This window comes from Lathyrus oleraceus, chromosome 7, assembly GCF_024323335.1.
Source record: "Lathyrus oleraceus cultivar Zhongwan6 chromosome 7, CAAS_Psat_ZW6_1.0, whole genome shotgun sequence".
NCBI classification, from domain to species: domain Eukaryota; kingdom Viridiplantae; phylum Streptophyta; class Magnoliopsida; order Fabales; family Fabaceae; genus Lathyrus; species Lathyrus oleraceus.
Window position 1 is genome coordinate 493,219,129 of NC_066585.1, and position 72,089 is coordinate 493,291,217.

Sequence of the window (72,089 nt, forward strand, 5' to 3'; positions counted from 1 at the left end):
TCCTCCTTACCCCTCATTCATTGGGTTTGTATTGGGAGAGATCACCAAGCACCAGTTAATTGTATCATACTCTGTATTTTAGCATCTTTACTAACCAAAATACCATAAATATGTCTTTGTATTTGTCTAACTCTTTTGTAGGTAGGGCATGTGCTCACCTTTGATCTATCAAGCTCATATATAGGGTTTAAGACCCTCATTGCTAAGAATATCAATCAATAATGATCTATAATGACTTTAGGCATCCTATATGGATCCCCATGAGCTCCACATGTTATTTTGATCAATAATTCATCAAGAGTTTGGAGTTGGTTTGCCTTGAAAACCCTAGTTCATTTGGGTATCTTGTGTAACTTCTTCAACAAGCTTCTTCAATAATTGATCAAATATTCCAAGGGATATTTCTAATTTCATCATCTTATGCATATATGATCCTCCATGAGTCCCAAAAGTCAAGAGAATTGCAAGTTAGCAAGTTGGTTAATGGTGGTTGACCAGAGGAATTCATCTGATCAAAACTAGGGTTCCCTAGACCATATCTCCTACAATATTTGTCATATGAAAATGACTCCAAGAGAAAAGTTACTCTAATTGACATTCAAAACAACTTTCATGTTGAGGTATAGAGCTAGTTTTTCTTGGAAAGTCGCTTTTCATGGTGAAAGATTATAGGTCAATTTGTCTAAACCCTAATTTGGAGGTCAACTTCCCAAGGCCATAACTTGCTCAATTTTTATGAGATGAAATATTTCCAAGTTGAAAAATCAAATTCAAGATGTCTACTTAAACTTTGGTGTTTAGAGGAAAAGCTAATTCAACTTTTATGAGCATGTGATATGAGGATACATTATAGGTCATTTTGGACCAATACCATTGAACAAGTGATTTTCCTCAACTTCAAAAATGCACAACTCCTTCATATCAAATCTAAATGAGGTCAAATTTGTTACCATTTTTAAGGACTTTGATAGAGCTACAACTTTGATGAAGGAACTTTTCTCATTTGAAGCTCACATAAAAAGTTAGTCAAGGTGGAATAAGTGAACATATGGCTTGACACTTATAATTTTTTTTGATATGTTTAATTTTCCAAATTTCCACCTCAAAATTCATCATGATACAAGCTGAAAATGGAAAAGTGTTCAATATGAAAGTTGTTCCTCTTGATCTAACCTTTCCAAAAAGTCCAATTTCATCCATTTTGGACAACATTTGAATGGGCTACGCATGGCTTGAACATTGCATCATCATTTGGCAAGATTGAACTTCAAACTTCCATGCACAATTGCCTAGCATTCCAACATGATTTTAGACTTGTGTACACTCAATTATGGACCAAATGAAGTGATCTCATGGGCCTGTACACGCCCATGCACCCATGCATCACACATTGCCAAATTTGGAAGTTCACTTCAAGGGTGTAAATATCATTTGAATTAGCTATAAATAGAGACCCTATGCATCAGAAATGAGGACCCCTTCGCGCCAGCTTTGATCCCAAACACCAAACCCTTCCATTTGAGAGGATAAACCGGAGAATTTCCATTGGAAATTGAGTTCGAATCTCACTGTTTTGAGATTCAAATCTCCAGGGATCCAAGACCTTTTGATCATTCTAATCTACTTCTGCAAGAATTCTGAGCAAGATCAAGCACAAGCCAAAGCAAGAACCATCGAATTCAGACCTGCATTGAAGGTATTTTTCATAAAATTTTATCTCTTCGACTCTCACTCAATTCTCCATAATTCTCTTGGATCCTTGGTTGTCTGAAGTCCTACTAATGTAGGCAACAAGATTGAGTTGCTTTGAGGTCAAATCGAAGCAACTCAGATCATGCACCTCAAATTTCAACTCCTTGTATCTCTCAATATACTTGGAGTTAGGATGGATTGAGGCCAGATTCGAGCTCAGTGCTATTTTTACTTTAAAATCATGTCTTTCTTTTTAATTTTGGTGATGGTTATGACTGAACCAGTCTGACGAGGCTCGCCTGAGAAGGAAACCGAAGTTGTAGCTCCGGTGGTGAGTTGGCGTGTTCAGAGCCACATGATCCATTTGAGATGATTTAATCATAAGTGTTGGTTTGAATTACCAAGTTTGCAGCGCGCTGACTAGAGTCCATCATGGATTGCGCGCTTGTGACCACTTGATCTGCCACCTCAATTAACGAGGGAGATCAAGTGGTTCACGTTTTTTCTGATTATTTGATTTTCATTTTATTTGTTTTATTTTCATTAATTCATATTAATTTTAATATTGATCCAAAAATATGAGAGTTTCACCAAAATTTTCCAAATAATTTCCTCTTTCATTTTCTGAATTAAGATTATTTTTTTGGATCATTATTAATATTTTTCATGATTTAATTGATTTTGTGAATATTTTTAATTGTTTAAAAATAGTTTTAAGTTTCCAAAAATGATAAAAAAAATTCTCCAAGGTCCTTTGACCTTGTTTGACCTATGATAAACCTCATGGCCATTTCTTTGGTGTTTTGATGAGGTTTTAGGAATTTGATGAACCATAATTTAATTTAATGCATATTTTAGTTGATTTTAATTATTTAAATGCCAACTAAATTGTGTTGAGCTTCTAACTTTGACTTGTTGAGTTTGACTTGTGTTGTTGGGCCTTGGTCAAGGTTGATTTGACTTTGTTAAGTTAAGATCATTGGATTTAGGGGATTAATGAAATGTACATTTCATCTCCTATAATGAATGAATGACCTTAATTTGGTAAAAATCCTCCTTTGACCAATTTGTGTTGATTCCATTTCCCATCCCTCTTCATCTCATTCCCCTTCTTTATTCATTCATGTCATGGACCTATGATATCTCTATATCCTAAGACTAGTTGATTAAAAAATCAACATGAGTATGGATGAGATTAGGTCCACCCTTTTGAAGGAGAATTGCGGTCCAAAACGCAACGGAAATTAAAATTTTCTCCTTTAGAGATCCTTACGAATGGTCATGATCAGTGATAGAATATTTACCTTTTGTGACGACTTAAACCTTTGGTGCAGATCTCTTGTGACAATCAAAACCTTTGATGCAGATCCACGGAGCGATCACGAACGTTGAACGATGACAACGTCTCTACTCAGTCCACACGTACGGGTTCCTTCAATCTCAGTGCTAGCTGGTACGAATGAAGGCTTTGATTGAGAGAGAGAGAGAGAGAGTGAAAACGAAAAGAATGCAACCGCCAACAATGCTTCTGCACAAGGGTTCTATTTATAGAACCACTTGTGTGGGCTTCAAGCTAAAAAGCCCACTTAAGTGTATTTTGGCCCATATCTTATAATATGCCCAAAATCACTTAAGCCCATGGTACCTTACCATATTTCGTATTCTACTCAAGTACACCGTACCTTACGATGTCCTATAATTCACTTAAGGGCACCGTACCTTACGGTATTCCTTAGTTACTCCATCTCTCATCAATCCGTCCTTTGTGTGTGACCCTGTAGGTTTTCGCGGCGTTGGCAATTATATTAAATCATGTATTTAACATAATAAACAGTGAGCGGTATCTAGCAACACATCACTGCTACCCAAGACACGAAAATGTCATGTGATCTGACAGAACCTTCTGTGATAATACTTATGTGTATGATTACCCTTTTGCTCTTATGTCTATATTGAACACAAGGTACAGACCGTGTCATCCTTGTCCAGTTCAATATTGGGCCCATAGACATTTATCCTGTTATGCAGGATGGGCAAATTCCATCTAGGTCACTCATGTCCCTCAGCATGCTTCGTGGAGTACCCATCAACTGTCTTTATGGTTATCCAGTTACGGACAACGTTGGATCAGCAATAAAGCACTCGACTCTACATCTAGGATCCATAGTGGTTTCAGGTCGAAGAGTGGAATACACTATTATCACCATGAGAATAACTTATGACACTTTGCATAACTTTCTATATAGTATTCTCATAGCGGGTCAATCTGGTATAAATATTACTCCTAATATTCATACCTATGTTTAAGACTTGATAACTCTTTATCCATGATCCATGAGATGTGATCATCAGTCTACAAACATAATAGTCTTAATGCTTTAATGTTATCCCACTTCACACTAAAGCTCGACTACGGATACTTTAAGAATAGTGTCTGAAGGTGAGAAAAACAAGAAAGGGGGGTTTGAATTGTTTGAAAAAAAAAATAAGCGCTTTTGCAAAATGAAATCACACAATGATTTTATACTGGTTCGCTTATAACACAAAGCTACTCCAGTCCACCCGGCCAAGGTGATTTCGCCTTCAACAAGGACTTAATCCACTAATCTTGAAAGATTACAAACAACCCCTAAGAGAGAAGAAAATCTCTTAGTCCTCTCAAGTCTACAGACTGCAAAGAGTCACTTGAGGAAATCAAATAAAAATTAGATACAAGATGTGTAATCTAGAGTGCTTCTAAGAAAGCAAATATTACAAACTTAAGAACAAATTTTTCACTTGATAAGCAAAAGCTTAGTGAAAATCTTTGAAGAACAAAGATGTTTTTCTTGAGCGTGATATAATTTCAGTATAGTTTTGGCTAGTGATTTCTTGTTTACTGAATGTTGATTTCTTCTCTATTTATAGGAGTTGAAGTAGAGTTGAAGTAGCGTTGAATCTGTTGGATATTGAGATGTAGTTACGCCATTCCATTAATAGCTTCTGCAGTAGACTTTTTCTCTTAGAAGTGACTACTTACCACAATTAGTATCTTCTCTCTTGGAAGTGGAGATTAACGTCTCTTTCTAATTGAGGAAATCCATTTGCAGAACTTTAACTTGGCTTAAACGTTACTTCATCATGATTAACAATTCTGATTAGAGTCTTCGTGTATCTGGAGAAACTTGGGATCTGGCTTCTGATGTTATTTCTTGAGAGTTCAGATAGCGCTGATAACTTCAGAGTTTATAGAAGGCATTTGTTCAGAGTCAGAGCTTCTAGACTTTACTTCATGTTCAGATGCTTCTGATACTTTGTAGTTTTGTCCAGAGTCAGAGCTTCTTGAAACGAGATTCCTCTTTAGATGCTTCTGATACTTGAGATTTTGCATCTGATCTTGTTTTGCATCTGATGACATCATCAGATTTATTTCTTCTTTCTATAGAACCCTACACACTTAGAAACTTTTCGTTAGGGTGCCATTTTTGGTTTCATCCTTTGTTATCATCAAAATCATGGAGTCTGTTGTAGAACACTTTTTGTTCTTACAATCTCCCCCTTTTTGATGATGACAAAACAAATAAAAATATCAGATGAAACATGAAAAATATTAGATCAGATAGACAAAAGCTCCCCCTGAGTTAGTACTAGGGAGTTCAGAAGTTCTTACCAGAGCTTTCCAAGCAATGAGATTTCTGAAAACTTTCTGCAATTTCTTAATTTTAATGTTAAAGTTATTTAATCAGAGCTATTATTTAATCAGAGCTATTTATATTAGAACTATTTCTATAATTGTTGCAGAATGCTTAAGGTTTTAGACATAATTTTCATCAGAGCTATTTAATAATTTCTCCCCCTTTTTGGCATAATCAAAAAGGCATAAAAAAAATAAAAAGAATAATAAAGAGAAAAACATTTCAGTAAACAGCACAAAGGCAAACAACAGTCAAAAAAACATCAGATTCAAGGACGAATATCAGAGCTAAAAAGAAGTCAGAAGCAAAAAGACTAGGCAAGCAAACAAAATAAATCCTAAGTGCCTAAGGGTTCGGAGGTTGAGGAAGTCTCTGAAGCAACATGGCAAACATGTTCTGGATGTTTTCATTCAGAGCATCTTGCTTGTCCATCCTGGCACGAAGTTCATTCTGATCTTTCTTGATCTCTTGCTGATCTTGCTTTATCTCTTTCAGAGTGTTAAGAATCAGAGGGATCGCAGAGGAAGACTCCCCCTGAATCAGAGTCTGCTGAGCTTCAGCTTCAGCAGCAGCTTGGGCTTCTGCATCCGCCTGAGCTTTGGCTTCAGCTTCCTGAATCCTTAGAAGTTCTGCTTCCTTTGCCAGTCGTTCTTCTTCTAACCTCTTGGCTTCTTCTGCTTCCCTGGCCAACCTTTCTTCCTCTAATCTCTTAGCCTCAGCTTCTCTAGCCAGTCTCTCTTGGAGTCTTTCCTCAGAGTCTCTGATGTAGCCATTTCTGACTTGTTCAGAGATACTCTTCAGCCTATAAGACTCAGAGGTCATCCAACTAATGACTCTGTTCCAGTGTGTCCTAACAGATTTAGGATCATCACTAACTTCAGAGTTTTTAGCCAGAGACTTGATCTTCTGGACTGAAGCTTCTGCAACCTGTATAATGGCCTCCTCAAGGGTAGGTATGGTAAGTTCAGGTTCAGGTTCAGGTGAATGAGGTGGAGAGTTTTGAGGGCTGAGATTTAGAGGTTGAGGTTCAGTTTGTTGAGGTTCAGATTCTGCTTGAAGTTCAGAATCTGCGTCTGGTTGAAGACTAGGGGATGAAGCATATAGTGGATTTAGGTCTAAAGGGTCAGAGTCTGGTCCAGGTACAGCGGGAATAAATGGTGGAGTGATATTAGAGGTGAAGGGATCAGATGGTTGAGTTTCAGAGGGTAAGGTTGTTGTTTGTTGTGGTGGAGGTGAAGTTTGGAGGGGTGAGGTTACTTCAGATTGTGTTGAGGGTTGTGGAGCGAAATTTTTAGCATAAATTTCAGCTATTGTTGGGGAGTTTGGGTCAGAGTGTTCTTGGTCAGAGGACTCTTGTTCAGAAAACTCTTGGTCAGAAGAAGGGGAAAGGTAAGGAGGTGATTCATATTCAGAGGATGAGGAAGAAGAAGTTTGTTTGTGAGTTTGTATAGGTTGAGAGGGAGGAATGAAGGTTCTGGCTATGTTTAGAACTGGTGTTGGTTGGAAGGTTCTGGTGATTGAGGGTGGTATTTCAGCGGTGGTATATATTGGTTGAGAAGAGAGAGGGTTAGAGGAAGTCATTATAGATGCAGAGGAGACAGGAGGAATAGACTTACCAGAAGAGACATTCAGAGGTGCTGAAGTTTTGCTGCCAGAAGTTTCTCCAAGTCTGGCTTTCTTTGCTCTCCTTGCCTCAGCAGCTATCTGAAGGAGAATTGCCATCCAAGGCGCAGCGGAATATAAAAATTTCTCCTTTAATGATCCTTACGAATGAGCATGATCAGTGATAGAATCGTTACCTCTTGTGGCGATTCAAACCTTTGGTGCAGATCTCTGACAATGATCAACCTTTGATACAGATCCACGGGGCGATCACGAACGTTGAACGATGACAACGTCTCTACTCAGTCCACACGAACGGATTCCTTCAATCGCAGTGCTAGCTGTTTGTGAGTGAAGGCTTTGAGTGAGAGAGAGATACGAAATTCCAACTCTTCAGTTGTGTTGTCTGGAGTGTAAATGCTTCTACCCAAGGGGTTCTATTTATAGAACCACTTGTGTGGGCTTCAAGCCAAAAAGCCCACTTAAGTGCATTTTGGCCCATATCTCAGAATATGCCAAAATCACTTAAGTATTTGGTACTTTACCATATTTCGTATTCTTCTTAAGTACACCGTACCTTACGATGTTCCTTAATTATTCTATCTCTCATCAATCCGTCCTTTGTGTGTGACCCTATAGGTTTTCACGGCGTTGGCAATTATATTAAATCATGCATTTAACATAATAAACAGTGAGCGGTATCTAGCAACACATCACTGCTACCCAAGTCACGAAAATGTCATGTGATCTGACAAAACCTCCTGTGATAATAATTATGTGTATAATTACCCCTTTGCCCTTATGTCTATATTGAACACAAGGTATAGACCGTGTCACCCTTGTCCAGTTCAATATTGGGCCCATAGACATTTATCCTGTTAAGCAGGATTGGCAAATTCCATCTAGGACACTCATGTCCCTCAGCATGCTTCGTGGAGTACCCATCAACTGTCTTTATGGTCATCCAGTTACGGATAACGTTGGATCAGTAATAAAGCACTCAACTCTACATCTAGGATCCATAGTGGTTTCAGGTCGAAGAGTGGTATACACTATTATCACCATGAGAATAACTTATGACACTTTGCATAACTTTCTATATAGTATTCTCATAGCGGGTCAATCCGGTATAAATATTACTCCTAATATTCATACCTATGTTTAAGACTTGATAACTCTTTATCCATGATCCATGAGATGTAATCATCAGCCTACAAACATAATAGTCTTAATGCTTTAACGTTATCCCACTTCACATTAAAGCTCGACTACGGATACTTTAAGAATAATGTCCTTATGTTTAATGTGTTCTCATGATTAAGTCACACTTAATACATTAAACGGACTATCTATTCTAGGGATTTTATTAATCAACCATAATAAAGAAAATTGCCTTTTATTATTAATAAATAATTCGATACAAGTACCAAAAGTATTGGCCTCTAGGGCTTACACCAACAATCTCCCACTAGCACTAGAGCCAATTAGACATATCCCTAATGCCCATAGATCTAGTATGGCCATCATGCTTCTGCTGCGCAAGAGGCTTTGTCAGTGGGTCAGCAATATTGTCGAGTGTAGGTACTCTACATATTTTCACATCTCCTCTATCTATTATCTCTCGAATGAGGTGATAACGCCTAAGTATGTGTTTGGATCGTTGGTGAGATCTAGGCTCCTTAGCTTGTGCGATAGCACCATTGTTATCACAATAGAGACCAATGGGATCCACAATGCTAGGAACTATGTCAAGTTCACTAACGAACTTTTTGATCCAAACAGCTTCCTTTGCTGCAGTTGAGGCAGCAATATACTCGGCCTCGGTTGTAGAATCAGCAACTGTATCTTGCTTTGAACTTTTCCAGCTCACAGCGCCACCGTTTAAGCAAAACACATAACCAGATTGCGATCTAAAGTCATCCTTGTCTGTCTGGAAGCTAGCATCGGTGTAACCAATTACAGCCAATTCTTCCTGACCTCCATATATCAAGAATGAGTCCTTAGTCCTTCTCAAGTACTTAAGGATATTCTTAACAGCTACCCAATGGGCATCACCAGGATCAGATTGGTATTTACTCGTTGCACTTAAAGCATACGAGACATCTGGTCGAGTACATAACATGGCATACATGATAGATCCTATTGCAGATGCATATGGAATCTTATTCATGCGTTCCCTTTCTTCCTTATTTGAAGGGGATTGTGTTTTTGATAGACACTTGCCATGTTGCATAGGTATGAATCCTTTCTTGGAATCATGCATATTAAAGCGTCTCAGCACTTTGTCTATGTATGTACTCTGACTTAGGCCAAGCAGTTTTTGTGATCTATCTCTATAGATTCTGATTCCTAATATATAGGCTGCTTCACCTAGGTCCTTCATAGAAAAGCATTTCCCCAACCAAGTCTTTACTTGTTGCAGGGTAGGGACATCGTTTCCAATGAGTAATATGTCATCTACATATAATACCAGGAACACGATCATGCTCCCACTAACCTTCTTGTAGACACAAGGCTCATCTTCGTTCTTAATGAATCCATATTGTTTTACCGTTTCATCAAAACGAAGATTCCAGCTTCTGGAAGCTTGCTTCAATCCATAGATTGACCTTTGTAGCTTACATATCTTATGGGCTTCTTCTGGTATGTCAAATCCTTCAGGCTGTGTCATGTACACATCCTCAAGAAGATTCCCATTAAGGAAAGCAGTTTTGACATCCATTTGCCATATTTCATAATCATGATATGCAGCGATAGCAAGTAAAATTCGAATAGATTTAAGCATTGCAACTGGTGAAAAGGTTTCATCATAGTCAACGCCATGAATTTGTTTATATCCTTTTGCAACCAGTCTTGCCTTATAGGTATGTACCTTACCATCCATGTCAGTCTTCTTTTTGAAGACCCACTTGCATCCTATAGGATTAACTCCTACAGGAGGCTCTACCAAGTTCCAAACTTGGTTCGTGTACATGGAATCTATTTCGGATTTCATGGCCTCTAGCCACTTCTCCGACTCGGGACCAGTTATGGCCTCTTGGTAGGTCACAGGCTCATCTTGATCCATGAGTAATACATCACCTTGATCTGTTATGAGATATCCATATCTTTCAGGTAGGTGACGTATCCTGCTTGACCTACGCTGGTCTTGTTCTACTTGAGCAGGTTGTTCTTCTACAACCATTTGTGTTTCCTGCTCTAATTCCTCCATAGGTGTATCGATGCTTTGTGATTCTTGAATTTCTTCAAGCTCTACTTTCCTCCCACTGGTTCCTTTGGAAATGAAATCCTTTTCTAGGAAAACTCCAGTTCGAGCGACAAACACTTTGCCCTCAGAAGGATTGTAGAAGTAATATCCTCTTGTTTCTTTAGGATACCCCACAAATAAGCATTGGTCAGATTTGGGCTCAAGCTTAGTTGAAATTTGTCGTTTCACATAAACTTCGCAACCCCAAATCTTCATGTAAGACATATGTGGTCTCTTACCACTCCATATCTCATATGGTGTCTTATCAACCTTTTTGGATGGAACACGGTTAAGTGTGTAAGCTGCGGTCAACAGCGCATGTCCCCAAAAGGAGTTTGGAAGATCGGCTTGACTCATCATGGATCGGACCATGTCCAACAGGGTTCGATTTCTTCTCTCAGATACACCATTCCATTGGGGTGTTCCAGGAGGAGTGAGTTGGGATAGGATCCCACACTCTTTCAGATGGTCATCAAACTCTAGGCTTAAATATTCACCACCTCGATCTGATCGAAGAGCTTTAATATTCTTACCTAGTTGGTTTTGTACTTCATTCTTGAATTCTTTGAACTTTTCAAAGGATTCTGATTTGTGTTTCATTAAATACACATAACCATATCTACTGAAATCATCAGTGAATGTGATGAAGTATTGAAAACCTCCTCTGGCTGTTATGTTCAGTGGACCACATACATCAGTATGTATGAGGGCCAAAAGATCATTAGCTCTTTCACCTTTTCCTGTGAATGGAGATTTTGTCATCTTTCCAATTAAACAAGATCTGCATGTCTCATATGATTCATAATCAAAAGAGTCCAACAATCCATCTTTATGGAGTTTGGAAATGCGTTTCTCATTTATGTGGCCTAATCGACAATGCCAAAGGTAAGTTGGATTTAACTCATTAGGTTTCATCCTTTTAGTATTAATGTTATAAATAGGCATTTCAAGATCAATGACATATAGTCCATTGTTCATTTGTGCTGTTGCATAGAATATATCATTCAAATAAATTGAACAACAATTGTTCTTTATTATGAATGAAAAACCGAACTTGTCCAAACAAGAAACGGAAATAATATTCCTGCTAATTGCTGGTACATAATAACAGTTCTCTAACTGAATTATTAAACCACTAGGTAAAGTCAATTCATAAGTTCCTACGGCTAAGGCAGCAACCTTTGCTCCATTACCAACTCGTAGGTCGACTTCACCTTTTGCCAATTTTCTACTCCTTTTTAGTTCTTGCACATTTGTACAAATATGTGAACCGCATCCAGTATCTAATACCCATGATGCAGAAGTAGATAAATTAATTTCAATAACAAAAATACCTGAAGTTGGAGTCTCTACTCCATTCTTCCTATCTTCCAGGTACTTTGGGCAGTTCCTCTTCCAGTGTGCGGTCTTACCGCAATGGAAGTAGGTGCCTTCCTTTTCTATGCTTCCACTAGGCTTCAAAGCAGCACTAGTGGGTTTGGGTTTGGCAACTTCCTTGCCTTTCCCTTTATCATGTTTGAGGACAATCCTCATGTCTCGGTACCAATCCAGAAAATTTGTCCCAGACAATTTTTCTTTCTCAAGGTTTGATCGCAATATGTTGTTAGAGGTGTTTGTTGTCATGGTAATCTACACAAGGATTAATGAAAATATAAGTATCATTGACATATTCAATTAGGCCTTTAATTAAATATGCTCCCACTATTTTACTCAAAACAAATGACCCTCATCATCTGATTCGGAAAATCCCGTTGGAAGATTTTCTAGTGGGTCGAGATCCATATTTCACTTCGTTCTAAGTCCGCGTAGGCGGATTACACAAAACTAGGTTATTTAGGTAGGAACTCCTTCCAATTGTATCTCATACAACTCTCGAACATTTCAGTTGGGTGAATAACTCCTTATTCTAATCCATCATATGGATTATTCCCAACTCTTGCTTCTAAACATATATATAATCTTATTATAATTTGTTTAGTTAAGTTTGACCCATTGTTTTAACAGTTGGATATTACAATTATCCCATCGCACCTTACTAATATATAGATCATGCACCTCGCGTAGGCGAAACCTACATTATCCATTACTAGTCTTGATGAGTGTTAAAACTTGGAAAGCATAAAACTTAATATTTAGTTTTGAGGGAATTGCAATTTTACTGATCTCACCGGCTTGTTTATCATATAAACCGTCTCTCACATGCATCAACATACATACACATGCATCAACATACATATAAACAGAATGAAACAGTTATGGCCCCTAGCGCAATTGTTCTCCCAAGCCAATGAGAGAACCTAAGCTAACCTATAACGATCTAAGCTTCTCCAAGCAAGATCTTCAAGGTTGTCTTCCTTTGGCACTGACTTCTTTGCTTTCTTCATATCATTACATTACATGAAAGAAACTCGTTTTACATACGAGGGAGTGAGATGAGAAAAGAAGTTACATTTGGGAGATTAAGAGAGAGGCACGACACGCAGGTCGTATTTTAAAATCCAAAACAAAACAAAGGAAAACTAAGGCCATAACCGATCACCACAAGACAATAATAAACACTTTATTATTATTATTATTAATTCCTTTAATTAATCAAATTAAATTTCGACAACCGATCACACTACGCAGAGTTAGCCGGGGGTCCGCTGCCCGGACAGCGGGAACGGGTGTTCCGCTGCCCGGTCAGCGGACGGTGGTTCCGCTGACCGTTCAGCGGACAGGGGTCAAGGGGGCAGCGCCCCTTGCGGGGTCTAAGGGGCAGCGCCCCGCTCGAAAATTTTAATGAACAATTCATTTAAAATTGACGTCGTTTTTCGTATCAACACTTGATACTTCAAAGCACTTTTTCTAGCCGAACCGGTGAATTTTTCCTTGCGTTAACCGGTTAACCATATGCGTTAACCGGTTAACACTGTTTGAAAATATTTAGAAAACTCTTTTCTGCCTTGCGTTAACCGGTTAACCAAATGCGTTAACCGGTTAACACTGTTTGAAAATCTCAAAATTTTATTTCGCATTCCGTTAACCGGTTAACCATATGCGTTAACCGGTTAACACTGTTCCAAAATTAAAAAAAAATTATTTCGTATTACGTTAACCGGTTAACCATACGCGTTAACCGGTTAACACTGTTCGGAAAAGTGTTTAGGACGCACAACTCTTGTGCAATCAAACCCCAATCGCATAACTCTCTAACAACACAACCCTTGTGTCGTTACTAACCCTGATGCACCAATTTCAGACCGTCAAATACGTCTCGATTGTTAATTCAGTATGATTGATCAACACGTCATTGCTTCACCATACTAATGTCGGATCAAGAAGCAAACGACCATTGATCGCTCAAAGGAAAACAATCATCGAGGTTTTTGAATGAATGAAACAAGAACACTATATCATATATAATGTATTTTGCATCAGGGTTACATATATCACATATATGTAACTTGATCGATCTCAATTTAACCTTTGATTCATTCTGTTTTAATCATATTATTACAGAACAAAAACAGTTATCAGATTCATGGTTTCGTAAGTGGCTCTGATACCACTGAAGGAGAATTGCCATCCAAGGCGCAGCGGAATATAAAAATTTCTCCTTTAATGATCCTTACGAATGAGCATGATCAGTGATAGAATCGTTACCTCTTGTGGCGATTCAAACCTTTGGTGCAGATCTCTGACAATGATCAACCTTTGATACAGATCCACGGGGCGATCACGAACGTTGAACGATGACAACGTCTCTACTCAGTCCACACGAACGGATTCCTTCAATCGCAGTGCTAGCTGTTTGTGAGTGAAGGCTTTGAGTGAGAGAGAGATACGAAATTCCAACTCTTCAGTTGTGTTGTCTGGAGTGTAAATGCTTCTACCCAAGGGGTTCTATTTATAGAACCACTTGTGTGGGCTTCAAGCCAAAAAGCCCACTTAAGTGCATTTTGGCCCATATCTCAGAATATGCCAAAATCACTTAAGTATTTGGTACTTTACCATATTTCGTATTCTTCTTAAGTACACCGTACCTTACGATGTTCCTTAATTATTCTATCTCTCATCAATCCGTCCTTTGTGTGTGACCCTATAGGTTTTCGCGGCGTTGGCAATTATATTAAATCATGCATTTAACATAATAAACAGTGAGCGGTATCTAGCAACACATCACTGCTACCCAAGTCACGAAAATGTCATGTGATCTGACAAAACCTCCTGTGATAATAATTATGTGTATAATTACCCCTTTGCCCTTATGTCTATATTGAACACAAGGTATAGACCGTGTCACCCTTGTCCAGTTCAATATTGGGCCCATAGACATTTATCCTGTTAAGCAGGATTGGCAAATTCCATCTAGGACACTCATGTCCCTCAGCATGCTTCGTGGAGTACCCATCAACTGTCTTTATGGTCATCCAGTTACGGATAACGTTGGATCAGTAATAAAGCACTCAACTCTACATCTAGGATCCATAGTGGTTTCAGGTCGAAGAGTGGTATACACTATTATCACCATGAGAATAACTTATGACACTTTGCATAACTTTCTATATAGTATTCTCATAGCGGGTCAATCCGGTATAAATATTACTCCTAATATTCATACCTATGTTTAAGACTTGATAACTCTTTATCCATGATCCATGAGATGTAATCATCAGCCTACAAACATAATAGTCTTAATGCTTTAACGTTATCCCACTTCACATTAAAGCTCGACTACGGATACTTTAAGAATAATGTCCTTATGTTTAATGTGTTCTCATGATTAAGTCACACTTAATACATTAAACGGACTATCTATTCTAGGGATTTTATTAATCAACCATAATAAAGAAAATTGCCTTTTATTATTAATAAATAATTCGATACAAGTACCAAAAGTATTGGCCTCTAGGGCTTACACCAACACTATCTGTCTCTCAGAGACACCTCTCTTGTATCTGACAAGATCTTCTACAGAGTCCAGACAGTCTTCAAGGCGGAAATCAGAAACATCAACACCTTCTTCCAGCATACGATGAAGATAGATGGCAACAGCGTCTCTGGGCTCATCCTTGAAGAACCTGGCAAGGCCATGAGGCATCTTCCTCTGATCCTTCAGAGCTTCCCAGGTCACATCCATAGTGGGCTTGACTCTGATGTCTTTGATGATTCCCATACTCTTCAGGTTTCTGGCATTCAGAGGCTTTCCCACGTCAATTGCCAGATCATCCATACATCTGGTCTTCTCCAGATCATCTACCAAGCCATGCTCAATGAAGACATCAGAGAGCAATCTTCCCAGAGGAATGTAGGATCTGGGCTTCATATTATTCCTCGTTTCTCTGACTGAATCCCTCAGATACCTGAACAGGAGAGTAGGGAGGTTGATCTTGATACCCTTCTGAATGCAATATAAGATGCATTTCTGATCTGCATTTATGTAATCTGAAGAGTTGGAGGCTGGACGATGATGGATTGTTCCCAGAATGATCTTCAGCCAAACTCGGAGGTTCTGATGAAGCTCCTTGTTCTTAGAGGGGTTTCCTTCAACATTAGGTTTAAAGATTGTAGGGTTGATGACTTCAGTGATGCGTTTTGACCTTGGAGGAATATTGTAAATCCTTTTACCTCCACTACTTTCCATATTCAACAGAGAGGCAATGGATCCTTCTGTGATCACTATCTTCACTCCCAGAACAAAAGAAACTATGAACTGGTCATCAGCATCTGCACATCTCCAGAACTCTTTGACCAGAAGAGGGTAGATTGGACCATAAAGCCTGTCGAAGTAGTTTTCCCAACCTTTCTTGCGAAGATCTTCAGTAAGATCAACACCGTTTCTTTTCAAATTCTCAAAATCTACCAACGATTCACACAAAACATCTAAACCTTCAAAGGGAGTTGAAAGGTTTATGTGTTGTTCACGGTCAAGAATGTGAGGTTCTTTGTAAACTGGGGTCGTGGTGACGCTTATAACCGTGGGTGTTTGAGTGTTTGAGGTTTGGGGATTGGAACTGGCTTCCATTTGTTGAGAATGGTTGAAGAGTTCTTGTTGTTGAGCGTCCATTGTGATGAAGAAGATGAAGATTTGAAAGTTGCAGAGAAAACTTCGAGAGAGGGTTTAGGGTTTAAGAGTGAGTGAGAGTGATAAGTGTGAAAAGTGAGAGAAAGTGTTTATATACTAAGGGTAAAAACACATGCAAAACGACACATTTAATTGCGCTGGAACAGAACACAAGATTTGCACGCTAGGGGAAAAAAATGATTATAGCTAATAAATGAATGTCTAATCCCAACAGTAAGCACACTGCTCAAGGAGATTTCAAGCGTTCTGCCTTTTGAATTTCTTGACAGCTGTCTAGAAGTTCTAAAGTTTGACGCTTCAGAGTTCCACGCGTTGATGTATCTGATCTTCAGGAATATCAAGAGATTGGTTCTGAAGATTTCTAACTCAGATATCTTCTTAACAATGTAGAAGCATCAGAGTCAGAGGCAGAAACATATTTGTTTTTATCAGAATCTTATTTTACATGTTCAGAGCCAAAATTTTACTCAGGGCAATTTTTAATGTTCAGTTTTTCTAAGATAAAAAGAAATCTATCTTCAGCTAGAGGCTTAGTAAAGATATCTGCCCATTGATGTTCTGTATCAATGAACTTCAGCGTTACTATCCCTTTCTGAACATAGTCTCTAATAAAATGATGTTTTATTTCTATGTGTTTGGCTCTGGAATGTAGAATGGGATTCTTACTTAAACAAATAGCAGCAGTATTATCACAAAAGATAGGAATGTTACTCTCAAATATCTGAAGATCTTCTAGCTGATGCTTCATCCAGAGCATCTGAGTTGTGCACAGTGATGCTGAGATGTATTCTGCTTCTGCAGTTGATAGAGCAATTGTTGACTGTCTTTTGCTAGCCCAGGAGATTAAGTTGTTTCCCAGAAGCTGGCAATTTCCAGAAGTACTTTTTCGTTCTATTCTATCTCCTGCATAATCTGCATCACAATAACCAGAAAGCCTATACTCTGATGTTTTCTCATACATCAGGCCCAGGTTAGGAGTTCCTTTCAGATACTTAAGAATTCTCTTAACAGCTGTTAAATGAGATTCTCTAGGATCTGATTGGAATCTGGCACAAAGACAGACACTAAAGAGAATATCAGGACGAGTAGCAGTCAGATAGAGAAGAGAGCCTATCATACCTCGATAGAGCTTCTGACAAACCTTGTTGCTTACCTCTTCCTTCTCCAGAATGCAAGTTGGGTGCATAGGAGTTTTTGCAGACTTGCATTCAGTCATATCAAACTTCTTCAGAACGTCTTTAATGTACTTGCTTTGATAAATGTACGTGACTTCTGGGGTTTGATTGATTTGAATTCCCAAAAAGAACTTTAGTTCTTGCATTAAACTCATTTCAAATTCTGCCTGCATTAACTTAGAAAATTCTTGGCAAACAGAGATATTAGCAGAACCAAAAATAATATCATCAACATAAATTTGGCATATCATGAGATCATTATTAATGTTTTTACAGAAGAGTGTAGAATCAACTTTCCCTCTGATAAAATTTTGTTCCAGAAGAAAATTGCTCAGACGTTCATACCAAGCTCTGGGAGCTTGTTTAAGTCCATATAAAGATTTCTTAAGTTTGAAAACATGTTCTGGAAAGTTTGAATTTTCAAAGCCTGGAGGTTGATTAACATACACTTCTTCTGAAATATAACCATTAAGAAATGCACTCTTGACATCCATTTGGTATAATTTGATAGAATGATTAATAGCAAAAGATACAAGAAGACGAATAGATTCTAACCTCGCGACTGGAGCAAAAGTTTCATTATAATCAATACCTTCTTGTTGACTATAACCTTGAGCTACCAGTCGTGCTTTGTTTCTGACAACTTCTCCTTTCTCGTTCAGTTTGTTTCTGAAAACCCATCTGGTTCCAATGACATGAGTGCCTTTGGGTTTAGGAACGAGATCCCAGACATCATTCTTGGAGAATTGATCTAACTCTTCTTGCATAGCTGCCACCCAATCGTTATTTTGAAGAGCTTCATCACAGGACGTAGGCTCAATCAGAGACACTAGTCCCAGAGGAATATCTTCAGAAGTTCTGAAGGTAGATCTGGTTCTAACAGGTTCATCTTTGTTTCCCAAGATCAAATCTTCAGATACGTTAATGCGACTTTTAACTTTCCTTGGAATTTCTGGAGATTTAATTTCTTCAGAGTCTGGAGTGACAGTTGCTTCTGGAGTTTTCTCAGATTCTACGAGAGTGATTTCCAAATCTGCAAACTTTTCAACTAGCTTTGACTTTTCAGGGTCAAGCTTATCATCAAATCTAACATGAATTGATTCCTCCACAATTTTGGTTTCTGTGTTGTATACTCTATAGCCTTTAGAGCGTTCTGAGTATCCTAACATAATACCTTTTTGTGCTTTGGAATCAAACTTGTTCAGATGTTCTTTAGTATTTAATATAAAGCAAATGCATCCAAAAGGATGAAAATATGAGATGTTGGGTTTTCTTCCCTTACACAGTTCATAGGGAGTCTTATCCAGAATAGGTCTAATAGAGATTCTATTCTGAATGTAACACGCTGTATTTACAGCTTCTGCCCAAAAGTGCTTTGCTACATTTGTTTCATTGATCATGGTTCTGGCCATCTCCTGGAGTGTCCTATTCTTCCTCTCTACAACTCCATTTTGTTGTGGAGTTCTAGGGCAGGAGAAATCATGGGATATTCCATTAGAATCAAATAATTCTTCAAAATCTTTATTTTCAAATTCTCCACCATGATCACTTCTGACTCTAACAATTTTAGAGTCAAATTCTTTTTGCACTTTAGAACAGAAACTGGTGAATACAGAGTGAGACTCACTCTTGTGCTTTAGGAATTTTACCCATGTCCAGCGGCTGTAATCATCAACGATTACAAGTCCATACTTCTTTCCATTGACTGATGCTGTTTTCACAGGACCAAATAAGTCAATGTGAAGAAGCTCCAGAGGCTTGGAGGTAGAAACAACATTTTCTTTTTAAAAGATGTTTTTGAAAACTTTCCTTTCTGGCAAGCTTCACACAGAGCATCTGAAGAAAACTTCAGTTTAGGTAAGCCTCTGACTAACTCAAGTTTAGTTAGCTGAGAAAGTTTTCTCATGCTAATGTGGCCTAAGCGTCTATGCCATACCCATTGCTCTTTGTGAACTGACATTAAACATTTAACATTTTGATCTTTTAAATCAGAAAGATTTATTTTATAAATGTTGTTTTTCCTCTTGCCTGTGAAAAGGACAGAGCCATCGTTCTGACTAATGGCTTTACACGTTTTTTGATTAAAGATTACATCATAACCGTTATCACTTAATTGACTTATGGATAACAAGTTATGCATTAATCCTTCTACATAAAGAACATCAGATATAGAGGGAAGAGTACCGTTACCAATAGTTCCGGAGCCTCTGATCCTTCCTTTCTGATCTCCTCCAAAGCCTACGAAGCCAGCGTCTTTAAGTTCCAGGCTTTGGAACATAGACTTTCTTCCCGTCATATGTCGCGAGCATCCAGAGTCCAGGTACCATGACTGGTGTCTGAACTTTGCTGCATAGGATATCTGCAACATAGATAATCTTATCTTTCGGTACCCAGAATCTCTTGGGTCCTTTCAGATTAGTTTTCCCAGAGTTTCTTACAACTTTGGGTCTTCTAGCATTTTTAAATTTGTGTTCTTGTGTGTGTGTGTAGTGGTATGAAAAAGGCGATTTAATTTGGTTACTGGTAGAAGTTTTATCAGAATCAGAATCATACCCAATTCCCCTTTTATTATTCTGACCTACTCCATAAATCATGGATGCCATAATACTCCTATTTATCCCATTCTTCAGAAATTGTTGAAAGGCTTCTTCATATTTATAAATAATTTCATTTGAAGTTTGTGGTGCTTGAGACAACACTTCTTCTAATTCTAAGCTTTTCGTTTTAGCTTCATCTCTTTCTAACGTTAAAGATATGATTGTATCATCTCTTGTTAGAATTGTTGTCTCAAGTTTACTACACTCTTCAGATTTTGCTTTAAGAAGACCTTTAATGTTTTTAACTTTTTGTTTTAATTTCTGAAGAGAGGTAAGAGTTTCTGATAAACATGATTCTAAGTCAGATCTAGAAAGTTCAGAAAATACCTCTTCAGATTCTTCATCTGAGCTGCTGGATGTGGTAGCCATAAGAGCTACGTTGGCCTGTTCATCAGAGTCAGATTCTGATGATTCGGATTCACTATCGTCCCAGGTGGCCATTAATCCCTTCTTTGTTCTGAAGGTATTTTTCTTGAAGCTTTCTTTCTTAGAGTTGTCTTTCTTCAGCTTGGGGCATTCATTTCTGTAATGACCTGTTTTGAATGTAAAGAAACAGGTCATTACAGAAATGAATGCCCCAAGCTGAAGAAAGACAACTCTAAGAAAGAAACCTTCATGCACCTCAAATTTCAACTCCTTGTATCTCTCAATATACTTGGAGTTAGGATGGATTGAGGCCAGATTCGAGCTCAGTGCTATTTTTACTTTAAAATCATGTCTTTCTTTTTAATTTTGGTGATGGTTATGACTGAACCAGTCTGACGAGGCTCGCCTGAGAAGGAAACCGAAGTTGTAGCTCCGGTGGTGAGTTGGCGTGTTCAGAGCCACATGATCCATTTGAGATGATTTAATCATAAGTGTTGGTTTGAATTACCAAGTTTGCAGCGCGCTGACTAGAGTCCATCATGGATTGCGCGCTTGTGACCACTTGATCTGCCACCTCAATTAACGAGGGAGATCAAGTGGTTCACGTTTTTTCTGATTATTTGATTTTCATTTTATTTGTTTTATTTTCATTAATTCATATTAATTTTAATATTGATCCAAAAATATGAGAGTTTCACCAAAATTTTCCAAATAATTTCCTCTTTCATTTTCTGAATTAAGATTATTTTTTTGGATCATTATTAATATTTTTCATGATTTAATTGATTTTGTGAATATTTTTAATTGTTTAAAAATAGTTTTAAGTTTCCAAAAATGATAAAAAAAATTCTCCAAGGTCCTTTGACCTTGTTTGACCTATGATAAACCTCATGGCCATTTCTTTGGTGTTTTGATGAGGTTTTAGGAATTTGATGAACCATAATTTAATTTAATGCATATTTTAGTTGATTTTAATTATTTAAATGCCAACTAAATTGTGTTGAGCTTCTAACTTTGACTTGTTGAGTTTGACTTGTGTTGTTGGGCCTTGGTCAAGGTTGATTTGACTTTGTTAAGTTAAGATCATTGGATTTAGGGGATTAATGAAATGTACATTTCATCTCCTATAATGAATGAATGACCTTAATTTGGTAAAAATCCTCCTTTGACCAATTTGTGTTGATTCCATTTCCCATCCCTCTTCATCTCATTCCCCTTCTTTATTCATTCATGTCATGGACCTATGATATCTCTATATCCTAAGACTAGTTGATTAAAAAATCAACATGAGTATGGATGAGATTAGGTCCACCCTTTTGAAGGAGAATTGCGGTCCAAAACGCAACGGAAATTAAAATTTTCTCCTTTAGAGATCCTTACGAATGGTCATGATCAGTGATAGAATATTTACCTTTTGTGACGACTTAAACCTTTGGTGCAGATCTCTTGTGACAATCAAAACCTTTGATGCAGATCCACGGAGCGATCACGAACGTTGAACGATGACAACGTCTCTACTCAGTCCACACGTACGGGTTCCTTCAATCTCAGTGCTAGCTGGTACGAATGAAGGCTTTGATTGAGAGAGAGAGAGAGAGAGTGAAAACGAAAAGAATGCAACCGCCAACAATGCTTCTGCACAAGGGTTCTATTTATAGAACCACTTGTGTGGGCTTCAAGCTAAAAAGCCCACTTAAGTGTATTTTGGCCCATATCTTATAATATGCCCAAAATCACTTAAGCCCATGGTACCTTACCATATTTCGTATTCTACTCAAGTACACCGTACCTTACGATGTCCTATAATTCACTTAAGGGCACCGTACCTTACGGTATTCCTTAGTTACTCCATCTCTCATCAATCCGTCCTTTGTGTGTGACCCTGTAGGTTTTCGCGGCGTTGGCAATTATATTAAATCATGTATTTAACATAATAAACAGTGAGCGGTATCTAGCAACACATCACTGCTACCCAAGACACGAAAATGTCATGTGATCTGACAGAACCTTCTGTGATAATACTTATGTGTATGATTACCCTTTTGCTCTTATGTCTATATTGAACACAAGGTACAGACCGTGTCATCCTTGTCCAGTTCAATATTGGGCCCATAGACATTTATCCTGTTATGCAGGATGGGCAAATTCCATCTAGGTCACTCATGTCCCTCAGCATGCTTCGTGGAGTACCCATCAACTGTCTTTATGGTTATCCAGTTACGGACAACGTTGGATCAGCAATAAAGCACTCGACTCTACATCTAGGATCCATAGTGGTTTCAGGTCGAAGAGTGGAATACACTATTATCACCATGAGAATAACTTATGACACTTTGCATAACTTTCTATATAGTATTCTCATAGCGGGTCAATCTGGTATAAATATTACTCCTAATATTCATACCTATGTTTAAGACTTGATAACTCTTTATCCATGATCCATGAGATGTGATCATCAGTCTACAAACATAATAGTCTTAATGCTTTAATGTTATCCCACTTCACACTAAAGCTCGACTACGGATACTTTAAGAATAGTGTCTGAAGGTGAGAAAAACAAGAAAGGGGGGTTTGAATTGTTTGAAAAAAAAAATAAGCGCTTTTGCAAAATGAAATCACACAATGATTTTATACTGGTTCGCTTATAACACAAAGCTACTCCAGTCCACCCGGCCAAGGTGATTTCGCCTTCAACAAGGACTTAATCCACTAATCTTGAAAGATTACAAACAACCCCTAAGAGAGAAGAAAATCTCTTAGTCCTCTCAAGTCTACAGACTGCAAAGAGTCACTTGAGGAAATCAAATAAAAATTAGATACAAGATGTGTAATCTAGAGTGCTTCTAAGAAAGCAAATATTACAAACTTAAGAACAAATTTTTCACTTGATAAGCAAAAGCTTAGTGAAAATCTTTGAAGAACAAAGATGTTTTTCTTGAGCGTGATATAATTTCAGTATAGTTTTGGCTAGTGATTTCTTGTTTACTGAATGTTGATTTCTTCTCTATTTATAGGAGTTGAAGTAGAGTTGAAGTAGCGTTGAATCTGTTGGATATTGAGATGTAGTTACGCCATTCCATTAATAGCTTCTGCAGTAGACTTTTTCTCTTAGAAGTGACTACTTACCACAATTAGTATCTTCTCTCTTGGAAGTGGAGATTAACGTCTCTTTCTAATTGAGGAAATCCATTTGCAGAACTTTAACTTGGCTTAAACGTTACTTCATCATGATTAACAATTCTGATTAGAGTCTTCGTGTATCTGGAGAAACTTGGGATCTGGCTTCTGATGTTATTTCTTGAGAGTTCAGATAGCGCTGATAACTTCAGAGTTTATAGAAGGCATTTGTTCAGAGTCAGAGCTTCTAGACTTTACTTCATGTTCAGATGCTTCTGATACTTTGTAGTTTTGTCCAGAGTCAGAGCTTCTTGAAACGAGATTCCTCTTTAGATGCTTCTGATACTTGAGATTTTGCATCTGATCTTGTTTTGCATCTGATGACATCATCAGATTTATTTCTTCTTTCTATAGAACCCTACACACTTAGAAACTTTTCGTTAGGGTGCCATTTTTGGTTTCATCCTTTGTTATCATCAAAATCATGGAGTCTGTTGTAGAACACTTTTTGTTCTTACAGTGTCCTTATGTTTAATGTGTTCTCATGATTAAGTCACACTTAATACATTAAACGGACTATCTATTCCAGGGACTTTATTAATCAACCATAATAAAGAAAATGCCTTTTATTATTAATAAATCATTCGATACAAGTACCAAAAAGTATTGGCCTCTAGGGCTTACACCAACACCTTTTGCATATTCGTTTTGTGTGTGGTATGTTTAAGGAGCATAGTCTATTATACTATGTCTTTAACATGCATTAACACCAAAATTTCTATTGCCCGACCTCAAATAGTTGTGACTTCTACATAAGTCCAATTACGATTGCTTAACATAGCGCTAAATTTGTGACACAAAAAGGCATAGCATTCTAGTAAGTGAGATTGTAAGTCTCCCCTCTTTCATGGTATTATGTGGAAACTTGGCCTTTTTTTCCTTCCTTTGGAAGATGTCTTGGTTCAAGGATCCATGCTTGTGATAAGTGGGTTGAGTGTTCTCCAAAGAATGACTTAAACAAAACCAAAGCAAACGCAATACTAACTTCTAATCAACTAACAACTAACATTTAATTTTAAGCCATTTACCTTTATGCACTTTAATTTCAAGTCTTTATTCATTTGCCATTTTTCATACCATTCAATTTATTTACTTAATATCATTTTCACTTTACTTATTTGAGTCATACTTTGTGAATATATTGTGTTTGTATATACTTGTTTGTATTTGTGGTCTTTTGACCTTAATGAACATAATAAGAACAAAAATCCTAAAAAACATTTTGTGTGGACTGTTGGATTGATCTGAGACATTAGACTTAGACTTAGGCAACACTCCCTATGCAAAGGACTTGGCCAATGCCAACTTTCATGAAACAAAGTGCTTGAGAAATGAACTTTCATCTGATACATTATTGAAGATCCATTTGAGCTCATCTGCAACATGATCATATTGAAGCTTTTATTTTGAACCTGTGTCTAATGCTCCTTTTTGAAGTCATCTGATACATGGGGAATCATGGAGAAGATAATGGAGTTGCTAAGCTTGGATGTCGCCATCTTTATTTGATGCCATGCTCTTCATCTTTCTATTTGTGTATTGATGTTGCTTGATTCTAAAGTCCAAGGGAAATTTGGGTTTCTATATGACATTCTTGTCTATTGGATTGCAACCCATTGGTCAGATCTTTTCAACTCTCAACTTTTAAATTTGTGCTTAGGATTAGTCTCTTCATCTCCTCCCCATTTCTTTAATTTCAAAATCTCTCCCTCTTTAAAAAATCTTCTTTGCTGGTGTTTTCTAAACTTTGACCATATTGCAAATTAGAAACTTTGGCCTTATGCCATTGCATTTTCAAACTCTTTTTCTTAAATAAACTTGTAAATGAACTTAACTATACTTAAATTAAAATTTCAAAAAGCCAAAAAGAACTAACACTCATCCAAACCCTTTTAGGCCCTTTGTGCCTTTGTTAAACTTAAAATTTTATTAAAAGCAATTCACTCACTTTGAAATTGATACCAGGAACTACGAGGTTTTGATCCCTCATTTTTATGTTGGTACGTAGGCACAAGTCCGAAGGTCTTGTCAAACACAAAAAATATAATTAATGAATTCTTTTCCCATCCCTCCACTCTATTTATTGCAAACATCATTTTGTACAAAAACACATATGTATACAAAAAAGGGCTCCCTAGGAGTACCTAGGACACTTTGGGTGCTAACACATTCCCTCTGTGTAACCAACCCCCTTGCCTGTAATCTCTGGCATTTTATTATTTTTGATTTAAAAACTTCTTATTTTTGGGTTTTGTTCGTACTATTCCCTTTTCCCTTGGAAATAATAACAACGCAGTGGTGACTCTAGTTTAATTGACGTCTAGCTTATCCATAGCTTGATGGTCATGAATTTTACCACTATATAAGGGTCTTTGGATCTATATGCTACATTCGCATTCCAAACGTGAAAAGGCACAAGCTTGAAGTTAAGACTATACGAGATATCATCCTGGGTATAACACAGTATCCAAAGGCTACAATGTCTAAAACTTGCAAACTAAGAAACTCATCATCATCTGAGATGTTGAAGTTGATGAAAATTCTTCTTGGAATTGGGATGAAGAAAATGTGGAGAAGAACATCCTTATACCAGCCCAACTACCTTGAGAAGAAGCTGAGGAAGAAGCCCCGTGTGAACCTCCTTCACCTACACCACAACACAAGAATAATAACTATCATCACCAAAGTTTACTCCAAGACGAGTAATATCTTTGGCGGACATATATAAAACTTGTAATTTGACCATACTTGAACCTGGAAGCTTTGAAGAAGCGTCAAAGCAGGAAGTATGGGTCAAGACAATAGAATAAGAGATAAAGATGACCGAGAAAAACAATACATGGGAGTTAGTAAAATCGTCCCCATGGAAAAGATATCTTTGGGGTTAAGTGGGTCTATAAGACATAGCTTAACCTTGATCTCACCATACGGAAACATAAGGCAAGACTAATAGCTAAGGGTTACTCATAGCAACCCGAGTTTAACTACAATGAGACATTTGCACCAGTAGCTCGTCTTGATACCATAAGAGATCTAATAGCTCTTGCGGTGCAAAAAGAATGGAGTATCCATCAACTAGATGTCAAATATGCCTTACTCAACAACATACTTGAAGAAGATATTTATGTGGAGCAACCACAAGGATTCATGTCTAAAGGCGAAGAAGGCAAAGTGTAAAGACTAAGAAAATCACTCTATGGTCTGAAGCAAGCACCTCGAGCATGGTATATCATAATCGATCAATACTTTATGGATTGAGGATTCAAGAGGAGCAAGAGTGAGCCTACACTATACATCAAGTTCCAAGGTCAGTATACTCTCTTACTCTCTCTATATGTAGATGATATTATCTACACAGAAAATAACACTAAGCTGATGATGGAGTTCAACGAAGACACGATGAAGACCTTTGATATGACTAACCATGGTTTGATGAGTTACTTCCTCGGTATAGAGGTAAGTTAGAGAAATGACGATATATTCATCTCGCAAAAGAAATATACATAAAGCTTACTTAAGAAACTCAATGTGTACGGTTGCAAACCTGTTGCTAGTCCACTCGTAACAAATGAGAAACTACAAAAGGATGATGGAACACTAGAAGTAGATGCATCCAGATATAAAAGTCTAATTGCTAGGCTCTTATATTTGACAACTACACACCCATACATATTGTATGCTACAAGTATTCTATCATGATTCATGCAAAACCCAAGTCAAATACACTTCGGAGTATGGAAAAGAATTTTGAGGAATCTACAAGGAACAAAAGAGTTTGGTATATGGTACACTACCAAAACCAACTCAAGATTACTTGGCTACATCGACAATGATTGGGAAGGTTCGGTAGATAACATGAAGAACACCTCTGGATATTCTTTCTCACTGGATCATAAATTTTGTCTTGGGCGTTGAAGAAGCAAACTATGGTTGAACAATCAGCAGTAGAAATAGAGTACATGGAAGCTTTTGAAGCAACAAGTCAAACTATATGGCTTCGCAGGATACTTGAAGATATGGGAGAAAAAAATATTAGCCTACTACAGTCAACCATGACAACAAACCATCAATTGCAATGAATCCAATCCATCACAACAGAAAAACACATAACAATCAAGTATCACTTTATCAGAAAAGCTGAAGCAACTAAAGAGGTCAAACACGACTACTGCAGGATAGAAGATCAAATTGCAGACATATTCACAAAGGCGTTGCCGAGACCAAGATTTGAAGAGCTAAGAGCTACTATTGGAGTCACACAAATTCGCATCAAGGAGGAGTGTTGAAATTGCTTCAGATTTCTAGAATTCTCTTAGATATAATGTGTATGTAAATGCTAGAAGAACCTAGAACTATTATGATACTAATATATCATGAAAAATCTAAAATGAAATAAAATAATTTAGAAATATCCACCGCAATTTTGAGGTTTCTGAGTTGGGCCTATAAATAGGTAACTGGTGTTTTGTAATTGATCACAAAAAAAACCAATGTCATTCCCTAGTTTAAGGCTTTAAACTACACGGTTCCTATATCCTTCTTTCTCAACAATTTTTTAAGATGATTTATTAATGCATCATTTATGATTCTTAGCCACCACATAATATTATTTAAATGCTTCCAGATTCTAGAGATGCATCTCGGGACACACCAAATTTTGAATGAACATTGAAATATTTCGAAGATGCATCTCCGTAATAATTTAAAACATACTATACATCACACTCAGAAACCATTATACACGTGAATTGGACCAAAGATGCATTTCCGTGAATATTCCAGAGATACATCTTCGTAATGTATCAGAATAAAACTTTTCATATTATGCTATGTTTACGTGTATTTAGATGCAGATTTAAACCATACCATACAATCGAAAATAAAAAATAGACGTACATAAATCCAGATGATCCAAAAATGCCATATATATATATATATATATATATATATATATATATATATATATATATATATATATATATATATATATATATATATATATATATATATATATATATATATATATATATATATATATATATATATATATATATATATATATATATATATATATATATATATATATATATATAAAAGATCGATAAATGTCAAAAATACCATACAAAGTGACCAATAAAATAGCATGATGTCAAAATAAAATGCATACCATAGTACTATTGCTATATACTAATATACTATTGTGTATGTTTGGCAAACTCTCCTCTACCTCCTTGGCCATCAATCCCCCCGTCCTCTGGCGCTGTCTCCGACACATCAATGCCCCCCGTGCTTCCGTCATAATGGGATCTAGGACATGCCTCACATCAGACCCATCAGAGTAGATAACTCTGTCAATGTCTGCCTGCAGAATCTCCATAATGCGACGATATCTAGTCAAGACATCCTCAACATGATCTAACTTTGCTTGCTCCTCCTCTAGTATCGCCTGATGAGCTGATCTAGGGGTGTCTCCCGGAGCAACATGCAGCATGTACAAATGTGACACCCTGAAGAACCATCTGATATTCCCTTCGACGTAGCTCCAATCGTTCACGACTACGATACTCCGTGCCTCCTCCAATATCAGATGAGTCTCATAATCATCAAACATATCATCTATCTGTGTACGTGTCAAAGTAGGAGGAACCTAAAAGTATTTATATCAACTATTCAAATATCAACCAGAAACCTAATGTCTTATACTTTACTAAAAAGTTTAGAATTTTGTTCAATTTTGAATTGATCAAATGTAAAATGTAAAATGCTAGTTTCATGAATTTGGCAATTTGGAGATGTAAAATGCATAGAAAATTGGTTTGGTCTTTCAAGGATGATGATTGTTGCTGATCACTTCCTTCCCCGGCTTAGTACATTAAAAACATTTCAATACAAATGATTGTTTTACTTTAAAATGCTGTAATTAAAAATGTTCTTAACATCGTAGTGAAGATAATATGAAAGGAAGGAAATACAACAAGAATTTACACACCACCAAGAAAAATCACACTGTTCATAAATTACAATGAATTACAATGAAGCATTTTACATAATCTAGCTTATGAATTTGACTGGACTAGCCCTTAGGCCTTGATCACCACCAAAGCAAGTGTTGAAAACTCAAATAATTCCTCAAGATTCTAAATAAACTCATGTGTATTCTTGAGTGGAGAATGTAGATTGACAAAGAAATTTTTCAGAAGACACTCATATCCTCTTGTCCATTATCTACATATTTGTCTTCCTTTTCCTTTTCCTTTTCCTCTTTGTTTGTATCAAAAAGAGGAGCATCAAGCTCCGGCGGTTTCTGATATCACAAAAAGTCGGTAATTAATGACTACATGTAGAAAAACTTGAACATCATACATATATAAAGCGCTATTTTAAAATCCGAACCAGACACCGAACCAACGAGATCTTCAGATCATGGTTCAACTACCTTAAACCATTCATACCAAGACGGAATCACAATTGAACAACTCAAATAACCGAACTATAGACAATGTTAGTTCACGGTTCAACGAGTTGAATGTCTGGTTTGGTTCTTAAAACATGGATAAGCTTGATATCTTACCGTGCATCTAACTAGGGCCCAGTTGATACCCTTGAAGAAGGAATGGTTTTTAATATCATTTGCTCCTCCCTTTGAGCCCAACCTGCTAGTTGGATCTCTTTGCAACAAGTAATAAATGAGCTGTTTTGCACCGAGACTTACCTGCAATAACAAGAATCGCAGCACGGTCGAGATTGCATTCACTGGTTTAGAATTCATAACTTTGAACACTTATGCAAAGGGAGAATAGTCTCACCTGTTTACTTTTGGGAAATTTAAGATCCTTGTGGAGAATATTCGCAAATGTTCTTTGCCGGTTCTTTCCCCTGAATGGTGTATATCCATAAAACATTTCATACAGAAGAATTCCTGAAAAGAGAAAAACATGTTTTCACAACATAAATGTCCACTACACAGAATAGTCACAAAATTCATCAACTTTTCCTCTTTGGTTTTCCAATTTTGAGCTTTTATTTGTTATAAGAATTGAAAATTACCTAGAGCCCACCAATCCACAGCACTAGTATGGCCTGAACCTGTTATAATTTCCTGCACAAATATTAAACTGTGAGTAAGAAAGAATTTCAAACAAGTTTGAATAGTGAAACATGAAACATGAAACATGTTAACTACGTAAAAATTTGATTTACTGCTAAATAATAAAGTCTAGAATTAACAAACCGGAGCTATGTACTCTTCTGTGCCAACAAAAGAATTCGATGCTCGCATTGGTTCAGCCATAAATATTGGACCATGTTGTCCTTTCTTCTTGTCATTTGTACTTGGAACTAAAAGCTATAAAGAATAATGAATGAAATAAGCAACATATAAAGTTGTTTTAATGAAGTTAAAAAAGTATTAGACTTTCTGTCTCTAATATATACCTGTGGTTTGCAAGATGTTAAACATGATAAATCGAAATCTGTTAGAGACACATGTCCAGTGCTCTGTAGTAGCACATTTTCTGGCTTCAAATCCCTATATATTATCCCTGTGAATTTTCACCAAGCAATATCTTTATATCCTAATGTTGTTCAGGTTTTTATGTAGACATTAATGATATTTACTAATAAGAACTTACCTTGACAATGAAGATATTCCAATGCAACAACTACTTCAGTGGCATAAAACCTATTATTATCACAAGCATATCACTTTATGTCAGTAACACGAAAATAGAAAAACACAAGTAGCCGACATTGTGTTTAGTGACAAAAATTCAGTTATAGAAAGAAAAGGTTCATAACAATATATTTCGATTGAATTCGACCTCTAAATTTATGAGATGTATGCGTACATAGGTTGCATTATATACCTCACTGCATCTTCCTTGAGAACCTTTGCTGGCTGGCGGTCGAGCAGCATAAATAGTTCTCCTCCAGGACAGTAATCAGTTATCAAACAAATATGTGTTTTGGTCTGCATGTTAATCAAGTTCAAGGAATAAACAATTTCAATTTGTAGTGATTAAGTAGCATTTTAATCATAGTCTGTGATGAAGTGATAGTGGAGTTTCGAACCTGAAAAGAAGCATATAATGCGGGAAGAAAAGGGTGGTCCAACATGTCTAGGATTTCTCTCTCTGTGCAAGCTCTATGCACCTGAAGTAATTGTAAAATGTGAAACAATAATTTTATTTATAGTCTATGTAGGACTAACTACGCGCAGTTAGACTCTAATATTCCTCACCTTGTTACGATTGAGCATAACACCCTTGTCCATAGCTTTCATCGCAAATTGATGATCAGTTCCACATAGCTCCACCAGATGAACACTGAATGCCAGTAAACAAGTCATATAATAACATTATTGACATGAAAGTTTGAAACGAAATTCGAGAAGGGAAACATAGGTAAGAACCTGCCAGTGTCTCCTGAGCCTAAAGGTTTAATTGGCTTAAAATGCTTCAAGCCTATCTGCTCTCCACTCTCCATGATCTGCGAAACAATGATCACATAATCAATTAGCAAAACATGAGATACTTGCAATACTGCAAAAGTTACTGGAAAAAAATCCAAAATTTGACAGCCATGTGAACAACGAATGATTTTTGATCGATGTAATGATTTTTCGACCTTCTTGGATACAACAATAATACCTTCTGAATAGCTCTCCAAGCAGCATCTTCCCTCCTATGAGGTTTAGGGTGAACCATTTTCGAATGATTCATCCATAGATCTTCTGGTTTCTGATTGTAACCAAAAGGTTAAGTAAACAATTGAATTCAAAAGCTGTTGAGACGATAAAAATAAAAAGGAGAATTGTTTTTTACCATGTTAGCATCTGGAAGTTCTCTCAATGCATCATCAACATTTTCTGCAGTTTTCTTTACCTGAAGATAGTTACCAACTAAACTTGTCACAATAACTCGGAAAATATTAACCATAATAAACTGAACAACATTTTCTGCAGTTTTCTTTAGAGTTTTCAAATTCAAAGTATCTATTCCAATTTTATTAAACTAATAAAACACTTGAATAGAAACCAAACCAAATTTTCTCCCTCCTTTGCTGTATCTTCTGCAATGCGGTTGTGAAGAGGCTCAACATGTTGACTACCATCAAGTTGAACTCCAATAAAATACTGCACCTCTCCCTATAGAAGGAAAATACAAACAAGTTAACCTTTGATTCTATGGTAAATGGAAAATAACTCATTATACCTACGAAGCACGAACATTGTACACGATACTGATTTTTTTTTGATAAAGTAAACCTAATTGAGTATATCTACCTTCTGATCACGCATTGGCTGCAAATGAAACAGGTTCCAGAACTTTTTACCTGAATTGAGTAGATAAATCTTCAAACTCAGTAGTAAGTGAAAAATAGAAAAATATTTTGTATTGTTTTTCTATGTACTAATATTAATACAGGTTAATTATTCAAGATATAATTAGAGATTACAACATAGTGTGACATTAACTTACCAGTCTTGGTATAATTAATGAGCTGCACAGTAACTTCAGTTTGATTGTCAATAGCATATCTAATTTTTTTCACTGTTGCAGGATCAGTTTCAGGTCCTTGCAGAAACCTGTATCACCAAATAGCATATATAATTAAATACCTTAAAATTTTGTCATTATGCAAATACCTTCTATATTACTTACAGAAACAAAAAAAATAAAATTCAAGAGACTTATAATAGTCTTAAAGCTTATTGAACCTGCAATTTCTTCCCAAGATTTCTTCACGAGAATACTCCGTGAGCTCTAAGAAACTGTCAGAGGCAAAGATCTGAAAAGCCAAATAAATAAAAACTTTTAACATCATAATTCACAGATAATCAATCTTATATACCCTTTTGGTGCAAAAGCATTAGAAATGATGATGATATATATAGAAAGAAGAATTATAAATTTCTTACAATGGGGTTATCAGGGAGCCTTGGATCAGTAATGACAAAGTTTTTCTCAATACGTTCAAGTGTGGTAGCAAGATCAAGACCTTTTCTCTTTTCCCTCTTTTGAGTAATATTTTTGTCATCAAAACTATCAAACCTATCATCATCATCCTCAGAGCTATCCCCATCAATAACATGTTCATCATTGAATCTTTCATTATTTGACAGACTTTTCCTCATGAACCTGCAGAAACATATACAGACATTACAAACATAAAGCTCTTAAAACTCAACCTGTCATAGAAAAAAACTATAAACCGTGTTTCAGAACTATATAATCAGAAGACAGTCCTTCCACTATAAAAAAGAAGCATATACCCCATGAAAGAGCGGCGGCGCGAGATGATTTTGGTTTCTGGGAGCTCAGTGATAGGATGCATTGAATTAAAATTGTCTCCTCCTGAATGTGATTTGCGACGGAATGAAGGCAAAGTGCTCTCAGATTTTCTCCTTGATGATTTGGATTTTGATGGTGTTTTGTGTACTTGTGTTGCATGGCTATTACTACCATTTGTTGGCTTTTTGATGAAGGGGAGACGGTTTGCTGATTCACTGAGTGAGCGTGGTCTTTTGCTCACTGCCTCCACCAACTCAGTAACTGACGAGTTTGCCTTCTCTTTCTGACGAGCTACACAATTGTTACACAAGCAAGCTCTTAATCTTAATTACTGTGCTTGGTAGGTGATAACTCAGTAATCATCATTGAATAATTAAATTAAACATGAAAATTTCTAAAATACATAGATAGCAACTGATACGTTGACATGCCTATTGAAAAAAAAAACAGTTTACTCATTTATGTATTATAAAATATTTAAGTTGAGAATAATTAATTGAACAATATATACATTTACAATTAAAACATCTATAAAAAACTGAAAAAATAACGTAATTATATATAAATTTGAAGTTATTTTTCTCTGATCATCATCATTAAAAATTAGAAAACATGAAAATGTTTTTGTGTAAAAAGACGCACATATTCAAAAATGAATTAAATTTTATATTAGATGAGTCTATGATGGAGTATTCTAAATGTGTCGAGAATAAAGAAAACACTATTTTTTTTCTTCTTCTTTCATAAGACAAGCAAGTGCATGTATCATATAGATGTCGATCGAGTATTGAACACTTATGCGTATTCAACACTGAGACATATGTATAATCTAAGAAATATTTGTGTTTCTTAGTCCAGTGATGAATAACATATATGATATAATATGGGTCTAATTATTTCTATTTATTTCTCTTGTGACATAGTAAAGCTATCAATTTAATAGATTAAATAAATCACTTTTCTTTAATAAAAAATAAAATTAATTAATAACTTGTTTACATGTGATTAATTACAAATTTTGCTAATTATTTCCATTTTAATCATAAAAACCTAAAGTAGTTAATAGGAGCAGTTATTATTTGAAATAATTTTATTCTACGTTACAGTATTTAAATTTACGATAAGGTTAATAGTTTCTCTTAAAAGTATGATCACTTTTTTAAACTATTGACTTAATGACAAACACTAAGTTATAACAGTTAATTAATATATAAATAATTTACATGCAGTAAGATATAGTTATTTGATATATACAGCCAATTAAATTCCAGTATAATATCATATACTAAATTTTTTTTTACTCTTGCATACAACGTCCAATACGTACCATCATATCGAATCAACGATTCAGGCAATCCGTTGGGACGCAGCATCTTCTCCTTCGTCCCTTCTGTATGCTTGCTAACCTCCACTTGCATTCTACCATGCATAGTAAATTAATAATCACACATTATTCTTATATTTTTGTTAAATAATACTAGTAACTCTTATTATATTTTAACCCATAATAATTATATATTACCCTATAAGTTTCAGGATTTTTCCATGTTCGTCCTTAATAGGAGCAATAGTTAGAAGGTTCCAGAACGTTGTTCCATCTTTCTTGTAATTCAGCAACCTTCCACAATAACTCGTTCCCGCCGCAACCGCTTCTCTTATCTTTGCCACGTCATTCGGATCCGTATCCGCTCCCTGCATAAACCGACTTCACCCGACCCGACCCGCAAATTAAGTTAGAAATTATGATTTTAATTGAAAAACTGAAGTAATCATTGTAATATTATAGTTTACGTACCAGTTTCTTCCTATGACCTCTTTGGATGTATAACCCGTCATATTAAAAAACCCGGCACTAGCATACATAATCGGGTAATCGGGTTTGGTAGCATCCGAAACAACAAAAGTTTGTTGAAAAGCCGATAGAGCATCTCTCAAATCCTCCGAAACTCTCGGTATTCCCCTACCGCCCTCCCTTCCGTCATCGGAAGACTCACCGGAGCTTCTCACCGAGTTGTTCGACTCTCTCCTCGAACCACTACCACCACCGGAGCCTCGAACACCAACTCCCTGTGGCTTTCCTGTCTCCGAATCAGTTTTCAGCACTAATCCCCACTCCGCCGCTCTCTGCTCCGCAGCGGAGCCTGATTCTCCGGATTTTGGCGGAGGCGCGGTTTCTTTCAGCGCCATCCAGGACGTGGCGGCGGGAACTTCATCGGAAATAATAGAATCGCGCGTTGGTGGAGTCTCGATAGCGCGTGAACCTGTCCAAGTGTTCCATGAGTTACTTGGAATCGGATTCGAATTCGAATTCGGATTCGGATGCGGATTCTCGTTGTTGTTATCGGAGGAAGATGGATTGAAGACTTCAAGTGAGCCACGATGATCTCTTGTAAATGGTTCCATCACTCTCACTTTCTGTTTCATTGTTATTCATAATCATACATAATTAGCAACTATATACTATTAATTCATGATACAAACTATATTCTCTAACAACACAAAATTTTCATATCCAAATTGTTTAACTATATAGGAGGATCATCAATATAAATATATACATGCATATATTTGAGAAAAGAGGGTAACAAATGAATGAACTAAGAGTGAGATAGTGCTAGTTGTTAAAATGGCATATATAGAGTGAGGGACACTCAATTATAGAGTGAATGATGAGTTTTTAGGTGGGGCTAGGATCATGATTCTTTCTAAATTTGAGTTGCCTAAATTTTGAATTCGGATTTCTTGCATTCATTCACATAGTAGCTGTTGTACAAAAAAGTGCTTTTCCTCATGCAGTGGTATGCGATTAGAAAAAGTTGTTGCATTGCCATAATGTAGAAAAGGATTCAAATCTGTTATTTGAACTAATTTGTGAGAATATTGGTTTTAATTATAGTTAATTAAAAAAAAAGTTGTTTTATTTTATTTGTTATAAAATAAAATAACTTGTGCATAAGTACACCATGATAGTAACTGTTTATGGTCATTAATTCATGGGATATTTTGTATTACTAAAATGAGTGGATGAGGTGAAGTGAAAGAAGGCCTTTTAGGGGGGTCACAAATTATTATAAATGCCATCAAAGCTGAGACTAAGACAGTGCATGGGCTGTTTGTTGATAGTTTGTGTGTTGTCAGAAACACAACACAGTATCCACGAGAGTCAGATAAATCCCTAGAGGAGAAGACACTTGATGGAAAATATAATAAATTGACAAGATCTAACTGTTTTTGTGAAAATATTTGATTGATTGTTTCTAGTTGTAAGATTGTAGCATGGAAAAAGATTTGACAGAGAGCTTTTCATTTTCAATCTAATAAGCCAATAAGAAGAAATTTTGCATATAAAGTTTTTTAAGCATTAAATGAAATGGTAAATCATGAAACAAAGTTGAAAAGTCATGGTTGCATGACCTGTAGACTAGAAGATACCTTGATTGAACTATGTTGAATCAGGAATTCAGAAATTCAGAAATTGGAAGCTGGTTGTGGGCTTGTGTGTATTCGGCTTATTCCTCAACAAATTCAAGCACACAATATATATAGACAATGTAGAAGTTGGTTACTAGAAATAACTAACTGATAATGGTAGGAGAGGTGGAATCAATAATTGAAGAAAAATGAATAATTGTCTCAAAGGTTTGGGTTTCCATACCTATGTTTCTAAACTTCACATGGCTCTTGCTAGTGCTCTACTATTTTCTATTCCTATAACTGTCTTCACTTAGAAAACACTAGATAGAGACATGAAAATTTTACAGAAAACCAAACCGTGACATATCCTATGTTGCTAACCTTTTAATGATTTATGGTATCAGTAATTGACAGACTGGAAAGAACAGAGAACGTGTAAACCTGCTTTTGAATGTGTGTATGAGATTGTGGACTTATAGCTGAGGACAAAAGCAAAACTAGACATTCAAAAATGGCACCATATCTACTTATCACTCATGGGTCTACAGAGAAATATATTAATATGGTATTAGTTAGGGTGGAGAATTTAATTAATAAACCTATTATAATGGACAGAGATAGTTTAATAAAAAGTCACCACTATATCAAATTATAAAATGATCAATTTTAAAATGTCATAGTGATTTGATTTAAAATGTCTTAGTGATTTGATGGGATAAAAGTTGCTCTTTTGTTGACAATATACAATTTTATACGGTTAATGTAACTTTTATTTTCTCGATAAATAAACATCTATATATGGTGTCAATATAGATTTTTGGTTTTATTATTGAGTTGAATCAAATATGAAGTTAATGAATATTAATATAGATAGTTCTAATACAACAGTTTCTTATTATCAGCATTTTGAGGACTTATTGAAACAACGTATCAATAGAATATGGATCTTTTAAAGCATTTGTTTTCTCCAAACCAAAATTCTAACTATTGTCCTTCCCAATGATAATACTCTCTCCGTCTCAGAATGAGTGATCCAGTTGACCATTTCACATAAATTAAAAAAAAGAATAAAAGAGAGAGAATGATATTTTTACTAAAATGTCCTTATCAAGTATTGAGAATGATAAATGTGATATTAATAAGAGGGTAGAATTGAAAAAAGTGTATTGAAAATTGAAATGAGTCATTCATTTTGGGATACTATTTTATTTCAAATAGGTCACTCATTGTGGGACGGAGGGAGCAGTAATTAAGGGTGTTCACGATAATTTTAGTGATTTGACGTTAAAAGTCGTTTGAATTCCAAGAGAAAGAGAAAAAAACAGTGATGTTCGATTTGATTTAGGTGTTTTTTAGAAATAAAACAGAACCAAAACTAAACAAATCAATGTGGTTTGTGTTGATTCGATTTGTTCGATTTTTTAAAAGATTTTTATTGAAATATATATATATATATATATATATATATATATATATATATATATATATATGATAACACAATTTTGTATTTAGTCATTCATACATTATTATAAAATAAGTTCATAATTATCAAAATAAATTTATAATTTGATACATAAATGTGAATTGTAAGAACAATATTATTATGTAGTTATAAACAAGTACATGTGACTATGTGACTATGCAAACTGATAACACTATAATCTTTATTTTATTATCAGTTATATATATAAAAAGATACAAAAGTAACATAAATTAAAATTTTTATTTTAATATTTTCCTTATAAAAGTCAATAAAATTAAAAATAAAAACAAAAAAAATATATAACAATTTCATTTTAAATAAATATAATAGTATATATAAATAAATAATAATTTTCTTTTTATTGATATGGAAATTGAAATTAATATCATACAAAGAATATGATAAAATATATCCATAATACTTGTTGATCTTGGATCTTAAAGAAGATAATCGAGTTTGGATACATTTCACTAATGGTGAAATGTCCATGAAAGATGCATATGCCTCCAAATCTTTGCCCTTTCCACATCAAAGCTGGGAAAATAACCTAGGGAATCCAAAAATACCTCATTCCAAAGCCTTTATACTTTGGAGATTATGCCTTAAAAAAATTCCTACTAATGACAAGTTGTATGTTAGAGGTTTCTTTGGCCCTTCTTGTGCAGTCTTTGCAACTTATAACAAGAGTCTACTCAGCATCTATCTTCTCTTGTCCCTTTGACCATATATTATAGCATTGGTTCTTAAGTCTTGTTGAACCCTGCCAACATTTTTGAAGCTTTAAAGATCTGTGACAAACATTGGAGCCAACAATGCAAAGTAATCATTCAAGATGCTATCATCTCAATCATCAATACCATATGGTTTTCCTGAAATAAAAACAAATTCAAACACAATGTATTGCACTAAAAGCAAGCCCTTAGTGGAGTGAAATTTGAAGTGGCTCTTGCTGGTAGTCTCACCAGGAAAATGACTAACTCTTTTATTCTTGAATGCAAAATCATTAAGAGTTTCAAAGTAAAGCTTCATCCTCTATGTAACAATAGGTGGATAAAGTGAGCACCGATGAATCTTTCTTTAACTATTTCTCTTCTTGTGGAGGTCTCTTTAGAGGTGATCAAAGAGACTTCATTTATGGTTTTTCGGATTTGATGGAAGGTAAATATTCTCTTCATGCCAAGTTATTTGGTGTCATCCATGCTCTCAACATAGACTTCACTTTTTGTTGGAAGAACATGTGGTTAGAAAGAGATTCATCTTTGGTTATTTCTTGCTTTTCAGGATCCTAAGCGTGTGCCTTGGACAATCAAAGTTAGATCGATTAGCACTTTGGTTAAGATTAAATCCACTTCTCTCTTCATCACTCATATCCTTCGTGAAGGTAATCAATACAGAGACAAACTAACTTCTATGGCATCTCATACCTCTAATAATCTAGTTTGGGATTCTATCCCTCATTTCCTTGCTCCTTATCTATATTGTAATAAACTGGGTGGGCCTACTTTTAGTCCCTCCGACGAGATTATATGATGAGCCTTAACTACTGAGACTTCAAGTCCTTTAGGCAATGTGTTGATCCCCTTGGGTATGACTTATATAATGCCCTTAGACAAAACATTACTTAAAGTTTATTGATGGGATTCTTAGTCCCTCCGACGAGAATACATGTTGAGCATTGATCGATGAGACTCTAATTATCTCAAGCAAGGCCTTGAGCCCTTTAGGCATGACTTATATTAATCCCTTATACAATTATCTTATTTGAAGTCTCTTCAGATAGACTTCTATCACACCCATTGGGAAAACTTTTAAGTTATATCTTTCCCGAGAAAACTCCAAGTTACTCAGGTGGGAAACTGAGATAAGCCTGTTTGATGGGACTCTTAGTACCTCCGGCGAGATTATATGTTGAGAATTGATTAATGATACTCCAAGTCCCTCAGAAAAGGCATTGAGCCCATGAGTGGGACCTATATCAAGCCTTTAGACAAAAATTAACTTAAAGTCTTTTGATCCAAACTTTGGCCGCATTTGTTGGGATAAAGTTTAAGTTAGATCCCTCTCGAGAAAACCCTTAGTTACTCATGCAGGAAGTTGAGATAAGTTTGTTTGATAAGACTCTTAGTCTCTCAGACAAGATTAAATGATGAGCCTTGACTTATGAAACTCTAAGTCATGAAGGCGAGGTGTTGAGCTCCTTGGGCGGGACGTTAGTCAAACCCTCATACAAGACTTTACTTAAATTCTCTTGAGCAAGACTTCAACCGCACCCCATGGGCTAAAATTTAAGTTGGATCCTACCCGAGAAAAATTTAAGTTCCTTAAATGGGGTATTGAGATATAACTATTTGACGTGACTCTTAGTCCCTCTGCCGAGAGTATATGTTGAGCCTTGACCGATGAGACTTCAAGTCCCTTAGGCGAGGCGTTGAGCCTTTTGGACAAGACTTCTATCTAGCCCTCAGATACTTTACTTAAAGTCTCTAGAGCGAGACTTCGGTCGCACCCCTTGGGCTAAAGATTAAGTTAGATCCTACTCGAGAAAACCTTAAGTTACTCAAGAGAGACGTTGAGATAAGCCTGTTTGATGGGACTTTCTATCCCTTAGGAGAAATTATATGTTGAGTCGTGACACTCCAAGTCTCTTGGGAGAGGCGTTGAGCCCCTTGGGCGGGAGTTCATGTTAGACTTAAGACTTCACACATAAGAGGGGGATGGGTGAATGCCGTGGTTTGGAAAAACTTGGGTTTGAAATACTTTAGGAAATAAAATTAGAGTTTAAAATTGTTTTTAAAAAACTTAGCAGCGAAAAATAAAGACATAAAATAAAATTCAAAAAGTTAAATAGTTAAAGAAAGAGATGAACACCAAGATGTATAGAGGTTCGGTCAAACAAGAAAACAACCTACTCCTCTCCCTAAGAATTGATCTTGAGAGTATCCAATAAACTTTGAGAGCTTTTAGTAGGAAAGACTCACAAACCCCCTTAAACAAGGAAATGATGCTTTACCTCCAACCAAATATTACAAGGCTTCAAAATATGTCAGTTTGAGTCTTCTCTTCTAAACAGTGAATCCAGGCGGCCAATACTTTCTTTACAAATAAGGATCTTGGAGCGTTTAGTCTTAAAGTTCCTTAAACCTTGCAAGCGTTTACACGGGTTGAGCTCATGAACCTTAAAACTTGGTTTTACACTAGATAAGCAATACCATATGAGATTTTAATATCGGGTTTATCTCGAAACTATTAAGCTTTTAATATCGGGATGAGCTTCAACCTATCTTGGTTTTAATACCGGGCTAACCAAGAACCTAAGACATTTTGTCATGGACTGATCTCCAACCTAAACTAGGACTGAATCATACAATCCCCAAAACCAAAGCTATTAACGGGTTAAACTTCTAACCTAAACAAATCCCTAAATGGATAATATTCAACCAATGTGTATACAAAATATTCCCTTGGTGAATTTACAATTCTACCCTTTCCATAATTACAATTATATCTGAAGGTTCAAGAAACACAAGAAAGAAGGGGGTTTGAATTGGGTTTCAGATATGGCAACTTTTGACCAAACTAATCACAAACCAATGACAAGAACAACAATGATAAAAATAAACAAATTTTTTATACTGGTTCACAATTACCTAAGTTAGTCCATCCCACTTGTCAGACTGATTTCGACTTCTCACAAGGTCTTAATCCATTAATCAATCATATTACAAACTCAAAGACCAATTATCAATGACTTCTCGAGGCTACTAACTAAACTTAGTCCCTCAATGAAAACTCAAATACCATCTGTCAATGACTTCTTGAGGAAATAAACTAAACTTAGTCCCTCAAGGAATTTAACCAAAGTTTAAAATGTAAGGGGTGTGTGTTTACAAGATTGCTTATAAACAAGCAGATACACAAGATGAATTTTAATGATTTACACTTTAATAAAATATGCAAATAAAAAGCTCTAAGTATGGTGAGTGTTATAATTGTTGCTCTTCTCTTTGCGTAACTTATTTTCAAAATTCCCTGGCGTCTTTAAATAGATGATGAATAGTACTGTTGGAGAATAGAATTGGAAACTTCTTCAATTTCACATCTGTAATAGTTGTAAGAGGTTGAGTTGTGAATCATGAAGATCCCTTGGTAGTACATTCCTTAATATATCCAACATAGTTTTCCTTTTAAGAAAACATTTGATTTTGCCACTTGAATGTACGATTTCCAAGAACATTCTTTTAATTATTGTTCTCTAAATCATTAGCTTCGTATTTGAGATGATTTAAAGCTTGATCAGAGTTCAGAGCCTTGAAGATTAGACTTCAAAGTCTAGTGAAAGTGAGGCTTGGATTTATCAGAGTAAATTTGGATTGTCTATTCCAGAAGTGTGGACTTGGTTATCCAGATGGTTGATTATCAATTTAGCACTTATTCCTATTTCAACCTTGGTTCAGAATCTAATATTGTCTAGAGTCCAGAGTCCATAGTCTTTTTATTTAGAGTCCAGAGTCTCTTTATCCAGAGTCCAGAGTCTGTTAAGTCAACTTTTTCCAACGTCTGTCTTGTTCAGAGTCTGCTCTATCCAGATCCACTTAGTGCATAGTTCATAATCTTCTTTCTTTGTTTTTATGATTTTTCACACTTAATGAAACTATTAGAGTACAAAATTGTTCTTTATACTTTGTTATCATAAAAACTTAAGGATTATAGATGGAAAACCAAACTTGTGTCAACAATCTTCCCCTTTTTTATGATGACAAATACTATAATTTTGATGAAATTTTTTGACTTAATAAATAATCAATTAAAAATCAGAAGTTAGGTTTGTAAGCTCCCCATGAGTTTTAGAAATTCAAAATTTTCTTAACTTAAGTTCACAAAGTGAGGTTTGCAAGCTCCCTCTGAGTTTAAGACTTAAAAAAATTAGATTTTCAATCAGTACAATAATCTCATAATTTGATCAACAAAATTGTTAAATGTTTGGGATTTATCTTTTTTCAATGGGTTACAAGAGCATCAGTCAAGCCATCTTTTTTCACCTTCTTAACTATTCCTTCTTGAGAGAAGAGTTATGAGAGAACTCATCCATAAGGAATGCAAAAAGATATTTCCTCGCGAGAGGCCATGACCTTTGACTTCATGAAGTTAAAGATGGTGAAAGGTAGGCTAACTTTAACCCTTTTTATGAGCAAGTACATGAGATGTTTGTCATCAAAAGTAAGCAAGTCCAGATCCTTTTCTCTTGGAAGGAAATTTGACACCAGCAGTTGATGCCAGATTTTTGCCTTACGAGAGAGGGAGTAGAAGCACTTGCAGGATTTTCAAGGTTGGCTTAAATACGCTTAAGAATGTTGGAGAGGAAGTGGTTGTTTCTTCTAAATTGTTCAACACAAACGCCATTATCTTCACACTTATTTCTTTAGCAATAAGTAATGTAGTAATGACAATTGGAAACCTAAAGACATTTGACTGAATTCCAAGAGCATCTTGGCCATTTTCTTAATGAGTGCATTTACCCATAATTCTTTGACGAGAATAGGGTAAATAGGTCCATAGAGCATGTCAAAGTAGTTTTCCCACTGTTGAGAAGAGACATTTCCTTGAAGATCAAACCCTTGATCTTTTAGTTCTTCAAAAATAACAAACTTTTCATTTATGGTGAACAAGAGGTTTTCGTTACCCATGAAAGTTGTGGAAGCCATTAGTGGTTTAGGGTTTTAAAAAATGAAAGAGAAATTAAGGGTTTTTCCAGAGAAGGTTTTGAAAAGACACGAAAGGTTACGAGGAGTGAGTAGTGGATAGGGTGTTTAAATAGAGTGGGAAAGGAAGTTCCAGAGACTTAAAACGAATCCAGGTTCAGAGTTGAGAAGAATGAGAACTCAACTGTCACCTCGAAAACCCACAGTAATAATTTCTACAGCAAGGAATGTTACTTGGAATGTTTGTTATAAGAAATCGTTACTATATTAGAAAGGGTAAAGTGCAAGGGTTTATGTAAAGTGCAAAGGAATGTTACTATATTTGTTATAATCATAGTTAATTGCAAAAGGATATTAAGATACAAATGGATTCTGACCTGGCCACTAGTGCAAAGGTTTATGTATAGTTAATCCCTTCGTGTTTACTATAGCCTTGTGTAACCAGTCTGGATTTATTTCTTACCATATCTACTTGCTCATTTAAGTTTTTTCTGAAAACCTACTTGGTTCCAATGATGTGTTTTCCTTTGGGTCTTAGACTAAATCCCACACATTGTTTCTAGTGAACTGATTTAGTTCTTGCATAACCAATATCCATTATGTGTCTAACAGAGCTTCATAAATGGATGTTGGTTCTGTGACACACACCAGACCCAAAAGAATCTCTTCATCTTGTCTAAATGATAATGTGGTTCTTTTAGGATATGTCTTATCGGCCATAATCAGATATTCAGGATGAGAGGATATTTTCTTGTTCCATTTCTGATGTGCTAGTGTGTCAACAAGCTCTGGTTCTTATTATCCAGTTTCATTTTAAGAACTTCCAGAGTCTTTATCCTCAGAGTCATTGCCTTCATAGTTTGAATAAATGATTTCTAGATCTGCACACTTTTCAACTTGCTTTGACATTTCAGAGTCAAGCTTATCATTAAACTTAACGTGAATTGATTCCTCAATAATTTTGGTTTGAGTGTTATATCCTTTGTAGCCTTTTGAACGTTTAGAGTATCCTAAAATGATGCACTTTTGATCTTTAGAATCAAACTAGATTAAGTAGTCTTTAGTATTGAGCGTAAAACAAATACAGTCAAGTGGATGAAAATAAGAAATGTTGGGCTTTCTGTTGTTCCACAATTCATAAGGAGTCTTACCCATAATAGGTCTTATAGAGATCCTGTTCTGAATGTAACATGTAATATTCATTGCTTCTGCCCATAAGTGCTTTGCAACATTTGTCTCATTGATCATGGTTCTGGCCATTTCTTAAAAAGTTCTAGGACAAGAAAAATCATGAGAGATGTCATTATCTTCAAAAAGTTTTTCAAAATATTTATTTTTAAATTCACCACCATGATCACTTCTGACATTAACAATTGTTAAGAATTTTTTCATTTTGCACTTGTGAACAGAAGGTAGTAAACACAAAATGTGACTCATCCTTATGTCTTAAGAACTTTACCCATGTCCATCTACTGTAGTCATCTACAATGACTAATCCATACTTCTTTCTCATTATTGAAGTCGTTTTAACTGGCCTAAACATATCAATATGCAAGAGTTCTAGAGGCCTGGAGGTGGGAACACTATTCTTAGCTATAAAAGAAGTTTTAGAAAACTTGCCTTTCTGGCATGCCTCACAAAGAGCATCTGAAGAAAACTTCATATTTGGAAGGCCTCTGATTAAATTGAGCATGTTGAGCTTATATATTCTTCTCATGCTAACATGGCCCAACCGTGTATTCAGAGTACATCGTTCTTCATTCATTGACATAAGGCATTTTACATTTTGTTTTTCTATATCATAAAGTTTGATTTTATAAATGTTGTTTTTTCCTCTTACCACTGAAAATTAAAGGGCCATCCTTTTGACTCACAACTTTACAGAAATTTTGATTGAATATAATAACATAACCATTTCCACTCAATTGACTTATGGAAAAAATATTATGCATTAGATCTTCAACTAATAAAACATTGGTAATAGAGGGAAGAGAACCATTACCAATTGTTCCAATATCGATGATCTTACCCTTCTGATTTCCTCCAAAGCCTACAAAACCTATAGGCTTAAGTTCCAGCTCTTGGAACATATGCCTACTTCCCGTCATGTGTCAAGAGCACCTAGAGCCCATGTACCATGACTTGTGTCTCAACTTTATTGCTAAGGATATATATGCAACATAAATTATTATTTTTCTTATATACCCATGTCTTTTGGGGTACTTTATGGTGATTTTTCCCAGAGGTTTTATCAATCCAAGGTTTATGTGCAAAAGAGATATCATGTGTGTGACCATAAGTAAAATGAGAATACAAAGCTTTTGGTTTTATCACCATTTCTTTGGGTTTAGATTTAAACATAAAGTTCTTTTGTGGAACATAACCAATGCCTATTTTCCCATTTCGACTTACTCCATAGATCATGGAAGCCATCCTGCTGCTATATATGTTTCTTGCCATAAATTTTTGAAAAGATGTTTCATATTTCTTTGAAACACACCCAGAATCCATATGAGCTTAAGAAATATTTTCCTTTTCTAGTTTTCCATTCTTACTTTTGAGAGCAGAGTTTTCTTTTTCCAAACTATCAATTTTCTCTTTTAAAATAGAATTTTATTTTATTAGCTCACTATGGTATCCATAATCAATTACATGAATCTGTTTTAGATTCTTGTATCTTTTCTAGAGTTTCTGACTTTTTTCAAGAATTTTAGCTAAAGCTAATCCAAGTTTAGGACGAGTTAGATGAGAAAATACCTCTTTAGAGTATGAATCAGATTTTGATTTTGATTCATAGGCTTCGGTGCTGGCCATAAGTTCCATGTTAGATTGCTCTTCTTCAGAGTCATCCTCGAAAGAGTCAGAATCATCCCATGTTGTCATTAGCCCTTTCTACTTCTCTCTGAAGAATTTTTTCTTAGGCTTTTATTTATTGAGTTTAGAACACTCATTTTTGTAGTGATTGGGATATTTTCACTCATAGCAAATAACCTCTTTGTCAGCTACAAACTTTCTCTGCCTAGAGGTTGACTCAGAGTGCCCACCTGTTCTTCTATAGCCTTTGGACTTATTTTGTCTTTGTTTCCAGAGTTGGTTGACCCTTCTGGATAGTAGAGATAACTCGTCCTCTTCATCAGAACCTTTCCATACTTTTATTCTTAAGCTTGAAGAGCTTTAGTCTTTTCAAGCTTTCCTTTAGACTTCAGAGCCACAGACTTCCCTTTCCTCTGGGGCTCATCCTCTTCTTGCTCGATCTCATGAATCCTTAAAGAGCATACAAGCTCTTCCAGAGTTGTGCTAATCAGATCCTTTGACACCTTGAGTGTTGAAACCATTGGCTTCCATTTCTTTGGCATACTTTTGATGATTTTCTTAACATGATCTGCAGTGGTGTAACCCTTATTCAAGACTTTCAACCCAACAACAAGAGTTTGAAACCATGAGAACATATACTCAATAATTTCATCTTCTTCCAGTTTGAAAGCTTTAAATTTCTGGACTAAAGCCAAAGCCTTGGTTTCCATTACTTGCTCATGTCCTTCATGAGTCATTTCCAAAGAGTCAAGTATAGACTTAGATGAGTCTTTATTCATAATCTTTTCATACTCAGTATAAGAGATAACATTCAGCAACATTGTTATGGATCTGTGATGGTTCTTATTTTCCTTCTTTTGTTGTTCATCCATCTTGTTTCTTTCCAGTTTTACACGAATCAACAAGATATGTGTAACCATTCATTACCATATCCCATAGATCTGCATCATATTCAATAAAGAAAATTTCGATTCTATATTTCTAATGGTCAACTTTTTTTCCATCAAAGATTGGAGGTTTAGCAGAATAATGATCTTTATCATTGTTGCTGGTAGATTTCATGTTGTGTTTCTGAAAACGGATCTTTATCTGACATTGTTAAGTGTTTGACACAAACGAGTCAATACCAGAACTAGAGCTCTGATGCCAATTGAAGGTTCAAGAAATACAAGAAATTGGGGGTTTGAATTGAGTTTCAGATATGGAAATATTTTACCAAACCAATGACAAGAGCAACAATGATAAAAATACACATGACTTTTATACTGGTTCATTGTTAACTAAGTTAGTCAAGTCCAATCGTTAGAGTGATTTCTCCTTCTCACAAGGTCTTAATCCACTAATCAATCAGATTACAAACTTAAATACCAACTGTCAATGACTTCTCGAGGCTACAGACTAAACTTAGTCCCTTAAGGAAAACTCAAAGACCAAGTGTCAATGACTTCTTGAGGCTACGGACTAAACTTAGTCCCTCAAGAAATTTAACCAATGTTAAAAATGCAAGGGGTGTGTGTTTACACGATTGCTTCTAAACAAGCAAATACACAAGATAAATTTCATAGATTTACACTTTAAGAAAATATACAAATAAAAAGCTCTAAGTGTAGTCAGTGTTGTGATTGTTGTTCTTCTCTTTGGGTCACTTATTTTCACAATTCCATGTCCTCTTTAAATAGATGATGAATAGTATCGTTGGTGGATATGATTAGAAACTTCTTCAATTTCACATCTATAATAGTGATACGAGGTTTAGTCGTGAATCATAGAGATCAGTTGGTAGAACATTCCCTAATAATTCTAGTATATTTGTTCTTTTAAGGAAACATTTGATATTGAAGGTGTGAAAAACACAAGAAAGGGGGGTTTTGAATTGGGTTTTAATAAACAAAATCTTTTTTCAAACTCAAAAACACCACACAATACTAAGAACAAAGAGATAAAGACACAAGTATTTTTTATCTTGGTTCGCTTAAAATCAAAGCTACTCCAGTCCACCCGCCAAGGTGATTTTGCCTTATACCCAAGGACTTAATCCACTATAGCCAAACAAATTACAGAACAAACACAAAGAACAACTTTCTTTGTCTTCTCAAGGATCCGACTAAAACCTAGTTTCCTTAAGGAAATACAAATAAAAAATTTGAATAAGCTTTTTGTGTTATAAGATGCTTCTACACAAGCAGATTTTAGACAAATGAAATACAAAATACTTAAAGAAAAACTGTGCACAAAGTTGATAGCTTTTCACATAGAAATAGACTTTTCAAAAACTAAATTTTTCTCAGTTACTTTTCTTCAAGTCTCCAAGTCTTCAAGTCCTACTTATATAGAATAAGAAAGAGACTGTTGGAGGACAAAATTGGGATACGAAAAGGGAAGTTGTTCACTGTTGGATTGGTGATATGAGTGATACATAGTACAGTCCTTCACCCATAATTTCAGTGACATGTGTGATGTATAGTATTGTCCTTCACCCATGAATTAAGGAGTGGAAGGGATATTTGATTTGTAACATGTACTATTTGATCATGTATCCATTTGATCTTATCTTCAAATTCATTGGCTTCTGGGAAACAATTGATGAAGCATGAAAAGAAGAAACACAAAGCTGATGTCAGAATCTTCAGAGTCTTCAGTCAGAACCTTGACCACGTTTGTGTTTGGCTTGAGATCTTAAGAATCTTCAGCTAAGTAATGAAACTTCAGAAGCTTGACATTCTTAAAAAGCTTGATAATTAGAGTCACATCCAGAGGCATAAGCGGAGAGAACATTGCAGTAGCAACATAATGCCTTTCCGGAGCTTCTTAGGAGTGAATCGGTTCAGAAGCAGAAAGAGCATTGCAACAGCAACCTGGCGTCTTTCAGAACTTCTTATGATTATCGTAGAAGTGGAATTCAGAACAGAATGTTCAGAAACTGATGATGTTGCACGCCATAAACTTAGAATCAGAACTGGCTGTTAAAGCTACAAAATAACAAACCATTAGGGTACCAAAATTGTTCTCACATAAATACAACATTGTTATCTTGAAAACTCAAGGTATAGATGCAAAACCAAATCTTGTTCTAACAATCTCCCCCTTTTTGATGATGACACAACCATGTATTTTGATTAATAGTTTTGTACAGGGTAATCACAAAAAGATATATCTTACAGAAGCACAAACCTCCCTATGAGATGTACAATCCTAAAAAGATAAAATCAGAATGAAAGAACATTTTCTTGATTAACCCTTTTCGAAGAACCAAAATGATATTCTATCAGAATCTGGTTTGTCTTCAGAAGTTTCTATCCACAACATTTGTTGTCAAAGTCATCAGTCTGATGATCTTCACTTTAAAAGCTTGGTTGAACTCTTTTAAAGAAGCTTTAGAGCTTGGTTCTCTTTGAAAGAGCTTCAGAGCTTGATTATGAATTCTTCTTAAAAAGCTTTAGAGCTTGGTTACGAATTCTTCTTAAAGAGCTTCAGATCTTGGTTTTCATTGAAAGAGCTTCAGAGCCGGGTTCTATCTTGTTGAAAGTCTTTCTTAAACTATGAAGTTAAGACTTTCGACTCAGAGAGTAAACCATATCTTCAGAAACTGGTAACTTAAGTTCTGATCTGAAAAACTTCAAGAGCTTCTGATGTTCTTGACTTTCCCTGAAAAATAACTAACAAAATATTCTACGAAATAATCGTTAGCAGAAAGATTAAAAATGTTTGGGTTTTGATTCACAAACATAGATAAATCAAAATCAATTACGTTTCTCCCCCTTTATCATCAATCAAAAAGACATAGGTAAAATAAAGTAAGGAAACAACGAAATTTTATTCAAATAAAAAATGCCAGAAGGCATAACAGTACAAAAACGAAAACACTTAGACAAAATAAAAACACAAAAATGCATAAAATTTTGAAAACTAAGGGTTTGGGTTTTGAGGCAAAGGAGGCGGTGGAAATCTGGAGAGTATCATCTCGTACAAAAGATCTTTCCTATCCAAGCATTTTATGAAGAGAGCACTTTCATCTTTCATCTCTGCAAGGGTCTTCAGAATCACTTCAGAAATAACCCCAGAAGAGGTTCTAGTAGAATTCTGATTTTCAGAAACAACAATGTGTTGTTCTGATGCATAGTCTTGTTGTTGTTCTTCAGGAACGACTTGCTTGCATCGATCCATCTGATTAGAAGTATCTTCCATGACAACATCTGTATGTCCAGAATCTTCCTTAGTCTCCTTAGTTTCTTCCATAATTTTCGGAGCTAGAAGACATAATGGATCACCCCATAACCGCATCGCTTCCATTGTAGTTACAAACCATGAACGAAAGTTCCTTTCAAAAACTTTGTAACCAAAATTCTTCAACTTAGAAATTTTGGAATTTACCCATCCCCCGTAAGCTATCCAAGTTGCATCACTTTCTGCTGGATTAATGGATAGCACACTAGTCCACATAGCAGCGTGAAAGCACCTTTACGAATCTGATTCAAATTTCCTTAGAATCTTACCAACGTTAGGTTCTTTAGGTATTGGTTTTGGTTGGCTAGTGAAGCTAGCGGAAATATACCCGAACACATTACACGCTCGAACATACAACAAAGTCGCCATCGAAATTTATTTATTCTCGAAGGAAAGGGAAAACATCGATAAAACCCAGGGGAAGAGATAAATGTGCAAGGAAGTCGATTATGCAATGGAAAGGTATTAGCACCCCTAACACCCGTTGTACTCAACGAGAACCATTTTGATCGTTCTAGCTCGAATTGGTGTTGTATCTAAAGGTTGCTTGCGGAAGAATAAGGGAAAAAGAATATATATAGTTCTCAGTGAGGATTAGGGCCCTCATGTCTACGTATCCTTATAGTGCAATAAGGAATTCAGAGCTCCGTAGTTCATGGAACTAATGGTGGGAGATGAAAGGAGTTTGTGATAAAGGTATGGTCTAAACCAAACAATAATGTTGTTTGAACTCCAAAAAGGGATGAAATCTGAACCCAAGAGTAAAACTACCACTAACCAATATGTGGATAGCCGGAAGCTTGGTGCCACTATATATGGTATGACCGAAAACAAAGAGAATTAAGTGTTTGGTTTCATAATACAAACATATCTTAGTTCACAAGCTGACACAAGATGGAGCTCAAAGAGATAGTGTATTTGGCTCAAAGATAACAGTATATCACATGAAGTGAATGAAGGTAGTAGGTACCGAACGAAGGTAGTGAATATTGGTTTATGGATATGAATGGTACCCTAATGCAGAAGAATAATTAGGATCATGCTTACCAAGGGTTTGAAGCCTTGTGCCTACGTATTATCATTGTGCAATGAGAAAGTCAGAGAATTCGTAATTCGTGGAACCACGAGAACAAGGAAATAGATTGAAAGTGATGAAAAATATAACTTGTACCAATAAAATGGTGGAAACAAAAAGGGGTTTGTCTAAGCAACAAGGACTGATAAAATAAACATAATTTCATGGGTTAACTGCAGTGGAAACAAAGAGAGAGGTGTTTGCCTAAGCAACAGGGACTTATAAGACAAACACAACTTCAAGGGTTGGTTGTAGTGCTGTTTAGTACAGGGAATAGTATATCACTGTAGGGAACAGACAATTTGAAATGAAAGAAGAATGGTATATTGGATCCATGAAGGAATAGACTCTGAACCGAAGAGTAAACAAGTGTCTTATCCAAAAAAGAAGGAATGAAGTGTTTGGTTTCGTAGCCAAACATCTCTTGGTTCACAAGATGGACTGTCGCTATATCATCTTAAAAGGATGTGCATGGAATCCAAGGAAAAGTTATATTTGATCTTAAAAAGATGGTAATGATTGATGAATGAAGAAGTGAATAGGATAGGATTAATAAATAGGGTAGCTCGCGGAGAATATGAATCCTCATGCCTACGTATTCTCACCGTGCAATGAGAAAGTCAAAGCTTTCGTAGTTCAACCTACTACGGCTGACAACAAGAGACTGAGGCAAGGAATCATTACCAGAGTCCATAAATCTCAAGGCAAAGAACTGAACTGCCAAGGCCTGTAACCTAAAATGAAAAGAGAACAGATGCCAAGGTCCATAACTCTAAAGGCAAAGGAAGGCACTGCCAAGGTCCATAACCAAATAGGCAAGGGGGTTTCCAAGAGTTCGTAACTCTACAAGGTTACTCAAAGGGATTGTCAAGGTCTATAACCAAGTGCCAAAGTCCATAACTCCACAGGCACAGAAAGAGTTTTCCAAGGTCCACCACCTCATGGAGCAAAGAAAGATTGCTACGGTCTACCACCTTAAAAGCAAGAAAGGTTGCCAAGGTCCAAAACCTAATATATAGGAAAAATTGCCAAGGTCCAAAACCTACTAGGAAGGGAAGATTCCCAAGGTCCAAAACCTAACAAGCAAGAAAGATCGCAAAGGTCCAAAACCTAATAGGCAATAAACAGGTTGCCAAGGTCCAAAACCTAATAGGCATGAAAGATTGCCAAGGTCCAAAACCTAACAGGCAAAGGAATGAATTTATTGAAAGAGGGTGTACAACCACAAACTGTTGATAGAAACAGTGCTTCATTATTGAAGTGTTTAATGATTGATGCTTGCTTGAAGGAGGCTTGTCAATTGTATGATTCAAATTGCATAAAGTCTATGAACAGAGGCGAATACCTTGAGAAACTAGATCATTCATCCCGTACCCAAGATTACCCTAGACAAGGATACGAATTCTCCACTCTCATAATTCTTTGTTTCTTAAGGCTCATGGCATACAACTTAAATAAGAATTGACAAGTTGCTGATAGGAGATCCTGAGTGTTGATCTTGATGATGCAATGAAGACTTAACAATCACTTGATTTGAATTGTACTAAAGTTTATGAATAAAGGTGAATACGATGAGCAACTGGGTCATTCATCTCGTACCCAAAGATATTCAGGATGAGTTAATGGAATTCTCCACTCTCATTCATTCTCTATTTCTGAAGGCTCATGAAACACAATCTGAATGATGATTGAAAAGCTCTTGAAGAAGCACCTTTGATATGCCTTGTATAATCCACTACTTGGTTTTTCTGGGATACCTTGCATGAAAGTCTGAACTTGAAGCCTTGAGATCAACAACTTTACCAAAATAGTGTCATCAAGTGATCAAGGGACTTTTGATCATTTGAATGGACTGTGGGATTATACATGAATAAAAGGATTTAGTTAATCAAAATTCCTTTTGATCAACTTAAATATGAGGGATTAAATTAATTGGAAATCTATGGCTAATCTAATCTAAAGATTAAAATATGTACAAGTTCTACCTAAGGGATCATGCGAAGGTTAAAGTCAAATTAATCCTCAATTATCAACTATCACATGAAAACTAATTTGATTAAAAAGACCATTTATCTAAATCTATTCCTAATCCTAAGGGAACACAAATTCATTACTAAAACCCTAGGGTTAAAATGGTCCAATTCATAGAAATAACTAAGGAATTAAACCTAGAATTTAATCTAACTAAAACTAATTATTTTAATTATTTCTTATTAGAACAATTAATTTTAATAAAAAATACTATCAAAATATAATTAAATTATACAAGATTATGAACATGTTAATCCTAATTAAGTTCCTAATTAATCTACTTATAAAGAATTAATATGGTAAAACAATTAATCAAAACAACAAAGCAAATAATAAAAACAAAATGACATGGGCCTAAAAGGGGGGTAAGGCCTTGAACAGAGTGTCAAGGAGAAAAAACGTGTGGGCTTGGAGGCAAGACCCACTGAAATCCCACTTCAATCCAACTCAAAGTAGTGAGGGGTGCATGGAGTAATGTGGGAGGATGGTCAGTAATCCATGCCAGGCCCAACACCATGAAGGCCCATTCGGAAACCAAAGAAGAATTCAACACATGGATTTAACAATCCATTTCATCATGTGGACAATTCAAAAACTGAATTTGAAAATGAATTAAAAACACACACCATGTCACCGAGTTCACTAGCTCAAGCCACCTCCAACGAACCACCGTGCCGAAAATCGCTTCTGGTGGCGGTTGCCACCAAAAATACAAAATGAACATATCACTAGCCTCGTTTCGACCTGCTCATGATGAATCTCCCTTCAATTTTTCCAGATTCCACTCCTAAGTCCCTAACTGAAACAATTACTTAAAGAACCCTATTTTTGATTCCTTCAATTAAACCTTCACTATGGGGATTCAAAGTCTAAGGGATTGGGGCTTTGAATCCCCTTCGTATTCTCTACATCATGGCAACAAGAAATTGAGAAAACACAAAGTTCAAAAAGTCACCTTGCCGGAAGTGATGAAATTGACGATGCCGGTGAACCTTCAGGTAAGTCCCGAATCTCTTCCTTGCTTTAGATTCTAAATCCTCTTCTTCTTTTTCTTCTTCCAAATGAAACTATGAGCAAATCAGAGAACGAATTGAGACCGGAGAGGGAGTATAGCTTAAGCACGTTGAATCTTCGATGTGAAGCTTCAATGGGTTCTTAAGAGGAGCCTTGAGTGAGGGGAGTGGAGAAAGGATTGCAGAGCTTCTGAGAGAAGTTTGAGAGTAATGAAAACATGGTTTGAATAAGAGTGAGAAGTAGGTTATATAGCAATGGATGAGTTAACAGAAGTTAGTTTTTTTAGTTAGGTTTTCCTGAAATAAAATAAGTTTAGTACAAGTTTCTGTTAGCACTATGTTGTGAATGATACTAGTTAGTTTGATTTTGGTCATCCTGCTATATCTGCCATGTACAGTTCTGCTATGCTAAATGTATGGTAGTTAATTTGAAATTCTGATGATGATGATGATGCGTATCCTATTATGCATAATGGTAATATCATGATTGTAGCGGGGTATTCGTTACCATTAGAGATACTGACTAAATCTAAGGTAAACCATACAAGTCGAGTCGCCACCACACTTCTATTTATCCAAAGGAATGGTTAGAAAGCGAACAAAAACCAAAAAGTTTTATCAAATCAAAAACTAGTAAAAATGTCAGAGATCGGGGTAAGGGGGTTGGTTATGCAATGGGAAGGTTTTAAGCACCCAAAACATCCTAGGTACTCCTAGGGAGCCCTTTTCATACTTGTTGTAAGGTTGGTATTTTGTGAAAATTTGTTTGTGCAAACATGATTGAAGAGATGAGAAGAGAATATACAAGTTTATTTACATTTTGTGTTTGGATGGATAAACCCATTACCTACGTACCATCTTAAGAAAGATTAGGATCAAAACCTCGTAGTTCGGGGTAAAAATCTCAAAATGAGTTGGTGAATTGATTGGTCCAAAAGCCTTAAGGTCTTTTGTTATCCAAGGGAGAAAACTCAACCTAAAAAATAACCACAAATCCACCATGTGAGGATAGCTTCAACATGCTAGTGAGGGGTTAACCCTATAATAAGCATGGAAGACTCATTGTCCATCACTAAGGATATAGGTGAGTATTACATCTACCTCAAGGATAACTCAAACCTAATAGCTAAAGGTTATGAAAAGTTTGATTAAGAAAGTGGCCATTGAAACCACAAAAAGACATTTGAATGGGTTATATTTACCAATGAAAAGTATTTACAAAATATGGTCAAAGTTGACTTAGAAGTTCAATTCAAAATAAGTGTTATGAAAAGTAAGTTTGAAAATCAAATTCATAAGGCTTAGTTTTCTAATGTTAAAAAAGTGTTAAATGTTTGCATAAATTTTTTGGCTTAGGTTAGAGTGGAGGGAAGAAGAAGATTGGCTAAAGTCCTAATCAAGAGATAAGGGATAAGAGAACAAGACCACGAATGGAGTTCCTCTCTTGAGATCATATTGATGATCCAAGTAGCTCCCATCCTTTGGAATATGCAAGCAAAATAAGTGTAAGCTTAAGCAATCAACATAATCAAACAGGCTCTTAGAAGATCCCCAATGGCTCTTGTATCTTTCACTTTTGGATGAACATGGCAATGATTCTTCAATTTGGCTCACATAGGACCCCTTAGCACAAAAGCACACACATCAAAAATTTCTATGAAGTAAATCAAGAATGGACAAGAACAAGTTTAGAGGTTTGGTCCTTCTAATCCATCTTCAACATTAAGGTCCTTTTACTCCAATTTGCATATGGAAAGTCCTAGAAACTAAGTCCATTTGTCCATTTCTTTGCATTTGGTCCACAACAATCAAAAACAAAACATAAGCACAATAATATATAACACAATTATGTGCTCAAGTGAGCAAAAGGCAAATTGCATTAACATAAACATGTGCTCAAATGAGCAAAGGGGGAAAAGCAAATAAGTAATATGTACAAAAATAGTAAATTGCATAAAAGTAAAGAGCAAAAAGTAAATGTTAATTGTTAATGGTTAATGTTAGTAGTTAGTGTGCCATAAGGCAAATTTAGCGCTATGTTAAGCAATCGTAATTGGACTTATGTAGAAGTCACAACTATCTGAGGCCGGTCAATAATAATGTAGGCAACAACACAAGTTAGAAGTCTTGATTAGTGAACCAAGTTCCAACAACTTGCCATGCCAAAAAGAAGAAGAGAAATGATCTTGTATTGGTTTAAGTCCTTTGCATGATTTAGAAAGCAACATATCCTTAATGCAAAGCCATTCACTTGATCATTTGATCAAGATGAATTAGATTTGAATCAAGGAAGATTAAACCTCCCTAATCAATGCTAACTTATCAACCTTTAACTCATTGATCAAATAGAAAAGAAGGAGAAGAAGAAGAAGAAGATGGATAATGGAATAGAAGAAAATAAAATGCATCATAAATGTTGACCAAAGATAGGGAAGATCAAGGTCAAACCATAAAATCAGAAATGAGATGAAGATTGGAAGTCAAGAAATAAACAAAATATTTTTTGGCATTTTAATATTTGAAAATAAACTTGAATTAAAATATTAAAGAAAGGTCAAACTTCAAAATCACTTAAAATCAACTTTGAAAAGTCCAAGTGAATTATCCCAAGTTCAACAAGGTCAAACAAAGTTTAACAAAAAATTTCAGCATTTTTAAAAGTCAGAAACTATTTTTAATCAATTAAAAATGAATAAAAATAACCTAATTGAACTAAAATCTCAAATAAATCTCAAATCAATTAATAAATTGATGAGAATATTTTTCATAGAACCATCATCATTCAAAGAGGTTAGAAAAAATATTTTTGTATTTTTTTGGATATCAAAAACTATTTAAAATGAATTAAAAATAACCAGAAAAGAGAAAATTATTAAAAAATAGCAAATGGTAAAATAAAAAATATTAAAAATCATTTTTAGAAACTAGAAATTAAAAGAGAAATAATGCAATTGGTCTCATATTTTTTGGAATTAAAATGAGAGAGTTATGAATTTTTGAAATAAAATGGAATTAAAGAAAATAAAACAGAAATTTAGAAAATGGCAAAAATCAGGAAGCGTTAGATGACTTCATTAATTGACGTGGCAACATCCAATGGATCAGGAGTGCGCGCGTACCATAGTCATTAGTCAACTGAGAAGTACAATGCATTAAATAAAGTCATAACATCCAAGCGCCAGGATTCAAACAGGAAAAGAGATCCAAGGGCTCACAATTGATCTGGCCATGAGACGGTGGCCAGCGCCACCGTCTTCTCCGGTGAGCTTCGGCGAAGGTAAAAAAATGCAGAGATTTAAATGCTCACTAAAATGGACGATCCAGACACCATTCGAAAGGTGAAGTGATGTACATCACTCTTATATCACTCACTTCCACTCTAGATTCATATTAAGAGAGAAATCAGAGATGGAAGTTTAATGATGTTCAATTGAACTTGCTCGATTTCAACAATTAAGCACTCAATAATAATGCCTTTATAGAGAGGACTTCAGACAACACAATATCAAGGCCAATGGATCAAAGTATAAAGAGATTCGAAGCAAAAAATAGTTGATCAAAACCTTTGGAGTATGAAGATTTGAGTCCCTTTCCTTGGTTCCTTTTGCAAAACAGAACTTCAATAAATCAAATGATGAAGGTCTAGGAACTTTAGATCTGAAAATTCAACCAAATGCAATTGAATTTCAGATCTAAATTTTTGAAGAGAAATGAATTTTGTTCCTTTGGTATGGTTGGGGATTCACTCTTGCAGCATTTCAGGCGCCCTTAGGTTGGAGAATTATGAAGCATAACACATGTATTTATAGCTGGAAAGGGCTGAGTGCATGAGTTTACTCGTGTGCATGGCAAATGGATTTTTCATTGCATGGGCTTGTGTGATCATGTGGAAGGCCCAATGAAGACTGAAATGACCTGCTGAGTTCATGTGAATTGCAAATGGACGTGTACAAGAAGTATAAACAGCTCATGCATGGCAATTTGAATTGAATTTCACAAAATGCACTAAATCTTCATGCCTTCGAAAATGGTGCTTCCAAGCTCCAAATGCTACCTCATGAGTAATGGTTAGAAAGCTTGTTGCATAAGGAACAAATGATATGTTGATCAAAATTTCAATTGGGCCTTGGAAATTAGTGAATTTTGAGTTTAAAGTGTAGGGTGCAAAACATGCATAAGTGAAGTTTCCAAATTTGGCCAATGTTCAAGCCCTTCTGTCTCAATGATGCAAGCTCCAAATGATAAAACCTTAAACATAAAAGTTGTATATCTTCTCAAGACAATAAATTTGGACTTAAATTGTGCATAATTTGGATTTTTAATGAAGAAGTTATGGGCACTTGAAGTTGGACTTTTTTCCATTTCAATGCATTTGGCCCAAAGTGACCTATAATGTTTTCCATTATCACATGTATTTATTTTGAGATTTTGAAATTTTGCTCAACATAACATTTGAAGTAGGCACAATAAGCTTTCCAATTCATTCGGTTCCACCTCAAAATCATAAAAAAATGAATGAGTTATGTTCTTGGGAAGTTTACCCAAAATTAGGGTTTCAGTCAAAATGACCTATAATGTCTTGGAGTGGATGATGATCTTCCAAGCTTCAAATCAATTTTTTATGAACATGAAAGTTGTTCATATTGTCCTTAAGAACATGTTTTCTCTTGGGATCATCTCCATTTGACAAACACATGAAAAGTTAGGTCTTAGTGTATTTCAAAATAGTTAGATGAATTGACTGATCAACTTCTCAAGCCCACCACTCATATCTTGATGAATTGATGATTGAGGGCACTCAAATAAGTTTAAATATGCATGGAATTATGAATTAAAGAACTTCCCTTGATGGTATTTGACCATGGGTTGAGTTTGCTTCATGAACAAGGCATAGTTGATGAAAGATGAATTAGGGTTTCCTTGGGAAACAAACCTCAAACCCCTTGACTTTCTTTGATTAAAATGATGAATTGAGATACTAGGGAGGCATATTTGATGGATGAGAGCTTTGGGAACCATTACCATGCTTGCTTTCATCTCCTCCTGACTTTATCATTGTACAAAGGATCTCCTAGAAGCTCTTTAGACCTTGTGATTGCTCAAGCTACAAACAAGAAATGTTAGTGACATATTTTTGTGCTTTTGGTTAGTAAATAAAAAATGAGAAGAGCAATGATATACAATTCAAGCATGCTTGGTGATCTCAAACCACTCACAAGAGGTCCCACCCAAAGGCAAGGGGAACCAAGATGCTCAAGATCCTTGAGGCTTTGCAAATGCAATGTTATGATGCCATGAGGGATCTTAGGGCCAAAATTGGGGTCTTACAGATGCCCCTATTTAAGGTCATTATAGCCAGAGATATGAAGGTTAAAATCTCCGTCTCGACAAGGTAGAATGGGCTTAAATAATAACGAAGAGATGAATTTTGGTCCATAAGAGACCTCATGATGCAGATGTATGTATGCAAAAAGGAGAATACTTCATGGGGATATGTGTCCACAAAGAGAAGAGAAGTCAGGAGAAACTGACAATCCATACGAGTAACACACTCAATGGGACAGAGACTCTGGGACTCTTATGGGGATAGAAAAAAGGTAAATTGCGTGAGCAGGGCACGACTCAAAACTTGGGGAGCAGAATTCCAAAAGAATAAATCAATGGAAAGACCTGAGCTGACTCAAAGGCGCATGTATTGGGGAATATGCCAATACAACGGAATTATCCACAAAGGATACTTCGGATGAAAATCTAGACTCAGATGGGGGAAATCCACTAAAGGACCTCGCTGGGGAACATCTAAACATGACTCCTCTAAGGAAAAACCAGGGTGAGGTATTACCGGTTACTGGGTAATAAGCTCAAAGAGACATGTGATCCGAACACCGGTATAAGGGTGAAAGAACAACATGCTCGGGGAGAATGAATATCTAAGACCGGTATAAGGGTGAGAGATATCAAAAATCCAAAATCATCTGAGGAAAACCTAAAAGGTATATTTCAACTCAGGAAAATCTGACTCCACGTGGGATAAGAGTCATAATAGGGAGCAGAGAGGAAGGAACACCAGGGATACCGGTTACTGGACATATAACAGGTGACCGACCAGGGCGTGAATTGGGGAATATTCCCAAGACACTCATCATCCAAAGGAGGGATAGAAAGCAAACTCGATAACAAGATGGGTATTCGACTCCGCAAAGGGGATACGAATCTTACTCGACTGGGGAAGAACAAAGACTTCGATTGAAGAGTGCATGAGACATATTATCTATTACCGTCATAACGTAGATAACATACTCGCATGGAGGATTATCCACAACCGGTTACTGGGTTAATAAAGGATAAATCGACCGAAAAGAAAGGTCATCGGGGATACCGAAAATCAGGTATAAAAATGATGAGCAATCAAAGGGAGAAACAATCATTACCAACCGAGGGTAAAACGAAAGATGACTTGCCGGGGATACATTGACAAAGGCCATGATCCGGGAGACATACCCAAAAAGGGTGAAGGACTATCAATACCGAATATTGGATAATGATAACCGTCAAAGAGGGGATTACATCTACCAGATACTGGGTAGAAAACCACGGAAAAGTAACCGTCATTGGTTAGGATGAATAGGAGGTTAACTCTTCCAAGGGGATAAAAATAGAGTTTACAACTACCGGTATGCGGGTAGAAAACCACAGACTCCACCGTGGACAAGATGGATAATTACTGGTTACTGCGCAATCATTCATCTGAACTACGGGGAACTGCAAGGATAATCTCTAGAAGCCAAATCTAGGAACAGACTAGAGATGCACAATAAAACAAGACTCATCCCAATGAGGATATAACTCAATGGGGGGTTCCATCCCAATATATGTGTTGGAAGGAGACAGAAACAACCATCATCCACGAGGACATAACTCGGTGGGGAATATGGAAGAAAGGATAAACATTTTCTGCTTATGGGGCTGACTCTTTATGGAGAGATCAGACACAAATAATCTGCTTGGGGAATATATGACCGACTAGCAGAAAATAACAAACAAAGATGTATGGCAAAGGATGCAACATGAATATCTGAATGTTAAAATTATGCATATATGCCTGATTTATGTATGATGAATGCTGACAGAACATACATATCTAACACAAACAAGTCCACTGATCAATTGAATAAACATCTGGTACTACATCTCAAGAGAGAAGGCCAGGCTCAGTGGGGAACATCCCATCTGTTGAGGATCAGGGGTACACGGACCTCTGCAGGGGAATGATCAACAACCAATCCAACTGGGAACAGGATCACAACACAGATAAGTTTCGCTGGGGAAGCCGCTCCACCAGGGAAATTATCAAAGGGGATGATGGATCTTTGTGGGGATACAACCATCAATCAGAAGCTTCCAAGGGCACCAAACCAAGAGCTCACACCTGCTGAGGAGGAAGGAGGCTGAATAACTTTACCACACACTCTGCTCGGGAGAGGAAACCACAAAAGGGCTCCAGAGGAAGAGGATACCAACATGCCAGGAATATGAACAGATGTCTTACTCTGTCGAGAATCCTACCATCCTTGGGAGAGCACTGACGACATCCCAATATCCTTTCATCATTGTGAATGTTCACTTTGTTTAAAAACTAGTTATGAACAGTTTAATTATTTAAAAACAATTATATTTCTCAATTAAAACATGCAAAACATTTGTTGAATAGAAACAAATAAGAGTGTAAATAATTGGATAAAGGCTCAAAATTTATTTGATGGAATGGTAGTCTACAAATGGCAAGATTCCATGGATCTTTACAAATTTGAAATTGGTGATATATATTGGAAAAGGGCTACATTGAACATAATGACCATTTCTCCACCAACCCTGAATCCGATGTATTTGAAGCTTCGGTTAATGATGACTGAGCGAGAATCTCTAACGGATGACAGTTTGTAGAACAAAGTCTTGTCAGGATGCAGTTACTTGCCAAATCCCTATTTTTTTTTGCCTAGATTGCCCCAGGGTGAGGTACTCAATCTAGCGGGATACATATTCATTATTTTTTATGTGTCTCTAACTTTTGCCTGGATCGCCCTTTCGGGTTTTCAATCCACCGAGACGCTCATTTTTGCCTAAGCCGCCCTTTCGGGTTTTCAACTTAGCGAGCTATTCTGTTTTTATCTTTAGGCGAAGTATTTCTTGACTGCATCTGAATTCACAGGACGAGTGAAATCCTCCCCATCCATAGTTGTAAGTATCAAAGCACCGCCTGAAAAGGCTCTCTTGACAACATATGGACCTTCATAGTTTGGAGTCCACTTTCCCCTGGAATCGGGCGCGAAAGACAAGACTTTCTTGAGCACAAGGTCACCCTCTCGGAAAACACGAGGCTTGACCTTCTTATCAAAGGCTTTCTTCATCCTTTGCTGATATAACTGGCCGTGGCACATGGCAGTCAATCTCTTATCTTCAATCAAATTCAGCTGGTCATAACGACTTTGAACCCATTCAGCATCAGTCAACTTGGCTTCCATCAAGACTCTCATTGATGGGATCTGCACCTCTACTGGGAGCACAACCTCCATGCTGTAAACAAGAGAGAAAGGGGTTGCCCCTGTTGAAGTGTGGAAAGATGTACGATATCCATGTAAAGCAAATGGCAGCATCTCATGCCAATCTTTGTACGTAACAACCATCTTCTGGATAATTTTCTTGATATTCTTATTAGCAGCTTCAACAACCCCATTCATCTTGGGTCTGTAAGGAGAAGAATTATGATGCGCAATCTTGAACTCGCTACACAGCTCTTTCATCATCTTGTTGTTCAAGTTAGATCCATTATCAGTAATGATCTTATCTGGCACACCATACCGGCATATGAGTTGATTCTTGATAAATTTCACGACCACCTGCCTGGTCACGTTTGCATATGATGCCGCTTCAACCCATTTGGTGAAGTAATCAATTGCTACGAGAATGAATCTGTGATCGTTGGACGCTTTTGGCTCTATCATGCCAATCATGTCAATTCCCCACATAGAGAAAGGCCATGGTGATGAAATCACATTCAGAAGTGTCGGAGGGATATGGATCTTGTCCGCATAAATCTGACATTTATGGCATTTCTTCACGTATAGTCAGACTCCATTGTCAGCCAATAGTAGCCTGCTCTCAACAAGATGATGAAACTAGGGTCCCCAGTGGAGTCGCCACTTTTCTGTAGCGGTGTATTCGTCGCCAGTTGATTTATCAATTAAACCATAAGCAAAGCATACAATGAAGTTTCGAGTCGCCACCGCACTTTTATTTATCCAAAGGATTGGCTAAAAAGCGAACAAAAGCCTAAGAAGTTTTACACGTAGAAAACTAATAAAAGATCAGAGATTCCAGGTAAGGGGTAAGTTACGCAATGGGAAGGTGTTAGGCACCCACTACGTCCTAGGTACTCCTAGGGAGCCCTTTTCACACTTGTTATGCTAAATTGTTATTTGTTACGACATATGCATTGTGCAAACATGAGTGAGATGATGAGAAAAGAATGTACAAGTTTTATTGGGTTTGAGCGGATGAACCCGCTGCCTACGTACCTTCCATCAAAGGTAAGGATCAAAACGCCGTAGTTCGGCTAAAAGATTTCCAAAAGTGAGTTGGATTCAATTTTAAACAATAGCACTGAGGCTTTTCATTATCAATGGGAGAACACTCGACCAAAACCAACATCCACCATGCGAGGATAGCTTCGACGTACGAGAGGGGTTAACCCTGTTTTCAGTACGGAAGTCTTACTGTCGACTCACTAAAGATAAGGTGAGGTTTACATCAACCACAATGATAATTGAAACCTACGGCTAATGCATGAAAAGATTAATGGACATGGCCAAAACAAGGGAATGAGTGAAATTAATTGATTAGGATTATGAAAATGGAGTCAGAGTATGATTAGGATTGATTCAGAGAAGTATTATGAAATGAAGTTTGAAAAAAGTCAAGGACTTGAGTCCAGGTTTTTAGTTTGAAAAACATGAAGATGTTTGCACAATGTCTAAGTCAAGTTTAAGATCAAAGTGTGAAAAGGTTCTAGGACACAATGAGGATGAATGAGTGAGGATGGAAAGTAAAGCTTCTCAGGAGGTTCACTTCTTGAGATCATATAGAGGATGATTCAAGGGTGTCCTTTGGAATGGAAAGTAAGTAATGATGAAATAAACAAACAAATGATACTGGATGCCACTCAATGGTCTTACTCCAATCTCACAAACAAAAGCGAATATCGGATACCAATAGCTGGATTTACACCAATCTCCTAAAACAGACACGGATATCAGAGGCCACTCAATGGTCTTACACTAATCTCCTCAAAAAGAAAACAATGAAGAAAAATGGAAATCAACTGCCAGCTTGTGGGACTTAGGTTAACTCCACACATGATCATAGGAAAGCAAATGCCAACTCGTGGGTCTTACAATTGCATCCTCTCATAAACAGATAAAATAAAACAGTAGATGTCAGATGCCAACTTGTGGGACTTACTCTGACATACACAGTATGATCCTAGGAAAACAAATGCCAACTCGTGGGACTTACAATTGTATCCTCACATACAAACAAATCAAGCAAAGATAAGATGAGTGGCCAATGTGATGGTCTTATACTCACTTCCATATCATAGGAACAAATGCCAACTTGTGGGACTTACAATTGTCCTCGATGGGTAAACAACAATAATGATGTCAAACAGACAAAAGAGATGCTCATGCATTAATGGCAATTGATGATGATAAATGCATAACATACAGGCAAGCAAGTGCATATGAAGTAATCAAACAATCAATGAGAATCAAACAGCACACTCTATAGCCAAACAAGGGGGCTCACACAAGAGGGTTTGACTTTGAAAGTCCACTGTAATAGGTGAAGGTCGCTCTTAACCTTGCCATTGAGAGGCTAAGGTGAAGCAGATGAAGAGGAGATGAGGGGTGTGCCTCATTGCTTCTATCTCAGATCAGAGAGAGCATCAAAGAAAGTGTGGGAGTTCAGAAAGTAGGAACTCTCTCCACATTATTGACTCGATTAGATCTTGGGTATTTATCTCAATGCTTCAACCATGTAATGGGAGCAAAGAGAGGACACACTGAATAGTGGGGGATAGATTGCTTATCCCTACCTTCCACCAATTGCCTCAAATGAGGACTTTTCCTGCTTGGGACAAAATTAAACACACACAGGCATTGCCTCTTAAGGAGGACTTCAGACAGTTTGCCCGGTCAAATAACAGACCGGGTCTCCAGACTACATGAAGAGGAAAGGTTTATACCTCAAAGCAAATGCTAAAAAGCAAAGCAAGCAAGTTCAAAGAACTTAAGCAACTAAAGTACCTGAAAAAATCAAACCAATTAGTAAACAGCTCAACAATCAAAATCAAAAGAAAATAACCCAATAGTCAACCACAGAGGGACCAATTGTGCAAGGCACAAAGACTCAAGCATATGAGTCACCTACAAAACAAAGGTTAGCACATTAAACAATCAAACTAAAACACATTTGAATGATCCTCAAGGCATTGGTGCTTAACCTGAAACAGATGAACTCAACATAAGCTTAGAAGACCACTAGGACTAGCCTAGGGTCAAAGATGAAAGAAAAAGTCAAGGCAGCAAGGAAAAGTCCACCCAAACCAAGTCTAAACATTCAAGAAGCATTCTCAATTGGATTCATAATTATATCATGCATCATGGTCATTTCATATGCAAAAGGATGCAAAGCATGGCAAGAGAAGCATACAAAAGTCAACAGCAAAGACTTCATTCAAAAGTCAACTCAAACAATCTCAAAAATTATGAAATAAATCAAACTCAATCCTAACATCTAACATGGTAAGCATGTAAAGTTTCATGGCATTTGGATGAGAGGAAGGCAGTCAAGTAAAATCATGAAGTCAAATCAAATTCAAGTAAGCATGGTGAAAGTCAACAAACATGGGTCAACTTCAAAAAATCATATCAATTTGAAAACAGAAGAGAAATGAATGAGATTAACACCAATGCAAAGCTTGAGATGTCTAGTTATCACATATGAAATTTCATGGTCATACAATAAGATTTGAGAATTTCACAAAAGATTTGGCAACATGTATCACATAAAGTCAACAAATGAACAAGCATGGAAGAAAATTCTCAATCAAATGGAAAACAGCAAGATTAATTCCAGGAAAATTCATACACAAACTAGACATGTGGAGGATGGTTCATGCAAAATTTGGGGTCAATTGGATAAGAGGAAGCATGTGAACAAAAATTGGGAAAATACATGATCATGGTATAGCACCAAATGTAACACATAACTTCAAAAATTCAAAGCTCACAAACCACAAATGGGAAATGCATAAAGTCTATATGGAAACAAAGGTCAATGTGTCTAGTTTCACCACAAAAAGTTTCAAAGGCATTGGATATAACATGAGTATTTCACAATTGAAATGGCACAATGTATCATTTATGCATACATGTCAAGAAAATAATTATCAATTAAAATCCAGCCGATGGAAAATTAATTAAAAATCATGATTAAATAATAGACATCTTTGTGATCATCATGCAAAAAATTTCAGAATTTTTGGAGTTGAAATGGATGAGAAATTAATTGTTGAAGTTGATGAACAATTTGATGAAATATGAAGCACATAGCAAGGCAAGAGGGTCAAACGTGGTCAACCGATGGCAAACTTGTAATTCTGCAGTCACTTATTGAAGTGCTGCGTTTTGGGCAAGGAAATGAAATGTTCCTATTGGCTCTCAGCCAATGGAACAGTGCACGCAGCCAATGAGCTTCCAAGTTCTGAGTTTTCACATAAACCCTTAGGGTTTCTAACAGCATGGCTCATGGTATCATGTTCAGCTTCATCAATCAATCAAAACCAACAACAAATGAACAACAACATGTAACAATGATCATACAACAAACCAGCATCCATGACCAAATACAACAAACACCAACATGTGGATTTTATGAGCACGTTTAAAATTTTCAAACAGCAGGGCATATGCAGCAATGGTATTGGTAATATTCATATCGCAAGCAGGTCAACAGCGTACAACATAATCGAATGGATTTTCAGGGCAATATTCAAGGAGTTTCAAAACTGCAGCAAGGTTTTAGCATGGCATCATGTGTTCATCAACATCCAAACAAAACAAACAACGGCATGGTATCAGTGTTTCAACAACATCATTCAGCAACATACAACCACACAAACTTCATGCGAATTCTGGGCAACAACAGTGGTAGGGTTTTAGAAACAGGGCAATTGCAGCCAACACCAACAACCAACATTAAAACAAAGCAACACACGATAGCATGGTGTTAACATTCATGTAACTAAAGCAAGCAGTGAACCAACACGTTCATGTAAATTCCTGGAAAAAACATCTAGGGTTTATCATGGCAGGGTTTAGCAGCATGGTTAAGCATCATGTAATCATCAAAACACCATCAATCGACATTCAAGCATCGTGGTAAACAGCAAGGCAATAATATAACCATGTTCACACACATCTAAACAGCAATAGAGCATACACATTCATGCAAAAATCTGGCAATTTCTAGGGTTTAAACAGCAGCATCATTCATCACCTACATGAACTCAAAAATTCGAAATAACCAGAAACAAGAAATAAGCACATCAATGTGATCCTCATGCATCATACATACCTAATCAAGTCATAGTTTTCATGGAAACTCCAGCATCACAACAAATCGAAGAAGAACACATTTAAGCATGAAAAATGAAATCCTTATTTCTCTCAACATGGTTGATCATTTCAAGCAAACTAATGTTCATTGGAATCAGCATACAACAAACTATCTAAAACATACCATAGATTTGAGAATGATGATGGTCGAAAACTTACTTGTTTGTGAAGAAAAATGTGAAACCGGGTTGTTTAGATGTTTTCAGCTCGAACCAGATGCCCACACAGCTACAGGATGATGGATATTTGAGGCTGTTTGGCTTAATGATACTTGGAACTCTTCAAAGCTCTAACTGCCATTGTTGGATCTTGGAAATAGCAGAGCATGCAGATGGCTGTGCAGACGAGATTTGATGCTGCAAATCACTTCCAAATGGAGTTCAGATGAAGGAATGATGAAGGTGGTTCAAGGGTTTTTGGTGGTTTGTGCAGAAAAATCTCAAATGCAAAAAATGCAAAATGTGAAGTTGAGAGTATTTTTTCTGTGGCTGCGATAACTAGGGTTTACAAATGAGCAGAAATATTGCTTTATACTTCTGTTTTGCAAGGCTTAATCAAATGGTAAACTTGTTTATGCTAAATGAAGTGTTTTGCATTTTTGCTAATTGTGAAATAAGTGAATGTTGGAGGGTGTAGGCTGCTCAAATGGGCCTTGGTACAGACAGCAAATGACCAACTAAATTGCTGTTTGTGGTCTGCACATCAATTGTTAACATGTCCTTGCTTATTGAAACCAATTGTACAATTTGCCAACTTTGAATAAGTGTAAAATGGAGGTGTGAGTTTGGTCGGAATGGGCCTCACAACAGGCTGCTACTGACCTTTGCTTATGCTGTTTTTGGTCTGTACCAGAATTGCTAGCTTGGAGTGGTTATGTGAAGCCAATTGCCATTTTTTCAAGTTTTTGCATTTTGGTCAAAATGATGGTGTAATGGTGGTATGGCTATGATTTTAAGCTTGGAGCAAATCACAAATGATATATGGAACATTTCCCAATTGGCCAAATCAAGAAAAAGTCAAAGAATCAAAAAGTCAAAGTTTGGTCAAACTTTGAATTTAAATGAAAAAGGTCCAAAAATGCCATTTTGATTGGTAGGGTTTTGATGAATGAAATTTATATTTTTGGAAAGAGGATGAAAAATGTGGTTTGTAGGAAAAAACCCCACCAAATTTGGCCTTATGGTTTGAGAGATATGGCTCTTTGAAGTTCACAAATTTCTGAAATTGAATTGATCATATCTTGACAACCACACATGGGATTTGAGAGTTCTTGGACTTTTTGAAAATGGGAAGACAAGATCTTCAACTTTCATGTTGGACAAAAATTCATTTGAAGCTTGTATCATGATGTAAGTTTAAGATCAAGAAGTTTCCATTTTTGGCAGTTGAAATTACAGGTCCACTTGCTATTTCTGGAAATTTTCTGATTCTACATGATTTTCTTCCATGATGAGGTTTGACATGATATATGAGACTTATACAAGCATGAATGAACTCCTTCAGATCAATTCTATCCATCAAATCCTTGATTAAATCAACAGTTGACCAAGTTTGACTTTTCTAGGGTTTTGGGTGACTGAACCACTTCTGATGAATTCCAAACCCTAATTCCTTGAGAACTTGACTTCAAATGATGTCTCAAGTTGTATGAACCTTTGATTATTGACCATGGTGCCCAAATTCCACAAGAATGGCCACCATCCACTGCTTTGACTGATTGTTGACTTTCTAGGGTTTTTGCCTGGCTATGCATTGACTGATGACCTCTGAGCCTTCAACCCTTGACTTGAACACTTCAAAAAGACCCCCAAGGCATGTGAACTTGTTGGACAAACCCTAAGGCTCTGATTCCTTGAGAAATACCTTTGCTTGATTGATGGACTGATCTCCTGATCAGTTTGACCTAATTCTGGCTTGCTTGCTCTTGAGGCAACTGTGGACTATGCAAATGCTATGCAATGTACCAATGATATGCTATGACTTAATATGAAATGGTATGTATAATGATAGGTGCAAATTTGAGGTGCTACAGCTGCCCCTATTCAATCAGCTGGGAACCCGAACGGATGATAGCAGTGGCTGTCAGACTTTCAGGGTAAACAGGGATTGAATACAAAAGAACCGTAGAAATTTGCACCGACTGGATATAATACAAGAATGCCTGTCAGGATCGGCAAAGAAACAGTCTTGAAAGAACAGTCCGTCTGGAACGGAAAAGAAATCGGCCTGAATACCGAAACAGAAACGTCGACCTGGATACCAAAATAAATGGTAACACAGGGATAACCAATGCCTGAGCGTCGTAAGTACATCGACCTGATCGTCGGAAACTTCTTCGGTCTGAACACCGGAAAAAACATAAGTACATCGACCTGATCGTCGGAAACTTCTTCGGTCTGAACACCGGAAAAACATAAGTACATCGACCTGATCGTCGGAAACTTCTTCGGTCTGAACACCGGAAAAACATAAGTACATCGACCTGATCGTCGGAAACTTCTTCGGTCTGAAAACCGGAAAATTGGCCTGAGTGCCATGAGTACATCGACCTGATCGTCGGAAACTCCTTCGGTCTGAATACCGGAAAAAACATAAGTACATCGACCTGATCGTCGGAAACTTCTTCGGTCTGAACACCGGAAAAACATAAGTACATCGACCTGATCGTCGGAAACTTCTTCGGTCTGAACACCGGAAAATTGGCCTGAGTG

General features: G+C 36.3%; 1 protein-coding gene across 1 annotated transcript; it reads right to left on the bottom strand.

Annotated features, from left to right (window-relative positions):
• Window positions 1–29,434: 29,434 nt before the first annotated feature.
• LOC127102946 (phototropin-1) lies at window positions 29,435–36,741 on the bottom strand. The gene is made up of 22 exons (XM_051040259.1): window positions 35,685–36,741; window positions 35,412–35,594; window positions 35,217–35,308; window positions 33,871–34,180; window positions 33,517–33,736; window positions 33,316–33,386; window positions 33,077–33,183; window positions 32,881–32,930; window positions 32,638–32,742; window positions 32,420–32,479; window positions 32,246–32,335; window positions 32,008–32,084; window positions 31,837–31,921; window positions 31,668–31,748; window positions 31,463–31,566; window positions 31,229–31,278; window positions 31,032–31,138; window positions 30,829–30,942; window positions 30,645–30,696; window positions 30,404–30,516; window positions 30,169–30,309; window positions 29,435–29,901 (listed from the first exon to the last, which is right to left on the bottom strand). The coding sequence occupies exons 1-22, from the start codon at window positions 36,311–36,313 to the stop codon at window positions 29,791–29,793; spliced, it is 2,952 nt and encodes a 983-aa protein (XP_050896216.1). The 5' UTR covers window positions 36,314–36,741; the 3' UTR covers window positions 29,435–29,790.
• Window positions 36,742–72,089: the final 35,348 nt, after the last annotated feature.

Coding starts and splice junctions, on each gene's coding strand:
- LOC127102946 (XM_051040259.1), bottom strand. CDS start 36,313: ATGAAACAGAAAGTGAGAGTGATGGAACCATTTACAAGAGATCATCGT. Junction 32,931..33,076: donor CATTAATTATACCAAGACTG/GTAAGTTAATGT, acceptor TACTCAATTCAG/GTAAAAAGTTCTGGAACCTG. Junction 31,567..31,667: donor CATTATATGCTTCTTTTCAG/GTTCGAAACTCC, acceptor ATTAACATGCAG/ACCAAAACACATATTTGTTT.